The sequence below is a fragment of the Lathyrus oleraceus genome, chromosome 7 (assembly GCF_024323335.1).
Source record: "Lathyrus oleraceus cultivar Zhongwan6 chromosome 7, CAAS_Psat_ZW6_1.0, whole genome shotgun sequence".
Lineage (NCBI taxonomy): Eukaryota > Viridiplantae > Streptophyta > Magnoliopsida > Fabales > Fabaceae > Lathyrus > Lathyrus oleraceus.
The window spans coordinates 178,350,129-178,422,217 of NC_066585.1; the positions used below are offsets into that span (position 1 = coordinate 178,350,129).

At 39.4% G+C, this 72,089-nt stretch overlaps 1 protein-coding gene and 1 pseudogene across 1 annotated transcript; both read right to left on the bottom strand.

The window, feature by feature from the left end:
- Nucleotides 1-37,607: 37,607 nt before the first annotated feature.
- Nucleotides 37,608-38,611, bottom strand: LOC127102747 (DEAD-box ATP-dependent RNA helicase 57). Its single transcript, XM_051040086.1, has 3 exons — nt 38,316-38,611; nt 37,890-38,215; nt 37,608-37,804 (listed from the first exon to the last, which is right to left on the bottom strand). The coding sequence occupies exons 1-3, from the start codon at nt 38,609-38,611 to the stop codon at nt 37,608-37,610; spliced, it is 819 nt and encodes a 272-aa protein (XP_050896043.1).
- Nucleotides 38,612-38,657: 46 nt separating this feature from the next.
- On the bottom strand, nt 38,658-39,963 carry LOC127105837 (NADP-dependent malic enzyme-like; annotated as a pseudogene).
- Between the last annotated feature and the right edge of the window lie 32,126 nt (nt 39,964-72,089).

A 72,089-nucleotide genomic window follows, 5' to 3' on the forward strand; every position in this document is an offset into this window, starting at 1 on the left:
ATGATTATGAGTATGAGTTGATGTTGCCGTTACTGGATGTGTGATATGATTAGGGTGATGATATGTGTTCATTTACTTAGCATTACATGGTATTTTATAATGCTTATTATATCGATTGAGGAACTCACCCTTACAACTATTTTTCAGGTAACGAGCAGTGATTGAGTAGAAGCTAGTGCTTGGAGTCTAGTGTAGTCTCCTTAGTGGGTCATGCTCTGATAGATGTAACATCGGGACGGGATGTTTTACCTTGTTGAATAATTTTACATGTAATGTGTTACATGTTTTGCATGATTGATTTGATTTCTATCCGCTGCGTATTGTGCAAATACTTTATGTTTTGAATTAATAAAAGAGCATGACAGTTATGATGGTGAATGGTGTGAAATGATTGTGTGACACCCTTAATTGCATAATTACTCTGATTGATATATTGCTATTTTAATTAAATATTTGGGGTATTTTAGAAGGGTGTTACATATAAGGCCTACCAAACTTTGGAGTCCTCGTGGTCGCTCAACCATGATCCTACCTATCACGCACATAGAATTAGGTTGATCAAGTCCAATACTACATACAATGATATTACGAATCATCTTGGCTAAAAACGCATATGAGGCAGGAAAATATATTTAGTTATGATGTTTCAAGGCTAGGTCAAGAATCGACCTGCTCTGATACCAATTGTAACAACCCTTATAATATATATCTAGAATAATATCATACAAATGTTAATTTTTGGTATTGACATAACATAAGAGCCTAATGGAATCATTATATACACATGTCTAAACTAAATACATCTATGGTAGATGTTATACAATAATGCCTAAAAATAAAAACTAAGATCTATGTACAATTTCTTTATTATACACAATCCACAGAAGAAGATCACAAAAATAAGTATCCTTTGAAACATCAATAGACAACTTCTCTTGCATATAATCTTCAAACAACACCTGGAAATAAACGACAATATTGGGGTGAGATGATAATCCCAGTGAGTTCCCCTATCTTATGGATTCACCAGGCTCTATAAGATTTCTAATCGATTTCCTAGCTCAAGTCTTCAAAGAGGATAAAGACTTAGACAACTAGGGGATTTTCACATTGTATGGAAACATGTACACTCGAGTTCACAAACTTAAAACAATCATTTTTCGGAAACCTACCAAGTCATCTTTCCCCGACCAAGCTTACATATAGGATTATCGACACGGGTCATGGATCCTTATATCATTCTTCGACTTTCTTGCGGATTTCAGATTCTTTCATGGACTCATACCTAATCTAAGAATCTTCGCTCCTTATGGGACTCAATTGAAGGTGGAAAGAAACACAAGAAAAAGGGGTTTGAATTGAGTTTCTAAAAATGAAAGCTTTTTCAACCCAACACAATGAACGGTAAACAAAGAAAAAAAAATGAAACAATTATTTTTATCCTGGTTCGCTATTAACTAAGCTACCTCCAGTCCATCCGCCAAAGTGATTTCGCCTTATCAACAAAGACTTAATCCATTATACTCAAACTGATTATAGACACACAGAGACTACTCGTCAATGTCTTCTTGAGTAATTTTGACTATATCCTATTCATTCAAGGAATATAAACTCAATTAATGAGATCACAAGAAATGTGTTTACAAGATTGCTTCTAAGAAAGCAGATTACACAAGTTTTAGTTCAAAGTATTTATCACACAATAACGAACAAACGTTCTATGTGTGTTTTCTTTTTGCCACACAATTATATTCAGTTCAACAAAAGCGTCCTGTGTAGAACGTAGTGAGTTGCAACACTTAACTTTTTAAAAACTAACAACCTCTTCATTCTTCCAAGTCTCCTTTATATAGGCAATGAAAAGATCCGTTGTAGGATAAAATTGGAATACTAAAATGAAGTTGTAGCCTTGCATAACGACTTACATAATGGGAGGTAAAATGGTACAATAGTACAATCCTTAGCCCATAAAATCAGAGTAGTGGAAGGAATAAATGTGTACTATTTTCCTTACGTAAAACCTTTTGATCTTATCTTCTAATCTTCAGAGGCTTATAAATAAATGTTGTTGAAGAATGTTTAGAATGATCAAGAGTCTGGTTGATAGAAATTTCATAACCTTGGTCTTCAGAGTCTTGACGCAGTTCCTCAGAACCTGGTCTTCAAAGTCTTCAGGGTTTGATCTTTAGAATATCCAAAACTTGAGAACTCAAAAGCTTGAGAGCTTGACAGATATTCCAAGACTCTTTTATCAAAGTCACAGGCAGAGGATTTAACATAAATGTTCATTAGAACCATTGTCTAAGAGCGTTCCAGAACTTGACATAATCTTGTAAAGCATTTATGTATCTCTTTAGAGTCAAAGTATGTTGAGTCAAGAATCTGATGATGTCACATGCCAAATCTTCAGAATCAGAACCTACTAGCAAAAGCTACACACTATTTAAAACCATTAGGATGCAGAATTATCCTTTAAGAAACAATTTATTGTTATCATCAAAACTAAAGGCCAGGTGCATAACCAAATTTTATTCTTACATCAATACCCATTCGAGCCTTATTCCTCGTATGGGACACTAACCCACTTTGAGGTCCACGACTTCTATGGGTCTCTAACCCATTTTGTTTATGTGAAGCAATATGACATATATCCCAATTCTTACTTTTCATAAGCATCGGACTTTTGGACGAACACGACAATGGGGGTTGTTTCCGAATACATGACTAGTTCATCAATAGCAACGTGATTGTACTCGTCAATCACTATGTGATCTTACTCACCAATTCTCCTAGGATCTACTCATGTTCCATACAAAGCATATTAGTTTATAACTAAGCTACAGTCCTAGTGACTACTCATCCACGGTACACACCGAGGTACCTTCGCGTCCGAGTATCGCCATCTAAGTAATTCGTCATAACCTAAGTTATATTTCCAATTCATTCACCTTGTTATAATCCTAGGTTTCCTCACGCATCATCATAGACTTTTAATCATGTTATTACATAAACCACACAACAACAATTCACAATATAAAGCATGCATCATGATATAATTCATAACCTACATGGGGCACACATGGTAAAATATCACATTACAAAACAATCGGCAAGGTTATCACACAACCCGCCTCATTCTAACTTATTCCACCTCCAAGTCTCATAACAACACCCATCTGATCATCCTATGGTGGGGGTTCACCGAACTTAAAGGGAAATCATAGTAAAATAACTTATAGAGACCTCTCTCTATGTCATAGTTCTCTATGTTAGCTTCCTAACACATCTGTTCGTTCATTACTATGAGTTACAAACTCATTAATCGATCCTTTTAACCTAATCAAATTTCTAGGTTAAAATAAAGCATGCATCATGATATAATTCATAACCTACATGGGGCACACATGGTAAAATATCACATTACAAAACAATCGGCAAGGTTATCAGACAACCCGCCTCATTCTAACTTATTCCACCTCCAAGTCTCATAACAACACCCATCCGATCATCCTATGGTGGGGGTTCACCAAACTTAAAGGGAAATCATAGTAAAATAACTTATAGAGACCTCTCTCTATGTCATAGTTCTCTATGTTAACTTCCTAACATATTTGTTCGTTCATTACTATGAGTTACAAACTCATTAATCGATCCTTTTAACCTAATCAAATTTCTAGGTTAAAACACACCTAAACTCGTGTAATTCGTTCGGTTAATGTTAAACTAAGACATACACATCATACTACAAGTTATAGTGCATCCAAGGTGGCTTAGAAACATGAAATAAATGGTTTTAGACAAAACAAGGTTGGACCAATCGATTGCATTAGAAGTCAATCGATTGCTTGGAGGTTCTGTTAAGTATTTTTCACAAAATGAACAGGACCAATCGATTGTCCATTATGACAATCGATTATTATGAGTCAAATTTCGCTTCTTATTCACAAAAACATGAAACAATCGATTATTTGACAGTTATGTCCAGAACCAATCAATTGGTTCATCATTTTTCTTCACAAATTCATCTTCTAAACACTCCTTTTTTTCCAAGTTTAATCATATCAAACCATCCCAAATCATACACCATCATAAACCCACACAAAAACAAGGAATTGTGAGTTACCATTCAAGAACAACACACATACAATTAAAGGAGACAACAACAACTTCATAATGTTAACACCACAACATCAACACAACATAAACCCTAATCACTCACAAAACATCAAACATGACATCAAGAATAACATGTATTAACATATACAAACAAATAGAAGTATGGGCAACAATAATTTCATGATTCAATACACAAAACCCTAACCCAATATTTTCATATTTTACCCCAAAGCTAAACTATCTATGGAACTCACCTTACTTGGTGAAAATAATGAGAATTGGAGCTAATGATAATGATGAAGCTCCCTCCATGGATTTTTCTTCTTCTTCCTTTTTTCCTCTTTTTCTCTTCTCTTCTCTTCTCGTTTTCCTTTATTGGTTTTTTCTTCTTTTCCTTTTCTTCTTATCTATTTCTTTTTTCTTTCTCTACCACACAAATATATATATATATATATATATATATATATATATATATATATATATATATATATATATATATATATATATATATATATATATATATATATATATATATATATATATATATATATATATATATATAAATAAGGGTTAAATACGTTTTTGGTCCTCATAAATATTGTCATTTTCACTTTTAGTCTCTCAAAAAATTTCCTTCAAAGAATGATTCTCATGATATTTTTCATCCACACTTTTGATTCATCCTATCAACGTCCGTTAACAGAAGCTGACGTGGGATATTTTTATGATTGGGCTTGCATGTGGTAGTGACAATGTGGCAAAGATGCTGATGGGACATACGACATGACTAAGGTGAACATTATACTTGAACCTATACAAATTTATAATTAATTTATAGCTAAAGTCGTAACTAATTTGTACCAAATTCAAGAATTAGAAACTTTATCACCAGAACCAAAAATAAATTTAAAATGTAAATTATTTTAAGTTTTAACTATTGAATCAAATATATTATCGTACATAATTTGATATTAAAAATTAACTACTGAATCAGTTGAAACTCTAATTAGGAAATGAAAAGAGAAAAAAAAAGAAAAATTACATGGTTCTCCTTTCTTAGACTATCTAACAGAGGCCTAAGAATATCCAAGAAAATATATTCACTTTCATCAAGTATCCCGGCCATTATGTTCTCCATTGATTCAATTACATTACTCACATGAGAGCCAAAATATCTTGTGGTTAGGTTCAAGAAAATCATGAATTCGGTTAATAGTGCCAAAAGCCCATGACCTTATTAGAATTAGTGGATAATATCCCCATCTATTCAGAGCCTGCAAAGCAAAATCCAAACTCAAGTATTGATCAACTGCAACATAGATGCTACAGGAAAATAACACATATTGGTTCAAGCATGGATGTAAATATACTCATGAAAATCCAAATAAATAAATGTAAGAGTTGGGCATCTATAAATAGCATTAGAAACCACATAAAATTGTTAAATGTTAATTTTTCAGTGAAAAAATGTGAGGAATACATTATGATAGAAACATATGTGAAAATTTCCTTTCATTCCCAAAGTGATCAAATAAGGCATTTGAACGAAAAATACACATTACAATTGGCATGCCACAAGACAAAACGTAACAGGTGAAATATGAAAGGTATAAAAGATGACTATATTGAAAGTAGCTAGCTATAAAAAGCTTATCTAGTGATTTTCTTTTATTTTCGGTTGAACTAGACTCACCTATTAAAATGAAACCCCGAAACAAAATATGAAATATTTGGATGAAAGAATACAATCTCAAGAGATCTTCTAATATACTCTAAAAATGTTTATATGATATTTATTTCGCTGAGGTATTTTATATATTCTAACAAAAATATTAAAAAAAATAGTTTTAGGGAAATGCTATTAGTCTGCTATCTTTATATTTAGTTTTAGGGAACTGCCATGATCTCAGGCTATGCAGGTGTATGGTCAAGGTCCTGATATGGGTAACCAGTGCAGGTAGAAATTGCTATGGTTTTTGCATGATAAATTTTCTAGTTCTTATATTTGCTACAAAATTAGCTACGATTTTTGTTGCCGATTAGCTAGGAATTTTTCTGAGTTCATGAACAATATTGACTTTACCCATGTGGTATGCCACATCAACATCTTGCCACAGTGACACTACCATGTGTGTGCCCAACCACAGAAAAACTTCGACATGGCAAGTTGGCTCATGTTAACAGCCGCTAGTATGAGGGGCCAAAAATAGGAAATTTTTTTAGGGACTAAAAGTGAAATTGACCATATTTAAAGGGACCAAAAACTTATTTAACCCTATATATAATAATAAGTAGTGGGAGCAAAATATCTCAATTGACATTTTGTCTTCTAGTACCAATTGACCAATTACTAATGTTACCAAAATGTTTTTTTCTTGTACTAATTAATAATGGTCAGTCTCTTTTAATAATGATTAATCTCTTCAAAGTCCACTAATTACTATATTTATCTCAACTGACAACTTTTAAAGCACTTAAGAGTATATGTGATATTACATAACCGCATATAACTTATGAAGAAAAAGTGCTAGCATGAGAGGTATAAAGGAACACAGGATCAAGAAACTAAACGAATAGTCAGCCTGGAGAAAAAGATGTGCACCGACACCAAGATGATGAAGATCAAGATTCTCACTAAGGGCTCTGAGCCATATTTTCATCCTACACCCCACTTAATATATAGATAGAAAAGATTTTACAAGAGTTCATGAATACTGACATCAAATAAGTTGGGGTAAGATACCTGCATACCGTAAAAGAGTCTTTCATGGATGACAAGTGAAGATTTTTTCCGTTTCCACAAAAGCCTTGGGAATAACAAGGACAAGTGCGTCCATATGAAGGATTCCATTGAAGAACTCATAAAGAAAGGTATATTGAGGCGGTATGCCTTAGAGGAAGATATAAAGGACGATTGTGATAGAGGAAGGGGTTCCCTAAGAGAATCCAAGAGATAAGACGAGTCTCCAAGAAAGAAGAGGTCCCCTTGCTAGGATAAGTCATCACCAAAAAAAGACGATTGACATTGTTGTAAAGACCAAAGAAGAAAAATATAGTAGCGACAATGAGGAGGAAGATAGAAAAGGAAAAACAACAATTCATAACTTCCACCACAAGAGGATATAACTTTATTGCATCTATCACTAGATGTTTTCCCATCCCAAGACACCATCTAAAGGGACAGTTAAAAGGAAAGTTGTCAAGCTAAAGGCAATCAATAAGAGAGAGGAAACAAATGTTGAAGAGAAACTAGAAAGACTCGTCCTTAAATTCAAAGATAGAGATATGGTAGATAGGATCTCCAATGAGATCTTCCCCCTAGTTAATGCGTATCTATGTGCTTGCAGGTATAATCAAGATGATCCAAGGCGATGAAGCCAATGGATAGAAAAGATGCAAGTTAACTAAGTAGTTATTTAGTTGATTTTTATCTATATGTTTTATCTTTTACCACCTCCTTGAGAGATGCATTGTCAGCGTCAAAAAGGGGGAGAATGTGTTATCCTTCTGAATCAAGCTATATTATTGAAGATCAAGTCAATACTATGGTTAAATGACTCTCAAGTGAATACTTTTGTTTCAAGATTCATGGGTGGTTTAAACCTCTCAACTCTTAGATGATGGTAATCAACATGAAGATATCTAAAGCTTCATTAATAAGATTCAAGGTTATTGTGTGATGATAAAGTTAAAGATAATGATGCCAAGAATTGAAGCTTCGGAATTGTGAAAGAGATAAAGTGTGAAAGTTGTTTGGTCATGTTCGTTTGAGTGACCAATGTCTTGTAAAGACACAAGGGAATTTTAGGAAATACTATGACTAAGTCACACACACAAACACACACACACACACACACAAATATAGAGAAGCCTCTGAAATTTTATTTAAACTTTCTAAAACTGCTTTTGAGGCATAACCAGTTAATTAAGGGAGTGTGTGATTAACTAGAAGACTTTTTATAAATGTATAATCAATTAGATCAGTAACATAATCGATTATTTTGTCTAAGTTGATTCTAAAATAGATTGGGATAATCTATTAATGATTGGTAACAACTATATATCAAAACCTTTCATTTATGGCTTGAGCAATTGATTATTGGAGGTCAATAATCGACTAACCTAATCAACTACGACATAGATTTGACTTATGGATTGTTTCCAAATTTATACCATGCCTTGACCTATAAATAGAGAGCTTCTATATCACCTTTTCACATCCATAAAATGAGCTTTGTTATCATTTTCATTTCTCTCATCCTTTTTTATATCAAATCTCTCATTTTTCTCACATATATTTAGCCATAGTGCTTCGAGAGTTTTTTTGGATCTAAGTGAGGAACTTCATTTTGGGTGAGGAAAAAATTGTAAATGTACCAATAGTAAATTATCTCTTGAGTAATTAATTCTTCCGTAGGGAATTATTATTTTGGTTTCGATCTATACTAGTTAAAAGCTCTTGTTTTGTTTGGGAATTATCTTAGGAAGTTTACGTTTTGTTCGTGAGCTTCTCCTTGAAGAAAAGTCTCTTTTTGGGTTCGTGAGTTTCTCTTTGAAGAAAGAAAATATCTTTTGGTTCAGGAAAACCATCCATTAAAATTTCCACATTGATTCTTGATCTCAGTCCAGTTAAAATATTTTTATCGGTTAGAGATCAACCCAGTTAAAATCTCACTTTGTTCCTAAGTTCAACCTAGTAAAAGCTTAGTTGGTTCAAGATTAGCCAGTATAAAACCTCAACTTAGTTTGTGGTTAGCATGTTCAAAACCCCTATTTAGTTTCAAGGATAACTAATGAAGGAGAATTGCGATCCAAAATGCAGCGGAAATTAAAATTTCTCCTTTAGAGATCCTTACGAATGGTCATGATCAGTGATAAAATAGTTACCTCTTGTGACGATTGAAACCTTCGATGCAAATCTCTTGTGACGATTGACACCTTTGATGCAGATCTACGGAGCGATCGCGAACGTTGAACGATGACAACGTCTCTACTCAGTCTACACGAACGGATTCCTTCAATCTCAGTGCTAGCTGGTACGAATGAAGGCTTTGGTGAGAGAGAGAGAGAGAAAGAGAAAACAAAAATGCAACCGCAATGAATGCTTCTGCACAAGGGTTCTATTTATAGAACCACTTGTGTGGGCTTCAAGCTAAAAAGTCCACTTAAGTATATTTGGCCCATATCTTATAATATGCCCAAAATCACTTAAGCCCGTGGTACCTTACCATATTTCGTATTCTACTTAAGTACACCGTACCTTACAATGTTCTACAATTCACTTAAGGGCACCGCACCTTACGGTGTTCCTTAGTTACTCTATCTCTCATCAATCTGTCCTTTGTGTGTGACCCTGTAGGTTTTCGCGGCATTGACAATTATATTAAATCACGTATTTAATATAATAAATAGTGAGCGGTATCTAGCAACACATCACTGCTACCAAAGACACGAAAATGTCATGTGATCTGACAAGTCCTTCTGTGATAATACTTATGCGTATAATTACCATTTTGCCCTTATGTCTATATTGAACACAAGGCATAGACCGTGTCATCCTTGTCCAGTTCAATATTGGGCCCATAAACATTTATCCTGTTATGCAGGATGAGCAAATTCCATCTAGGTCACGCATGTCCCTCAGCATGCTTCGTGGAGTACCCATCAACTGTCTTTATGGTTATCCAATTACTGACAACGTTTGATCAGCAATAAAGCACTCGACTCTACATCTAGGATCCATAGTGGTTTCCGGTAGAAGGGTGGTATATACCATTATCACCATGAGAATAACTTATGACACTTTGCATAACATTCTATATAGTATTCTCATAGCGGGTCAATCCAGTATAAATATTACTCTTAATATTCATACCTATGTTTAAGACTTGATAACTCCTTATCCATGATCCATGAGATGTGATCATCAGTCTATATACATAATAGTCGTTATGCTTTAATGTTATTCCACTTCACAATAAAGCTCGACTACAGATACTTTAAGAATAGTGTCCTTATGTTTAATGTGATCTCATGATCAAGTCACACTTGATACATTAAACGGACTAGCTATTCTAGGGACTTTATTAAACAAACGTAATAAAGAAAAAACCTTTTATTATTAATAAATAATTCGATACAAGTACCAAAAGTATTGGCCTCTAGGGCTTACACCAACAGCTAACTCAAAACTCCATCTTGGTTTGAGATCAACCCTTAGAAAGTATCAGTTTGGTTTGGAGGATAACCATTCTAAGCTTTATTCACTGTTTGGTTGGAATTTAGCCTTGAAACTTTATTTTCTTGTATATGGAGCTTCATATATCCTTCTAAAATCTCTCAATTTTATTGGATACTCTCAAGAATAATCCTTGTATATATCTCTAATGTATCGCTATATCCCTTGTTGCTATATTTCATTATCTTTTATTTTGTTTTCCGCTACTTATTTACTCGTTTGTTTTCAAATTGTTTTAAAACTCTGATTTTACAAATGATTTTATTTTAAATTAAAATTTTTCAAATCTCTATAATTCACCCTCTCTCGTGTATAGAGGCGCATGTCGAACAATTATAATGGCGACCGTCACAAACTTTAGGGTTTTGATAATCCTTATTGATATTGGAAACTCGTGTGATATAATGTACCCTTAACTCTTCAATAATTTAGGATTAAAAAAGGAGAAGTTAATTCCTTATATGGACTCTGACCTGCAAACTTCTAATGGTACGGTGACCCTCTCTTGGGGAGTTATGGAGATGGTGGTTATTTTCGTGGAAGGAAGAGATACTAGGACAATATAACTACAGATCTTAGTAGCCCCTTGCAAAAACTTGTATAATTGCATTTTAGGAAGACCCTTTTTTGCAACTCTTAACATTGTAGCTTCTCATGTTTACCTAAATATAAAATACCATAATATTCATGATGAATAAATTATGATATATGTTGATATATCACGAGACCAACACATACATAAATCTTTTCAATAGAGTCATGAAACAACATCAGTCGAGCAAAGAAAGAAATACCTAGTAGAAGTCAATGTCATTAACCTCAACAAATGCCCCCAAAACAATCATAGTTAGTTATTATATCACATAGTTGGACTCCGAAAGCACATATAATGAGATATATACTAATTTAACCAATATATGCACCATCTATAGGAGAACAATACTAGACTGGTCCTCATAATAAGGAGTAAGAAGTGAAGTTATGAAAGAAGACTACAACCCAAACATCGGGTGTTATGAAGAGATGGAGACCTGAGGAGATGTGTAATAATATGACTATCCCACCATGATGGCTAACCAGGTTCCATGATAATTCGATGCGGATAAAGCCTTTGCCAAATGACATATTGTTGGTTTAAGCCTTAGAGGCTAATAGTTTTATTAAAACTTGATACTTGTATCAAATTACCTATTAATAATAATAAGACATTTATTTGTTATGTTTGTTTTTCCAAAATAATAAAGTTCCTGGAATAGATAATATGTTTAATAAAACATTAAGTGTGACTTAATCATGAGATTCCATTGAACATAAGACATTATTCTTAAATTATTTGTAGTCAAACCTTATTGTAAAGTGAGATAATATTAAATCATTGAGATTATTATATGGATAGGTTGATGATCACACCTCACAAATCATTGATAAATATTTATGAAGTATTCACATAGATATAAATATTAGGATTAATATTTATATTGGATTGACCCACCGTGATAATATTATATAGAATGTTATGCAAGTGTCATAAGTTATTATAAAGGTGATAGTGGTGTATACCACCCTTCAACTTGAAATTACTATGGATTCTAGATGTGGAATCAAGTAATGTATTGTCGATCAAACATTTTTCGTAACATGATAACTATAAATATGGTTGATGGATGATCCATAAATCATGCTGAAGGACATGAGTTACCTAGATGAAATTTTCCCATTCCACACAATAGAACAAATATCTAAGGGCCCAATATTGAATTGGAAAAGGGTGACATAACTTATGTCTTGTGTTCAATATATACATTAGGTCAAAAGGTTAAATATACAGATAAATGTTATCATTGAAAGTCTATTTCATATCACATGACATTTTCGTGACTTAGGTAGTAGTGATGTATTGCTAGATATTTTTGCATCTCAAAACACACGATCCTTCGTATGGCATTTGCGAGCTCACGGAAAATGATATCGAACAAAGTCTCCAATGAAATGATATCGAACAAAGTCTCCAATGAAGGAAAGGGAAAATATCGATAAAACCCTTAAAAGAAAAAAAGAAGATGGTTGTCGCAACCTTATTCGGGTTTGTGAGTCGATTATGCAAGGGGAAGGTATTAGCACCCCTCATGTCTCTTGTACTCAACGGGAACCTTTTAGTTAGATTTTTGATTGAATGTTAGCGTATGTCAATTATTTTCTTCAAGTGATAATTGAAAGTGCAAAGGGAAAAGAAAAGGGGTTGCAATTTTTTTTTATTAGGGTGTTTGACGAGATTGTCGTTTTGCTCCTATGTATCTTCGGGTACAATGAGGAACTCAAAGCTTCCTAGTTCGGCGTAGAAAACTACGTGTTGGGTTGGTTTGTTTTATTTAACAAGTGTTTAGATCGCGCTCTAGTGGTTAAATGTTGTCTTGTATGCTCGCGGGGGAGGCTTAAGCATTTGTTTGTGTTTGCGTTAGAACAGATTAAACAATGTTCTTTTTGAAAAAGTTTTTGATCGCATGGAGGTGATAAATTAGGTTTAATGTGTTTGAGTATGTTTTAGGGTTTGAAAGACGAGTATTTATGACTTACAAGCTATTACGACTTGGGTCTAATACTCGGGATTGTGACTGAACCTTTCACCAATGTAGTATTTTTCTTTCTAATTTGTTTTTGAAAAGGTTTGAATATTTACAAGTGTTTTGAATGAAAGACATGGCTTGCAAGCTATTAAGACTTGGGCTTAATGTTCGGGACTATGACTGGACATTATAGTCTTTTTATTTCAATTTATTGCGAAAAAGGAAACGCGTTGTAATTTTGGCGAAAGGCGAGTATTTATGACTTACAAGCTATTACAACTTGGACCTAACACTCGGGGTTATGACTGAACCTTTCACCCAAGTGTAATACCCCAAAATTTACCCTTCATTTTTCCCTATGAACATGGGATTGTGTCTTACATTTCAATAGCATCATACTAGGTCATACTCATTGCAAACTGCATTAGTGACTTGGAAATCAGGGTTTGATTGACCACTCCTTAACCAGAGGGAGCCCACACAAAGCAAGATTGAGATTTGGACTTCATTCTCCAAATTTACAAGTCTCAAGGGTCTCAAGGTGGTCCAGGTATCCTATTATGGTCTACAGTTCATCAGTGAAAGATCCAGAGCTACCAGAGTGTGCATCTGGATTTAATCAGAAATTAGGGTTTCATGGCTACCTGCAACAGGCAAGGTTTGGTTGGAAGTGAAGGAGCTCATTCATGTCATGATTAGAGAGACATCTTGGCCTAGGAAGATTCACAACTATCTCAGAAAGATCCATTGGAAATCAGTGCAATCAGTTCCTGATCATTTTGCCCTAAAATTAGGGTTTGGTATAAAATTGGTTTATTTCTGATTCCTTGGGTGAAACTCATGTCCATGGCCCTCCATATGTCCACAAGAGTCTACATATAAAAAGGTGATACCCAAAAAATATTTTTTACATTATTGAAGTCTTATTTAATTTATTTTAATTTTAATTTTCATATTTTTTTAATGTTAATATTTTATTTTAATTATTTATTTCAAGTGGATCTTTTTAACACAAATTTTTTCATTTATTTTATTTTCATAGCTTAAATTTATTTTTAACTTCTGATTTTTGGGATGAGAGTTGGCCAATGTCTCATGGTTAACCTGACCTTTTATTGGAATTTTATTTCCCATTTTCAATTTATTTTGGATTTATTTTTGACCTAGTTTGTTTGGTTGACTTTTCATTTGACTTCTGTTTTATTTCAATTAATTTATACACTAATTTTCATTATTTTTGAAATCTTTTTAGGGGATGATGATGTCCTGACCCCACCTTACTTAGTTTAATTTTTCATAATTTTCTTGATTAATTTACTATTTATTCCATATGTTTTAAGTTGACTTGACTTTTCAGTTGACTTTTCTATGATTGATGTTTGACTTAGGGATTGCTTAAGGCAATTGAAGAGATCTTTTGATCCTCCCTTGTTCATCTCATATGCCATGTATTAGAGGCCTTTCATATTGATTTTATTTGATCCTTGCATCATTTTCCCGATTAAATTATTCAGTGATCCTTTGTGTGCATAGTTTCACCTGTCTGATTCATCTGATATTTTTTATACTTGTTTCTTTCATCCATGATTCTATTGTTTGATTGCTTAACATGTTTATACTTCCCATACATTGTTTAATACTTCATTATTTCATTCTTTAATTCATTGATTTGATCATATACTTGATTGCTTATCTGACTGTTTGATTAACTGTTGCCTACTTGTATGATGTATGAGGCATATATTTTTATTGTTTGCTTGCCATGAACAACCCCCATACATAACAAATGTACCCCTCTCCCATGAAGTGTATAACATTTATTCTTTCATTCTTTATTCATCTGTTAATACAAGAATTAAAACGAACATCCGATAATAATTTGAAAACAAGCTCTAAACCTCGATCCAACGTCGAGTAATCATTTTCAAAACTTAACAGAACCAGCACGTATTCATCCATCCTTTTGTAAGTCGATTGCTTCATGCATCGCCATTTCTCTTGTAAGTCGATTGCTTCATGCATCGCCATCTACCTCTTGTAAGTCGATTGCTTCATGCATCGCCGTCTACCCTTATCTCTGGTTCCTCTCCTTGCTCCATTCGTCGATTCTTGTTCCGTTTAGGTAGCACCCATTAGGTAGAACCCTTTGTATGATAACATAGGTAGTATTCCCTTTATTCTTTGTATGATAACATAGGTAGTATTCCCTTATTCTTTGTATGATAACATAGGTAGTATTCCCTTATTCTTTGCATGCTAACATTAGGTAGATGTTCCCATTTGTAAATCCTAACTCATAGGTCCACATTGCATGACAAATCTAGGGCTGAGCTTCCCCATTTTTTTAGACCTTCCGTGCGTCTCCGATCCTGTGGCATGTCACTCCGTCCTATTGCAAAGAGGTAATTTCCTAAGACTCGATTCAGCGAGCTGCGACACCTATTGCTAGGACGCGAACACATTGCCCACTCTCCTTTGACACAATTGGTGTCCTCCTTTGTAAGACCATGTTCAGATGGCAATCCTTAACCCCTAGTTAGTCGAACTACGACAACTCTGATTCTCATGTTCATATGAGATATGTAGGCACGAGATACGATGTCTTGCCGAGTTTTGACTAACGACTAACAACTAATCCTTGTTTGCCTTCGCCCTTGTTGCGATTCTTTTCTCTCGCCCTCGTTGCGATCGAGACCTCCTTTTCTCTTTCCCTAGTTGCAATCGAGACCCTTGTTCCCGTAGTTAGTTGAACTACGTTTTGCTCTGATTCTCATTCTCGATGAGATACGTAGGCATAAGACGCGATGTCTTAGCGAGCACACTTCTCCTTAACCCATAGGTAGCCGAGCTACGAAGACTCTGATTCTCATACTCAGATGAGATACGTATGTAGTGGATGCGACATCCGTGCGAGTCATTTTCTTTTGACCTCTCTTTTAGTAAATAGTACATTAGATAAACACACACCCTTTAGACAAGAACAACAAGAGTGGATCCCGTAGAGTACTACGGATGCGTAGGGGTGCTAATACCTTCCCTTTGCATAATCGACTCCCGAACCCAAGATTTGGTTGCGAGACCTTGTCTTTTCCTTTCCTTTCTCCAGGTTTTCTTCGAGCGTTTCCTTTCACTCCTTTGGGATAAATAAGGCACGGTGGCGACTCTTCTGTCATTTCTTTTTTCGCTGGTTGTTTTTCGCAGGTTGCAACAGCTGGCGACTCTACTGGGGACCCGGTTTCCCTAAGCGAGTCCCTCCTAGCTTTTGTAGGTTTCTTGTTTGTTATGTGTTTATTCTTTTGCACAGTATTTATTTACCTGCTTTACCTTATTGCATTCATGTACATATGTTTGCTGTATCTGTGGGTTCTGTGGGTTGTTTGTTTGTTGGGGTGGGATGTTCTATGAGAGATAAGCCCACTACCCAGGCTTGAGCGTACACGCAGGTTTTAGAGTGGACAGTCATGAGGCTTGTGTGGCATGTTGCTACGTTAAGTCGTTCATGAGACCCACATCCAGACGAGGTTTCTTTTGGATATATTCTGTCCTATGGGTGTTCCATAACGACAGATGTTCCTTTAGAAATCGTCGACCCTGGTGACCATTTCCCGAGGACTCAGTCGAGGCCTTTCCTCCGAGACGCGTTTATGTTAGCACTGGTGGGCGCATTCTCGCTGCTCAATCTGAGGACCCCGAGGCTGGGAACTTGCTTTAGGATATCCTGTTGAGGGGAGTCAGTGGAGGTCTTTTATCCCGTAATAATGCCAAACCTTCAGTGGTAAACGTATTATTCTCGACTGAAGGGCTGAAGCTGACGAACTTCTGTTCTTAGAACCTACCAGTGAGGGGCGGGCTAAATTCAGGAAACCTTAACCTTCAACCAACCCGGTTTTCTGGAGCAGAGCTTTGATCTCATATTATTTTCCTCAGTGGGTTTCTCTTCAGACAGTGCAACTTGACAGATGTTCAAGCAGATAGAGCAATCCTGATTTCCATGTCACTGCATTGCATCACATCATTTTGCATTCACATCATTTAACACACGTTTATCTATTCCCAGGGGTTTATATCTTCTTCTTGATTCTAGTCGGGGTTTTCTTACACTATTGATTTAATGAGAGACTAGAATCAAGGGGTTAGAATACCTCTTGGAAATTGATAAACATGTCATTGCATTTGCATATCCCATAACATGTCTTGCATAACAGGTATTGTTGCAATGGTCTCAGTTGTTTGGTGTTCCACTAGCAGGATAGCTGATTCAGGCATTCACCGGTAGGGTACTAAAAGAAATCAACAGCGAGCGATGGAAGGCCTACAAGCAGAACTCGCCGAGATGAGAATTCGCATGAACCAATTCATGGATGTGGTTCAGGGAGTGGCTCAAGGACAGCAAGAGCTCATACAGATGATGCAGAGGAATCCCGCCACTACTCAACCAGAGACGGTAATTGATCCTCCAGTTGGAGAAGTTAACGGACCCAGCGGACCGGGGCCTATCTCGGTCCCACGTGCTAACCCTGATCAACAACCCATTCATGATGATCAGGAGGATCAATTCACCTTGATGCAGGAGGACTTTGGTATGGGCCATGGCATGGACCCCATGTTTAGAAGATTGGAGGAGAGATTGAAGGTGGTGGAAGGACAAAATACTCTGGGGGTAGATGTTGCTAACTTGGGGCTGGTCCCAGGTGTGAGAGTGCCACCAAAATTCAGAGTCCCAGTGTTTGACAAATACAATGACAACTCTTGCCCAAAGACTCATGTGCAAGCCTACTTCCGCAAGATGGTTGCATACTCCGATGACGAGAAGCTGCTTATGTACTTTTTCCAGGATAGTCTAGCTGGGGCATCCTTGGAATGGTACATGAGGCTGGACAGAGCCCACATCCGTTGCTGGAGAGACTTGGATGAAGCATTTGTAAAGCAGTATCAGTACAACGTGGATATGGCGCCCGACAGAACCCAACTTCAGAATCTGTCTCTCAAAAGCAATGAATGCTTCAGGGAATATGCTCAATGCTGGAGAGAGACAGCTTCCCATGTTCAGCCTCCGATGTTGGAGAAGGAGATGGCTAACATGTTCATGAACACTCTGCCCGGGTCTTACTTTGAGCGCCTGGTGGGTTGTAACGCTTCCAACTTTGCTGATGTAGTCTCTACCGGTGAGAGGGTGGAGAACTAGCTGAAGACATGCAAGATCCAGAATGGAGGTGGATCATCATCAGGGGTGAAGAAGCCGTTTATTGGAGGACAGAAGCGGAGAGAGGGGGATGCGAATTCTTTGTCTTCATATCAGAGTAGGGGTATCAGAAGGAACATTTTTCAAAACTACCATCAGCAACCGTATGTTGCAGCTATGACCATTCCATCTGCAGCACCAGTGCAACAACAACAACCACAACATCAACCAACTCAGTACCTACAACAACAACAACAAGGTAACAGACCCGCCTACCAATAGAGGCAAAAGATGATGGACCGACATTTCGACACTCTTCCAATGTCGTACGCTCAGTTGCTCCTAGTCTTCAACAACTACAACTTGTGCAATTACGCACTCTGGCTCCTCCCGTTGGCAGGCTTCCGGTGGGTTATGACGCCAACGCTAGGTGTAATTTCCACTCTGGGGCACCTGGCCACAATATTGAGAACTGCAAAGCTTTTAAGCACGTAGTTTAGGACCTCATAGATTCAAAGGCCATCAACTTTGCGCCGGCTCCTAATGTCGTAAATAATCCCATGTCGCAACATGGTGGTGCAAATGTTAATATGGTGGAAGGAGAAGCCAGGTCCGTCAAGGATGTGTTGAAGTTGAAGACTCCGCTGTTGGAGATTAAAGAATATTTGCTGAAGGCCGATGTTTTCCCCGGTTGTGGGAACGATTGTTTGGGTTGTGCTACACAGAGCAAGGGTTGTTTAAAGCTGCAACAGGGTATCCAGGTCTTGCTTGACAATGGTATCCTCCAAGTTGAAGACTTGTCTGTCCAAGAGACGGTTGAAGGGGTTATGGAAGAGGTGTTTGAAGATGCTGCTGATGAATTCACAAATGTTGATCCGGTTGATTGTGTAATTCCTAATAATGTATTTAATTTTTCCAATGTTGTTGCTGATATCCCAAATAATGTGTTTAATTCTGATGTATCTATTGAACTCGATTCCGATGTTTCAGATGTTTATGTTTCAATGAATGAGATTTCTGAGTACGACTGTGATGTTGCTACTATCACCATTTTCCACCCAACTGCTCAGATTAGTGTGCCAGAAGCACAACCGGTGCCACCATCCACTATGACCATCACGACCCCTGGTCCTTTACCTTACACCAGTGAAAGGGCCATTCCATGGCATTATGGGGGGAGTGTATACACGCATGATCATGGAGTGGAACAACCACTGAAAATAGAAGAGGTGCGTGATCAGAAGTCGGAATCTGAAGTGGAGATAAAAGATCCCGTAGTGGACAATGTCGGTGGAATCGGGCGATTCACCAGAAGTGGTAGAGTGTTCTCACCACCTGTCACCCAAACTGATAATGCTGACGCCGCGGCGAAGGCCAAAGGCAAACAAGCTGTGAATGGAGGTACCTCTGCACCCCAGACTGGCTCTGAGCCTGCTTTCACGAAGGACGTGGACGAGTGATCGGAAAAATAGCAAGTGTACTATTTTTACCGATGTAGTAATAAGGAGTTTATTTCCCAGTATCGATCTCGAGGATTGCGTAGGATTTACTTATTTTAATTCGATTCTATTAAACAAAAGATAATGGTTAGGTTGTTGTGGAATTTAGAATAGTAACACGAAAATAGTAAAAAGAATTGATTAAAATAAAAGATGCTAGGGTGAGTGGTTGAGTTAGCCGGTTATGAATTTGTCCTGATTTCCTTACTACCTATGATACATTCAATCACCTAACCTCAGAATGTTCTTGCTTAAGTCCTTAAGGAAGAAACTATTAAACTACCAATTCTTACTCAAATGTCCATTCAATTAGTCATCGGTTTTAATCATACAAAATATCAAGGTTTATGGTGATTTATGAAAGGTTCTAGTCCTAGATGATGCATTCATAAACCCAATTGTGTGAAAACCCTACCAATCACAATCCTGTTATTGGAAGTCATAGATTAATTCGTATTTGTCCGATACAAAAACATAATAACATCACACAATTAAATTGAAATATATAACATAGTAGTCAAGAAATCATTGGTTCACATTCATAACATACGATAACATCAGGACCACCCCCTTAGCATCAGGGGGTTTAGCCTCTCATAGGACTTAAAGAATTCATAAAGTAAAGATTAGACATTACAAATAATTAGGAGAGTTTGATCTTCAATGGTGGCTACCCTTGAATCTCGCCGTCTTCAAATCCGTCGTATTCGCTATCTTCTCCAATGTAAAGCTTTCGTTCGTCCGTTCAAAAGTGCCTTCTTCTTTCTCTTCCGAGCCTTCTTATAGTTTCAGATGACCCTCTTCCAAGTTAAAGGTCCAAACTACCCTTACTGAGCAGAATCAGTTCAAACAGCAAAAATTAGGTTTTCCAAGCTGCGTTCAATCAACACGGCCGTGTGGTGGAACACGGGTGGCCGTGTTGTTCCTCAGGATTAATTTATTTCAGCATTAGTTACAGTAGCATCAACACGGGCCGTGTCCCTGCACACGGGCGCCCGTGTTAATGCACTGTTTTAATCAACACGGCCGTGTGGTGGCACACGGGTGGCCGTGTTGATCTCTGTTTTCTGTTTCAGCTTTTGCCCTGCTTGCCCAATAACACGGCCGTGTGGTGGCACACGGGTGGCCGTGTTGACCTGCTGTTCTGTCATATTTTCGTCCTTCCGCGTGTCCAAAACTTCACCATTCTTGCTTTTAAACCTGGAACAATGACACTACCCAAACGAAGCATAAACGAGATCTTTTTGACATAAATTCGTAATCGAATGTAATGTAATACCAAACCAACAAAACATGATACTTGACTCAAATGCAACTAAAAACAAACATAAATCTTACCAAGGTGATGAAAATATGTCGGATTTGCGGCGGGAATTCAATGGAAATGGTGACCGATCACAACCCCAAGCTTGTCTCATTGCTTGTCCTCAAGTGATGTATTGAGTCCAAACAAAGGTCACCCCCGAATTCGCTTTCCACAACGCAACCTAGTCTTTCACCATTCGTGTTCTACCTTTCCAATCGAGTTTCAGGTCTCTCCGATTCAGGCAGTTTACCACATTTCCACATCCGAAACCTCTTCACCTGCAAGCTTTTCACACACTCACAATATCTCTCAGGGTTAGGTGTGTACACTCACAGCACAATATACAATATCAAACTCTTAACTTTGAATACATTCTAATGTCACCACCACAGCAGATTCCACACACTTTTTGAGGTCTTTTTAGGTTGTAACGGGGCTTGGGTACGGTGAGATAAACAAAAAAATGGATAACAAAGGGTTTTTGAACTCGGTGGTCATGTTGTGTATTTTTTTCTTTCTTTTCTCTTTTTCGTGCATCACGTATACTCTGGGGTAAAAACTCTTTTGACTCTTTTTCTACTCAAATTTTCCGAGCATTTTATATCTGTTAGAGTCTAAGGTCTCGGCAAGTGCATTTTTCTCTTTTGTTTTTCTTTTGTTTTTTCTTTTTTTTTCTTAAAGAAGATACATACTATTTTTCTTTTTGTATGATCTCATCTTATGCACTTGCCTTCTGTTTCAAGATTTCCACCCCAAACTTAGTTTTATTGCACATTCTGCACTTCACACAATCATACCGAGTTATGACACAAAAGGAAATGGATGATTAAAAGTTAACAGGGGGTTTATGATGAATAATGCTTAACGTTAACATGGGGTTTACAATGAACAAAATGGCTACAGCTCAACGGGGTTTTACGAAGGGAAGCATACATATAGGGATGGCTAGAAAGGCCCTGGCTAAACAAACAACTTGCCTCAGTGTGTGTTGTCATGCTGTGACATGTCAACAGAACATACGCAAAATCAGAGTGATAAAGTCATACCTGGCTGAACTCTCATGTTGATATTTCGTGTTTGGCTTTTTGTGATCTCACCATGTTGGTTAGCTTGCAAGCTCTGAAGTCTCTTCGTGTTATGTGGTTCTTTCCTGACTTGGTCTTTCCATACCGCTTTCTTGGTTCGGTGTCCCCAAAATGTGTCCGACTTCTTTTATCAAGGTTGCATCAACTTCCGGGGTGCCTTATCAGCCTTAGTTTGAGGGGTGTCATTCATCCACTACCATTGACCCCGGGCTCGTCCAACCGTTTCTCATCACCCTGTACACACAGTAGGTCCAAAAGAACAGAAAACAAACAAAACAAACAAACATACTAATATAATGATAACATAACAAAAACAAAATAAATTGAAAGAAAATAAAACATGAAAAGCGAAAAACCACCCCACACTTGAACTAAACATTGACCTCAATGTTTAAATTCAAACACGAAGGGGACTTACAGTGCTCACTGTTGAGGAGGAGGCGGAGGATCGTGTGGAAAATGCAACATCAGACGTTGCATCATGGCCTGCATATCATCCATGACTGTTCCTTGCCGGAACAGTTCCACACTCTGTCTATCAAGTTCCGCACCTTGCCTGGTCTGCTCGGTGCGGAGAGTTCCCATCTCCGTCTGGATCCAACCCCATTGATCCTGCGACATAAAGGAAGAGCCTTCACCCGGTAGGCTCGAATCATGTGGGGGCGGCATACCGTGGGTCTCATCTTCTTCCATGTTCTCACCTGAGAAATCATGGTCCAACTGTGCATCTTCCCCTCCCGCTTGGGCTGAACCTGCGTACAACCAATTAGCAGCATTGGCTATGCAAATGGATCCAGGTGCCGGAAGTGCGAGCACTTCCGCATTGTGAATCATCAGCGCGTAATGAGTTGGCCTGATGGCAATCATTTGTTGATTGACTAGCGTGTGCATGTCAATCCTAGTCTTGCCCATTACTGCAGTCTCTTCCATCAGCAGTTGATCATATCGGAAGTGTCCCGCTATCTGTGTGATCATACCACCTATAGAAATATCCCCAATAGTTGCATGGCCCACCTGTTTCAGATGATTGGCGGCGAAAGCCGCTACATTTACTCGCTCATTGTGAGCCATGCAATACAAAAAATATAATTCTCTCTTTTCCGCAACCCCAGTACTATCACCCCGTCCGAACAGGGTGTATGCCAACCCTTTTTGTGCATACCGAAAGCACGGGTTGTGAATTCCAGAAGCCTTTCCTGAGCTGGGGTTATACCCCGTTTTACCTGTAATAGCTTGCCAGAAATCAATAGCAGAAAAAGTGTCCGGAGGGGATCCGGGTCCAGATACCGGGAGTTTCAGAATACTCCCCAGTTCTGCAACCGACAGCTCATGATCTTCATCAAACATGCGGAAAGTAATTTGCCCATAAAACTCCAACTCCGACCCTGTCCACCTTCTCCGCATCTTGAACTCAACCGTACTCAAAAATTCAAGGGTTATCCGAGCGAAGGTCGGTGCCTCAAATTGCATGTATTCCAACATACCAATGGTGTGGAACATGCGGTGCACTTCCTCTTTCAAACCTAACTCATCCAGGGTGGCATCACACATATATCTAGTCGGAATAAGCTTACGTTTGGCTAGAATGGCATACCTTTCTTGATGCTCCTGTTGGTCAAACAAAATGCCATGATTGTTTGTAGAGCGTCTAACCCGTTGCTTTGGTCGAGAGGACGTGGCTACCTCCTTTTCCTTGTTTGCACGCTTTGGAGGCATAATGTACCTGACAACAATTTCTCAAAAATTCAACGAAAAGGTTAGTGAAATCTGCAACCGTCACTGTGTAGAGGACGACGAGGGGAACACTTTTTGTGAAGGTGAGTTGATGTGAAAGTGAGTGGAGCAAGGAGAAATTTGAAGCTTAGTATGATGGAACCTAGGTTAACAATGGAGGAAGAGGTAGAAAGAGGTTTCCAAAATCAGAAAAAGAAGGGATGAGTGGTGTGGAGGAGATATAAAAGCAAGTTGGGCCCACTATTGAAAATACCCAAAACCAAAAATTTTGAAATTTTTACCCGTTACCAACAACACGGCCGTGTCTATCCACACGGGCACCCGTGTGAATTTTCTGTTTTAATTCACACGGCCGTGTGTCATGTAACACCCTTCTAAAATACCCCAATAATTAATTAAAACAACAAAATATGAATCAGAGTAGATATGCAATTTCAGGGTGTCACACTTGACACTTCACACCATTCACCAAAATAACTTGTCATGCTCATTTATTAATCAAAATAAAACATTGCACAATTCGCAGCGGATAGAAATTAACAACATGCAAACCATGTAACACATTTCATGTAAAATTGTTCAACAACCAAAAATGAAAACAAAGTAAAACATCCCGTCCCGATGTTACATATACCAGAGCATGACCCACTAAGGAACTACACTAGACTCCAAGCACTAGCTTCTACTCAATCACTGCTCGTTACCTGAAACATAGTTATAAGGGTGAGTTCCTCAATCGATATAATAAGCATTATAAAATATCATGTAATGCTAAGTAAATTAACACATTCATCACCCTAATCATATCACACATTCAGCAACGGCAACATCAACTCATAATCATACTCAACACAAACACAAAACACACGTATAATATTGGAATACATCCATTCATATTATACGCCATACATACATTATGAAATGAGACTCCATGCATGCGGTACCGACTATTCGTGAACACATAGTTCAACCTCACCGATCAAACCCAGATACGGCTACCAAGCTCACTAGTCCCACTCATTTGAGACCTAGTGACTCCCTCACTAATTCCTCACCATGGGAATTAGCTACCACCATAAAGGTTATGCTATGCATGCTAAATCACCTAGCATGCAAACATCAACAACAATCCACAATGGACATATGCTCACACTCTAAGCCATAAACAGTCCATCCACAATTGCATACATAATAGATATATTCACAGCATTATGCATACCATCATACATCATCAGCATATTTATCACAGAATCATATCATGTCATGCCAAATAATAAATCACAGTATTAGCACACTCTACTAATACCTATACTGCTCAAAACAACGGGAAATGATCCCTACTATATCATACATCAGCTAAATTACATTACTCAGCTGAAACGACCAAAACTGCATAACAACAGTTCAGAAAAATCAAACTTCTGCCCATACACGTATGCCTCATGCCCATACGCGTATGGCACATTTCCTAGCCAAGCCCATACAATATGTACACATAATTCAATTCCAAAACGTACACAATATTTAAATATCAATTTTTCACTTTTTAAACAGTGTTAACCTGTTAACGCAATTGGTTAACCTGTTAACGCAAGACAGAATACAAATTTTACAGTATTTCAACAGTGTTAACCGGTTAACGCCCTGGGTTAACCTGTTAACGCAAGACAGAATGCAATTCTAACAGTATTTCAACAGTGTTAACCGGTTAACGCCCTGGGTTAACCTGTTAACGCAAGACAGAAATTATTATTTTTTAATTATCATAACAGTGTTAACCGGTTAACGCCCTGGGTTAACCGGTTAACGCAAGACAGAAAGCTGTTCCTGCGCTAACAACGAACAGAATGCAGAATTACCCGCATTTTTCGCCGTTGGAGGACTTCCGGACCTCCGATTTCGATTCCGTAAAAAGCTACACGTCTAGAAAATTACGACTCATCCAAATATAGATTCATTCACAGTTTTAACGTAATTTATTCATCACAATTCAAGGGTATTTATCAAAACCTAATAATTCCTATTCAAGCCAATTAAGGATTTCAACCTAAAATATGTTCCTACCCATTGACCCAATCATACTAACCCATAATAATAAGGATTTCCCCCCTTACCTGAGTTAATCCGGCAAATCCTTTAACTTCAGGCTTTTCCCTTCTTCAACCCTTTTTTCTCTTGCTCTTCCTTTTTGCCCTTTTTCCACTTTTTAGTCGCTTCTCTGTTTTCACGTGTAAAAACCTTTCTACTAAATGGGACTCTTTACTGATTCCAAAAATCGTTCCAATTCCAACTTTATTATTCCAATAATAATAATCCAATAATATTCCAATTATTTAATTAAATTAATAAATATACTAATAATAATATATATGAATGGTTTATCTTTTATTTTGAAAAATAATACCCTCTCATTCATATTATCATCATAATATACTATTAAACTTAAATTAAATAATTATCATATTTTATCGGGGTGTTACATGTCAACACACGGGTGTCCGTGTTAACTTACTGTTTTAAACAACACGACCGTGTTAATCCACACGGGCACCCGTGTGAATTTTCTATTTTAATTCACACGGCCGTGTGTCAGCACACGAGTGGCTGTGTTGATGCCCCTGTTTTTCACATTTTCTGAATTCGGAAATGCTTCTTTGGTCTGGCATCCTGTCACTGCGACTCGAGTATGACTCTGGTATTCTTTCTCCTTACCTGCAACACATGTCACACCCCTACAAAAAAAAAAGAAACGACAAAAAAAAAATAAGTTAGCAATCGAACACGTGGGTTGCCTCCCACGAAGCGCTTCGTTTAACGTCGCATGGCTCGACGGTTGCCCACTTCATTAGGTGAGGCGCATCTGGTCAATCAAATCCGGTTGTTGGCCTCTGTAATATGGCTTCAGCCTCTGGCCATTTACCTTGAAGATATCTCCATTGTCTTGGTTCCTAATCTCTATTGCCCCGTGTGGAAAAACCTTATGCACGACAAATGGTCCGGACCATCTGGACTTTAATTTCCCAGGAAACAACTTGAGCCACGAATTGAACAACAACACCAATTGTCCTTCCCAGAAATCTTTCCTGATGATTCTCTGATCATGCCACTTTCGATTTTGCTCCTTATACATCTTTGCATTCTCATATGCCTGATTACGAAATTCTTCTAACTCATGAAGTTGAAGAATTCGGGATTCACCAGCTTTTGCAAGATCACAATTTAAGAATTTGGATGCCCAAAAGGCTTTGTGCTCCAATTCCAAAGGAAGATGACAAGCCTTACCATAAATCAGCTGGTACGGAGACATGCCAATTGGTGTTTTGAAAGCGGTTCGGTACGCCCATAGCGCGTCATCCAGTTTGATTGCCCAATCTTTCCGTGAAGCACTAACTATTTTTTCCAAAATCTTTTTAATTTGCCGATTCGACACTTCAACTTGCCCACTCGTTTGGGGATGATACGGTGTGGCAATTTTGTGCTTCACATTATATTTCTTTAATAAGTTCTCCATGAGCTTATTTAAGAAATGTGTTCCTTCATCACTGATAAGTGCTCGAGGCACACCAAACCTGGAGAAGATATTTTGTTTAAGGAAGCTTACCACTGCTCTAGCGTCATTAGAGGGGAGAGCTACGGCTTCCACCCATTTGGAGACGTAGTCCACAGCCACCAGAATATAATTCTTCCCAAATGAGGGTGGAAATGGTCCCATAAAGTCTATTCCCCAGACATCAAATAATTCCACCTCAAGCATGCCTTTTTGAGGCATCTGATTCTTTCTAGAGATATTTCCTGTCCGTTGACATCTGTCACATTCTTTCACCACTACTTGAGCATCCTTAAACAACGTGGGCCAGTACAACCCGGATTGGAGGACTTTTGCGGCTATCCTGTCTCCACTAAAGTGTCCCCCATAATCTGAGTCATGACAAGCCTTTAAGACTTCATTTTGTTCTTCCTCAGGGACACATCGACAAATTAGTCCGTCTACCCCTTTCTTATACAAGAATGGTTCGTCCCACAAATAAAACCTGCAATCATGAAGAAACTTTTTCTTTTTGTTATAATCAAAGTCGTCAGGAATTATACCACCTACCAGGTGGTTTGCATAGTCCGCAAACCAAGGAACACCCACCACCGCGAGGATTCTTTCATCTATAAACTCATCCTTTATGGGATAGTCCTCTTCCGTCTCTTCAATCGGAGACATTCGAGACAGATGGTCAGCAACGGTGTTTTCACACCCCTTTTTATCTCGAATTTCCAGGTCAAATTCTTGCAACAGCAAGATCCATCTGAGCAGTCTTGGCTTCGAGTCCTGTTTAGAAAAGAGATATTTCAACGCAGCATGGTCAGTATAAACAATTACCTTCGTTCCCAACTGTCGCAGCCTGAAAAATACAGTGTGCGAAAAAACAACCGGCGAAGAAGAAAGTGACAGGAGAGTCGCCACCGTGCGTTATTTATCCCGAAGGAGGGAAGGGAAACGCTCGAAGTAAACCTGGAGAAAGGAAAGGAAAAGACAAGGTCTCGCAACCAAATCTTGGGTTCGGGAGTCGATTATGCGAAGGGAAGGTATTAGCACCCCTACGCATCTGTAGTACTCTACGGGATCCACTCTTGTTGTTTCTTGTCTACAAGGTGTGTGTTTATCTAATGTACTATTTACTAAAAGGGTCAAGAGAAAAATGACTCGCACGGATATCGCATCCCTTGCATACGTATCTCATCTGGAATGAGAATCAGAGTCTTCGTAGCTCGGCTACCTATGGGTGAAGGATAAGTGTGCTCGCTAAGACATCGCGTCTTATGCCTACGTATCTCATCGGGAATGAGAATCAGAGCAAAACGTAGTTCGGCTAACTACGGGAATAAGGGTCTCGATTGCAACTAGGGCAAGAGAAAGGGAAAGTCTCGATCGCAACGAGGGCGAGAGAAAGGATCGCAACGAGGGCGAAAGCAAACAAGGATTAGTTGTTAGTCGTTAGTCAAACTCGGCAAGACATCGCGTCTTGTGCCTACGTATCTCATCTGAACATGAGAATCAGAGTTGCCGTAGTTCGGCTACATAGGGCTTGCCATCTGAACATGGACTTACAAAAGGAGGACACCAGTTGTGTCAAAGGAGAGTGGGCAATGTGTTCACGTCCTAGCAGTAGGTGTCGCAGCTCGCTGAATCGAGTCTTAGGCAGTTACCTCTTTGCAATAGGACGGATTGACATGCCACAGGATCGGAGACGCACGGAAGGTCTAAAAGAAATGGGGAAGTTCTGCCCTAGAGTTGTCATGCAATATGTACTTAGGTGTTAGGATTTACAAATCTACACTCGGAAAAGCGTCATCTATCTCTACTCAACAAACGTATCTGAAACATTGTTTTGTATCTCTTATGACAATACATCTTTCATTTTAAAAGGTTTTTGATTGGTCGCACGGCGGCGAGAAAAAAAGTTTGATTGGTTGGATGTGCTTTGAGTGATGGCGAGAACCAGGATTGGCGAGATATACATCTCGAATCCTAGCCTCAGGAGTGCATGGTATACACCATGTTCCATTTCCATCTTTATTTGCAAAAGTGTTTAATAGAGAATTAAGTGTTTTGAATTTGATTGAGAAAGGGTTTGGAGAAACCGCATTGACAATTTTAGGCGATGGCGAGAGTTAAGATTGGCGAGGCATACGTCTCGAATCTTAACCTCAGGAGTGCATGGTATACACCATGTTCCATTTCCACCTTTATTGAAAAAGTGTTAAATAAGAATTAGGTATTTTGAGTTTTTGTTGTGAAAATGACTTGACCTAGATCAAGTATTGATGGGCGTTTGAGAAAGATTTGAATGAGTGTTTGAGAAAACAAAGTGGGTAAATTGGATGATGGCGAAAGCTAGGATTGGCGAGATATACATCTCGAATCCTAGTCTCAGGAGTGCGTGGTATACACCACGTTCCACTTCCATCTTTATTGAAAAAGTCTTGACTATGAATTAATATTTTTTGAGTTTTTATTAGAGAAAACGGCTTGACGTTGAATCAAACATTTGATGAAAGTTTGAAAGAAAAGGAATAGAATAGGAATGAATTGATTTGTTTATTTGAGAAAACACTCGACGTTGGATCGAGTCTTATTATTTTTATCTTGCGGAAATGGTTGATTTTATTCTTGTGTTAGTAGCTAACTAAACAGTCAAGCAAATAAAGAAATGAAAAGCAGTAAAATTATTACACATCGGGGGAGTGGGGTACATTTTGTCAAATGGGGATTTGAAATACTGAAATAATTAAATCGGGCCCAAACAACAAATAATGCAATGTATGAGTGTAAGTGCAAGAGAACTGTCTCATTGTAAGAAGGCCCAAGAGTAAGCCATGTGAAGAAAATAACACAACAAGTTATATTTACAACACACTTAAAAATTAAATCGAAAAAAAAGAAGATAAAATCGGGATTTGCACGGATGGAAATTGAGGGACATACAAAACCTAAATAATGTGCTCAAAGCCGGTTTGTGCATGTTGACAATAATCGAAATATCATATGCGATTAATCGAAACGCGGCGAAATACTATCACTATATCAATAAAAAATAATCATGGATAAATAACAAGAAAGATGTCAAATCCATAAATTAAAAAAAATCGATGTTTAACATTAAAATCAACAAGTGTTTAAAAAGAGGAGAAAAAATAAAAAAATAAAAAAATAAAAGGTTTAAAATAATAAAAAAAATGGTAATAATAATAAAAACTAGTAAAAAATAGAAAGTATGTTAAAAATGAGAAATACTGAAAACCAGGGATTGAACCCAGAACCTAAAGTTTACCAAAGCACCTCCTTACCAACTCAGCCATACAAGCATCCTTGTTATATGAACTCAAGCACTAATACATAGCATGAAAATGAACCAAACTCTTAAATAAAGCACAGTTGAAAAACAGTAGCAGAGCTCAAACAAGTTCATCTTAACGCACAGAAATACTGCTTCTTTCCATTTTCAATGTCAAAGATTTAACAACAAGATATTATCACAAACAAATAGGCGGCGGTATTACTCAATGAAATCGAATCGTAACAACAACCACGGTTACTTCAGAAGAATGCAAAGCAGAATCGAAGCATAGAAATAAAGCTCGGAAAGGAAGATAACCGGTTGCGGCGAGCTCGACCGATGAATGCAGACAAGCGTTGCCTTCAATTCTCTCCTTCTCTTTTTTGAATGGTAGCCGCCAATCCTCTCCAAAAACTAGGGTTTTTCAGCTCTCTCTTTTATGAACAGTGGCCTCTCTTTTATAGTCACACTGCTAGGGTCTTTTGAATTGGCCGTTAAGATCAAAGGGGTGTTGGACTTGGAAGTGCTTTCCTGTGCTCCTCTGTTGTCTATCCCATTTTGGTGCTTGCTCTGAAAAAGGTAACTTGTACCTTGTACCTTCTCCTGGAAATATTTTGATTCCCTTTTGTTGCTTGTTAATTTTTACCGCCGGTAAAAAGATATTCACGGCTGCGAATTTACTTGAATATGATACGTATTGTTTGATGCTTGGAGGATCAATTCAACTTCTTTGCTGCAGAAGATTGTTGGTGCAATTTGTCTTCTAAGTTTAGAGGTTCTGGATCCACATCTATATCACTTCTTAGAGGTTTAATTTCGTCATTTGAATGGCTTGAACCTTCCTCACGCCTTGCTATATCTGAATCGAGTGGTGCATCTTGCCGCATAAACAGCAGAAGCAGCAATCATCGAAGGATTATACGATGATACAGTAACATAATGCATCATAGAAAGTTCAGCTAGGAAATTCACCATGTTTTCCATCTGTTCATCAGAGGGAGTGGAGGCTTTGATTTACTTAGCATTTATATCCGGCTGTGAAACCATGTAATCATGTACAGGACAGTCATCTTCACTGAGTTTGTAAAACTTGCAAATATCATCAATATACTTAGCTGCAGCCAATTCATTATCTTTGTGAGTTGCATCCATATTCATTCTTCCTTCCATAGTTAAACTTTCGACGGTTGCCAACAAACTCCATAGATTTGTAAGTTGCACCGGCCACCAATATTTCACCAATAATTTGCAGAATTAAATCCTTTTCAAGCGAATAACTTGGCATTCCTCCATCCAATACAAATCTCAGAGTTGGAGGCATTTTGAGCAAAAGCTTCCCTGCTTCCAAAACGAAACCGGCATCAGTATTACCAATCCCTGTTGCAAATTGACCAAATGCTCCAACGGTACAAGAGCAGAAGTTTGACATGGACCGGCCTTCATTTGAGTTTCCATATTGGTCTTCTACTAAATATTTCCATTCACAGGTTATCCCTTCAGAAGCTTCCTTAGCTGATTTTCGAAGTGAAGACTACTAATTATTGGTTCTCCTGGACCACATCATCTGCTGTCGGCCAGTCTCCGCCGTCTTTTTGCGCCCCAACATGGATGGACCAAATACTAATCCTTCAAGAATCTGAGATACAAGGGTGTCGCATTACGCGAAAAACCGGCGGGAAAACAAGAACAACAGAGCCGCCACCGTGCGTTATTTATCCCAAAAGAGGGAAAGGAAACGCTCAGAGTAAACCTAGGAAAGAACATGGTCTCGCGACCAAAGAGGATGGGTTCGGGAGTCGGTTATGCGAAGGGAAGGTATTAGCACCCCTACGCATCCGTAGTACTCTACGGGATCCACGTACAAAAGGAAAGAATATTGGTTGCTAAACACTGCTCAAACACACACACACTGGCTGAAAGAGACACAAGAAACTGACTGAAACTGACTCGGCAGGACATCGTATCCTGGGCCTACTTAGTCTATCAGGCATAGACATCAGAGTCGAAGTAGTTCGGGCTGGGGAAACGACACATGCTCGCTAGGATATCGCATCCTATGCATACGTATCTTCTCGGACGAGAGAAGAATCAGAGCATTCGTAGCTCGGCTGACACGCACACAAACAAACACAGGCAAAGGCAAACGTGGAGCCTGAATGCCAATCACTGGACTTACATCAGCATCTGAACCAAAACACACACACTGGAACCCAAATGCCACTCGATGGACTTACATCGGCTTCCAAGCACACAACAACATAACAAGTTAATAGGGAGTCGGGGACTCGAGCCTATAACTGTCAAGCACACACTCAAACAAACAGACAACAAATTGCTAAGGAGTCAAGCACTCGAGCCTAGCAACTGTCAAACAACACACACAAAAAGAAAAAAAGGCGCCCGGAGAGATCAACTCAATCTCCTGCCTACATACTTCATCTGGTGTGAAGATCAGGGCGATGTAGTTCCCCTACGCAAGGAAAAAGGACTAGCCTAACCAGATAACAGAGGGAGACACAACACTAGGCAGACTACGACTCGAGCCTAGATGTTGTCATGCAAAGTCGTCCCTAAGTTAAGGTTTCTAGCTAACTTGCACAGGAAGCAAGCCTACCCTAAACATGACTTGCACAGGAAGCAAGCCACACCTAACCTAACTTGCACAGGAAGCAAGGGTCTCGATTGCAACTAGGGCAAGAGAAAGGGGAGGTCTCAATCGCAACGAGGGCGAGAGAAAAGAATTAGTGTTAGTTGTTAGTCAAACTCGACAAGACATCGCATCTCGTGCCTACGTATCTCATCTGAATATGAGAATCAGAGTTGCCGTAGTTCGGCTACGGAGGGACAAAGGTCTCGATTGCAACTAGGGCAAGAGAAAGGGAAAGTCTCAATCGCAACGAGGGCGAGAGAAAGGAAAAGGCTCGATCGCAACGAGGGCGAGAGAAAGGAAAAGGCTCGATCGCAACGAGGGCGAGAGAAAGGATCGCAACGAGGGCGAAAGCAAACAAGGATTAGTCTAAACTAAACCTAACTTGCACAGGAAGCAAGTCAAACAAACATACAAGCACAAGTAGCACACACTATATACACACAAGGGGCTCACACAAGGGTTAGGTTTTAGTCGAGGGGTCATATCAACCTCAACAAGCAAACCTCTGGAAATGGGTGATGGTGCTCTTAACCTTGACATTGAGAGCCAAGGTGAAGCAGATGAAAGGAGATGAGGGGTGTGCCTCATTGCTCTTATCCCTGGCCAGGGAGAGCTCAAGACAAGAATGTGTGGGTTCAGAAAGTGGGAGCCCTTCTACACATTTGATACTGACTCAACTGTACAATTGTACAAGATCTTGGGTTTGTATCTGCAATGCATCAACACAGTGGTGTGAGCAAAGCAGAAGACACACAGAATAGCAGGGGATAGGTTGCTTATCCCTTGATTCTGCCAATTGCCTCTTCACTTAGGAGGTCTTTGACTCTGTACAAGGACAAATTAAACATACACAAACATTGCCTCTTAAGGAGGACTTCAGACAGTTGCCTGGCCAAGTAACAGGCCAGGTCTTCCAGACTACATGAAGAAAAAGGAATTATACCTCAAGCAAGTTGCTAAATAGCAAAGCAAAGCAAGTTCAAAGAACTTAAGCAACTAATGGTACCTGAAATGGTCAAACAGATCAGTACACAGTTCAACAGTCAAAGCAAAAGGAAAAGAATCAACAGTCAACACAGAGGGACCAATGTGCAAAGCACAAGACTCAAATCATATGAGTCAAGCCACCTACAAAACCAAGAGGTTATACAATGATATTCAAGCAAGCTCAATCAAAAGAAATTGATCTCATTGGTCATTTGGTGTTCAACCTGAAAACATAAACTAAAAAGTGAGTACCAGGACCACTAGGGCAAGCCTAGGGTCAAAAGAGAATGAAAAAACCAAAACAGCAAGCAATGCCCAATCAAAACCAAGTTCAAACATATAAGGAGCAATCCCAATTGGTTTCATGTTCATATCATGCATCATCATCAATTCACAAGCAAAGGAAGTCAAAGCGTGGCAAGGGATAGCTCAAAGAAGTCAACAGAATGACTTGCATCAAAAGTCAACTCAAACATTTTCAAAAATCACCAAATAAATCATGATCAATCCTAACACCTAGCATGGTAAGAATGTAAAATTTCATCACATTTGGACAAGTGTAAGGCAGTCAATGAAAATCATAAAGTCAAAGCAAATTTGAACATGCTCAATGAAGTCAACAGCAAGACTTAGCTCAAAACCAAACATAATCAATTCCAAAAATCACCAAATAATTCATGCTCAATCAAAATCCATAACATGACATGCATATAAAATTTCAGCTCAATTGGATCATGGGAAGGTGGTCAATTAAAATCAGAAAGTCAAAACAATTTCAATCATGCTCAAAGAAGTCAAACAAACATGTATCAACTTCAAAAAATCATAACTCAATGACAACATATAAGAAATGAATGGGATCAACACCATGGAAAAGCTTAAGATGTCTAGTATGCACATGTAAAAATTCATGATCATCCAATAAAGTATGAGAATTTCCCAAATGGAATGGCAACATGTATCACACAAAGTCAACATTTGACTAGACAGGGGAGAAAAATCTCAAACAAATAGGAAATGGCACAATTAATTCTAAGAAAATTCACATGTGAACTAGACATATAAGAGAAGGTTCATGCAAAAATTGAGGTCAATTGGAAGTCAGGAAGCATGTCATCAAAATTCATGAAATTGCACAACCATGGTGTGACACAAGTTGTCACACCCTACTTCAAAAAATCACAACTCTCAAAACACATAGGATAAAATCATGATCTTTACACCAAAATAAACATGAATGAGTGTAGATTGAGCACAAAAAAATTCAGGGTCATTGGATATATCCTCATCATTTCACAATGGTTTTGGCAAGATGTACAATATTTGGTCACATTCTACAAACCCTGATGCCATTTAAAATTCACTGATCAAAAAAATCTGGAAAAATAATGACAAAAAACTAGACAATCATATGAACATGATGCAAAAATTCCCACTGGATTTGGATTTGAAATGAATACAATATGAATTTTGCAAGATTGATGATCAAATGAAATGAAAATAAGAAAAATAAATGAATTAATTTGAATTATTAATGAACCGGATGGCATTTCAGTAATATTGAAACTCACTTATCAAAACGGCGCCGTTTAGGCGCGGCCAGGGAAATGTTTTGATTGGCTCATGGGCCAACAGTAACCATACAACGTGAAACAAACAAGAATCTGGGCAAGGCTTATGCAATTAGGGTTTTTCTGGGTACAGCAACAATATTCATCACCTTCAAATCGAGCTTGGTTCAAAATTTTCCAGAAACTAAAATTGAATACACACAAATGTTCATCTAAGCATGGCAAGCACGAATCCAGCAATGATTTTCATTAAAACACAGCATACATCATGAATCGAGCAAGAATACGAATCAACATCAAACTTCATTTCAGTGTAACTTCATGAATATCCAACCATTTTCGAAAATAAAAGCATCATGAAACTCAGCATGGAGAGATCTACACTAAGCATGGCATGGATTTGAGAAATAGATAGATCGATCTCTTACTTGTTTTTGAAGAAAATTGGAATTCAGTTGTTGTTTTGATGTTTGCTGGTGAAACAGATGAACCAAAGTCCTCCAAATGATGATTGGTGAAGATAGTTTAGCTCAAAGAAGCTTGACAATACCTCAATCCAGATCTGCCATGGAAGTTGCTTTGAAATACCAGTTGAATCAGGGCTGCTTACAGATGTGGAAATGTGGTGAAAACAAGCTCACAAGGTTGCTTGGGTGATGAAACAACAATGTCCAGATCGTGGCCTTTGGAGTATTTTGCAGTTTTTGGAAAATGGCAAGGAAATCAAATTTTAGAGAATGAATGAATTCTGTGTTTTTAGGCAGCTGCTAGGGTTCACAAATGACAGAAAATATGTTATATATGGTCTGTTTAACATCTCTTAATGCAATGCTAATCAAGTTTTGCTCAATTGACACCATTTGCTAATTTGCCAAGTTTGGTCCAAATGGAGGTATGATGGTAGTATGAGCTCGAAATGGGCCTTGCACAAGTCAGAAATGATGTTCTGAACTAATTCCAATTGGTCATTTGGATGGAAAATGTTTAAATCAAAACTTCAATTTTGCACCTCACTTGAAATTAAACATGATAGTTCAAAAAGGGCCATTTTGATTGGCAATGTTTTGGTACATGAAATTTACATTTTTGGAAAGAGGAGGTTAAATGTGGTTTGTTGGAAAAAACCTCACCAATTTTGGCCAAATGGTTTGAGAGATATGGCCTTTTGAAGTTCAAGATTTTGTGAAAATGAATTGATCATATCTTGACAACCATACATGGGAATTGAGAGTTCTTGGACTTTTTGGAAATGGGAGAACAAGATCTTCAACTTTCATGTTGGGCAAAAATTCATTTGAAGCTTTTATCATGATGTACGTTTGGGATCAAGAAGTTTCCATTTTTGGCAGTTAAAATTACAGGTCCAGTTTCTATTTTTGGAAATTTTCTGTTTGGCTTCAAATTCTTCAATGATGTTGTTTGCCATGATATATGAGGCCTATTGGGACATGAATAAGCTCTCTCAAACCAAATCCATCCATCAAAACCATAAAATCAACCATAGTTGACCAAGTTTGACTTTTCTAGGGTTTCTGACTGATTGTGCATGGACTGATGACCTCTGAGCCTTCAGTCTTCGACCTGAACACTTCAAATGGATCTCCAAGTCATGTGAACATGTTGGACCAACCCTAGGGCCTTGTCTCAATGAAAAACACACTTGCTTGCTTGGTTGACTGATCTCCTGATCAGTTTGACCTAATTCTCTTGATTGGCTTGCACTTGAGGCAAAAGGGACAATGCAATGCTATGCAGTGGATCATGTTATGCTATGACTTAATATGAAAATGTATGTACAATGACAGGTGCAAATTTGAGGTGCTACAAAGGGAAGTTTGTCCCTGTGGTCTAAGACAAGCATCCATGAGTTGTGTAACTACAATAATAAGTGAAACCTGCAGAAAGAGAAGATGATGGTTCCTCGCAATCCAGTTCATCAGCTTGAATAGAATTGCTTGGATGGAAAACACATTCAATGTAGCCAACACCAGAATTTGAATCAAAAGAATTTGAACGATCTTCCAAATCCGATTTCATTGTCATGTCTATTATAGAGGCAGTTTGTGATGAACTTCAGTCATTAATTGAGGGAGAAATAAATTGCATTCTGCCACTATTTCCATGCATTACCAGATCGACCAATTCCGTGGATATATGCCGATGCAGAATCTGGGAAATCATAATTGATCATGCAGTTAATGCCTTTGAAATCCATTCCTCGAGCAACCACATCAGTGGCAATCAAAACCCATGTTTTACAAGCTCTGAAGTTGTCAACTGCGTTTTCTCGCTCTTCTTGAGACAAATCAGAATGGATGACATCAACTCTAATATTGTCGAATGCAAGTTCACCATACAGCTCCTTGACTCGCTCCTTGCTTTGGACAAAAACCCATACTGGAGGATTTAGACTCTCTGCAAAACTCTGCCGAATTGCTATAAGTTTTCCTTCTTCACTTCCAATAAAAACCAACTTCTGCTTAATTGTTTCAGAAGCCACATTCTTCTATTGAGGGATTTGTGCATGCTTTGATAACAACATCAATCTGCTTGAACATTCCAGACTCAAATAGCTTATCAGACTCATCAAGGGCAAGATACTCAACTCTGCTGAGATCAAGCTTTTTCCTCTGGGTAGCCAAGCGTAACCGAAAGGGCGTGGATATAAGTATGTCATAAGGAAATTTTGAAAAATCAGAACCTTCTAAAAGATGTTTTGTCATTAACTTGATACGAAACTTTTCCTCTTTGGCCAACTTTTTGCATTCTCGGTATGTTTGACCAGATAATTCATGGCTATGACAGATGATAACAGCTCGAACGCCACCTTTTGAATGAGCCTTGAGCTTCATGAGCATGGGACACACAAATGCAAGGGTTTTTCCAGAGCCGGTTGGGGCACAGGAAAAACATTCACGATCCTGTAAGAGTACTGGAATAGCCTGCTGTTGGGTTGGAGAGTGCAAGAATGAGAGGTTTCTTATTCAAGGATGCCATGGTTTCAACAACCTCCTTGGTAAATGTCTTTCCTACTCCAGATGATCCAATCAATACGGTTGGCTTGATTGCCTTGACAGCGTCTAGAAGCTCCTTCACGGGTTCATGCTCATGCGCCCAAGGCTTTTTGAAGTGCTGAAGAGATTGCAGACGAGAGCTAACAATAAGACCCTTAGAGTCCACAAACCAGATCTTCTTGCGAGTCTCTTCAACCGGGGCTTTTGTCTGCTTTGAAATCTCAAGAGCTATCAACTCTGCTATACCAGTTCCAGCCTCTCCAGCTCCCAAGAATAAAAATGTGTTGTCAGCTAAGGTTCCTCCGATCAACTTAAGGGAAGCAAGCAATCCTGCTAATACCACAGAAGATGTGCCCTGTATATCATCATTAAAAACAAGATGCGACGAGCTGTATTTATCCAGAAGATCGAACGCGTTATGATTGGCGAAATCTTCGAACTGTACGAGAATTTTCTCGCCGTAGTTCTGCTTAACTGCATGCATAAACTCGTCTAGAAGCTCCGCATATTCCTTCCCGGTTGCTCGCTTCTGTCTCCTAATGCAGTATATAGAGAAAGCTTCCCAACAGGAATTCCCATTCCCTGGGCACCGAGATCTCCTAGTCCTAATATACGTTCACCATCTGTCACAACAATAACTTGAATAGTTTTCTCCGGCCAGTTCTTAAGAACTTCAAGGATCTTGCCTTTCTCCTTCAAACTGATATATAAACCCTGAGGACGCCTATAAATGCTTCCATATTTCTGACATGCTTCTCCAACAGTTGGAGTGTAAACAAACGGTAACAATTCCTCGACATTGTCGATGAGAAGCTTGTAAAACAGCCTCTCATTCCTCTCCTGAAGATCCATCAAGGCTATATACCTATGAAGAGGAACATCATATTGGCGAAGATTATGCATTAATCTCTTTTCCTGAAGATCTTGAGTGTAAACAGCGGGAGGCAAAAGGCCACGAACGTAATGAGCATCTCTTTCTTTCTCAGTGAAAGCAAGACCTTTGTTGTAACATGGATCTCTGAGCAAAGTGCATCCACTAGCCACAGAGAAACTCCATGGTGTGATGAGTTGATCTTCTGTAGCACTATCTTCACCATAGAGATCCTTAACACCACCACCGACAGAACCGTTCACGTAAGCCATATTGTCTCAGATTAATCTTTTTAATTGTTTGTGTGGTGTGTAATGAATGTTATTTTTCCATTGTGTTGCTCACGATTTGTGCGCTTGGCTTATGCTTGCAGGTTGACAAAACATACCGGTTTGAGGTCTGCTGCGAATTCTGTTGTGGTTGAGTGGTGATGGAGAGATTCTGGATGGGACTATCACAAGTAGCCGCGGAGAGGTTGAACGAATTTGCAGTCCAAATGTGACGAGCTCCATTGTAACACCGTCCAACGAGTTTGCAAGTATCTCAAAGTCCATAGTTCCCGGATGAAGTATACAGCCCTCAACCTTCTGAGCTACTAATTGCCATGGAACAATTGCACTGTAACGTTCAACAACGGTAAGCAAACGATGGCTATAGTGTATACTGCGGTTTTATTTTTATGAGGTCTTTTGAATTTTTAGTTTAAGCTTTTTATTGGCTTCAGGTGGGATCAATGCTGAAATCAATTTATCAATTATCTCAATCTCAATGTCATCAAAAGCCAACGGTGCTCAACTATTCGGTAACATCTGAACAGGTTTTGGAGCTAAGTGTACAACCTCCGGCATTATGCACTCTATCACGAAGCAATTGTTGTACTCATTGTGGATGATGTTGCAGGTTTATGAGAATGGATTTGTATCTTTTTTGTTTAGAGTATTTCAAATAGGTCATATCGTAGTGACGTATGTAATGTGACATTGGTATTGTAACTTGGTTGAACATGAAGTGTGATTGAAATTTGAATGTATGGTTTGAATCTGTAACAGAAAAATATACATTGAAACAGCAAGCATTTGATGTTCCACCAAATTTCCACACATCATTAGCCCCAGTTTGTTTCCATTCACTATAGGATTTAAGGACCAATACGCCATTCCCAATCCTCAATGATTTTTCCCCTTGTTCTAGATCAGAAGCTTCAAAGATAGGAATTCCAATTTCCTGAACAGCCACTAGAAAGTTCCTAACATTTTCAAAAATACTGGAATGCCGATGACGGTGCTCCATCAAGGATTAACCCAGAATCAACCGGACTCTCCACAACCTTACATACAACACCAGGTTGAACCTTGTTAATAACATTACAAAGAATGATTTCACTCCTCAAACCAAGCCTAAACTCTTCCTCAGAAGGCTCCGCCGGTAAATCCTTAGCTGCAACAATTCCAACCATTTTCCTCAACCACCCCGCGGCTTCATATCTTCTCAATGCAGCTTCTTCTGATTTTCTAGATTCCAAATCAAGATCTTTGAGACGAGTGCCATGTTGTTGAAGAACATCCTTAATAATAGACGCAACTTTATGAATGAATTTTCAAACATAGAGAGATACAGATTCTATTCTTCTTCATTGTAACCTTTTCCTTAAATCGATCATTTTTCCTTTTACACCTCCTTTTACACAATTTGATCAAACACATGTTTATGGGTGTAAGTTCTTTAACGCAGCCTGACCAGTTATTACACCAAAGTAATAACTGATTTTATCACATGATAAAGGATTCCATGTCTTGCTTGACCAAGGGAGAATAATCACTCTATCTCAAGACAATACGACGAGGCCCAAAGGTTTATGGAATAGCAGGTGATAACAAGTCTCAGCGAAACAAGTCGGTGGATGGATTCATGACCAGATGAAATGATCATGAAAAAAAAAGAATGCAAACGAATGGTTGATGAAAAAATTCAGGGCCAAAATCGGGGTATGACACCAACAAGTATTGTCGAAATTTGTCAAAGGCATAAACCACCTCCAGTAACTCCTTCTCTGTGGTTGCATAATTCATCTGGGCTGTATTCAACACATGGCTAGCATAGTAGATGACGTGGAGGCGTTTGTCTTTTCTTTGCCCCAAGACTGCCCCTACTGCTATATCGCTCGCATCGCACATTATCTCAAAGGGTAGAGACCAATCAGGCGAGATCACTATAGGAGCAGACACCAATTTATTTTTCAGAGTCTCGAAGGCTTCGTTACACTTCTTGTCAAACAGAAACGGAGTATCCTTCACAAGCAAGCTAGTCAAAGGTTTTGCGATCTTGGAGAAATCTTTGATGAACCGCCGATAGAATCCTGCATGCCCCAAGAAACTCCGTATACCTTTCTCGTTCATAGGATGAGGGAGATTAGCGATCACTTCAACTTTTGCCTTGTCAACTTCTATCCCTTGATGGGAAATTTTATGACCTAGTACGATCCCTTCTCTCACCATGAAGTGACACTTTTCCCAATTCAGGATTAGATTGGTTTGTTGACACCTTTCCAGCACAAGTGACAGATTATACAAACAATTTTCGAAGGAAGATCCAAAAACCGAAAAATCATCCATAAACACTTCCATGTGCTTTTCAAGCATATCGGAAAATATGGATGTCATGCACCTCTGAAATGTTGCAGGTGCGTTGCATAACCCAAAGGGCATTCTTCTATACGCAAAGATTCCGTATGGGCATGTGAATGCTGATTTTTCTTGATCCTCCGGTGCCACCGCAATTTGGTTGTACCCTGAGTAACCATCCAGAAAACAGTAGAAATCGTGACCTGCCAATCGTTCTAACATCTGATCGATAAAAGGTAAAGGAAAGTGGTCCTTCCTTGTAGCAGTGTTCAGTCTTCTATAGTCTATGCAAACTCTCCATCCTGTAACAGTACGGGTGGGGATCAACTCATTTTTTTCATTTTTGATCACAGTTGTCCCTCCCTTATTTGGTACCACATGAACTGGGCTCACCCATGAACTGTCAGATATTGGGTAAATTAACCCCGCATCTAAAAGTTTCACGACCTCTTTGCGAACAACTTCTTTCATAGCTGGATTCAGTCTTCTTTGAGGTTGGACGACCGGTTTCTGATCATCCTCCATTAAAATCTTGTGCATACACATTGTCGGGCTGATTCCTTTCAAATCGTCCATCGCCCACCCAATAACACCTTTGTATTTTTTTAAGACTTTGATTAGCTCTCCTTCTGGTGTTTCTCTCAAACCTGAATTAATGATTGCTGGACATTTCTCCTCATTGTCAAGAAAAACATATTTGAGATGTTCCGGTAATTGTTTCAACTCTATCCCCTTTTTTATATCCTGTTTTGATTCTGAAGATGTTTTAGGTCGAAGCTCCTCCCAACGTTGCGGTCGGGAACGAGCCCAAGGCGGTTGTTCCTTTAACATTACTACCACTTCGGCTTCTTCCTCCTCAATTCCTTCAGTATCCTCCACAATAGATAGACTCAAAACTCTCTCCAAGGGTAGCCTGGGTGTCGTAATCTGCATAGATTGAGCAAAAACTATATCTAACACTTCAATACTTTTACTCGCCCCTTCGTCCTCTTTGAATTTCATAGTATCCCTCACATCAATTTTGAGCTTTTCATCGTAAACTTTGAGGGTCATGGTACCTTCTTCAATGTCTATCATGCATCTTCCAGTTTCTAGGAAAGGTCTTCCCAGTATGAGAGGAATCTCCTCATCTTCCGGCATCTCAAGTATCACAAAATCAACCGGAAATACAAATTTATCAATCTTCACCAGGACATCTGTTGCTATACCATATGGTCTCTTCATAGAATAATCCGCAAACTGCAATGTCATGCGAGTATCCTGCACCTCCCCTAACCCAAGTTTTTTGTAAATTGAGAGGGGCATTAGACTCACACTTGCTCCCAAATCTATCAGTGCTTTCTTGAAGGATCTATCTCCAATGCTACAAGGAATAGTGACTACACCTCTATCTTTTTTCTTCATCGGAATTTTTAGGCCCTGCAAAATAGCACTACAAGTTTCAGTTAGCATGACTGGTTCGCTGTTGATCGATCTTTTCTTTGATATGATGTCTTTCATGAATTTGGCGTAGATCGGCATCTGTTCCAGAGCTTCGGCAAAAGGTATGTTGATCTCGAGCTTCTTGAATAATTCTAAGAATTTCTCAAAAAAAAATTCATGGAGATCTTTCTTCTTTGTTCTTGTCGGAAAAGGGAGAATGATCTTTGGTTTTTGTTTCTCTTGCTGGCTTGTCGGCTCGAATAACACTTCTTCAGTCTGTTTTGGCTCTTCTCTAATCTCCAAGTCAACTTCCAACAATCCCTCTTCTTCAACCTGTTCGTCAACTTGTGGTTCCTTAGCCCTTCCTTTTCTGGTGACCATAGCTTTAATGTGACTTTGATCACGGGGATTAACGATTGTCCCACTAGGAAGCGTGCCAGGTGCATGGGAATTTGACGCTAACTGTTGGGCAATTTGACCCATCTGAATTTCAAGATTTTTTATTGATGTTGTGGTGTTCTTCTGATTATTTCGAGTTTCTTCTTGGAATTGGATGTTGTGAGCTGCCATTTTTTCAATTGCGATCTCCCAATCTGCTTTCTTAGGTACCTGTTGTTGCGGCTGCTGATATTGATTTTGATATTGACCCTGTGCCGGTTGTTGCACGTTCCCTCTTTGATCTTTCCATGCAAAGTTGGGATGATTTTTCCACCCCGGGTTGTACGTGTTGAAGTAGGGATTGTTCTGCTTTAAAAATTTTATATCTTCGATTTGTTGCGGTGTTGTAAAACAATGAACAGTATTGTGTGGTCCATTGCAAATGTCACACACTTCACTCAGTGCCTGTTGCACTTGAGCAACTTTCTGAGCACCTATGTTTAATGCTCTCAGTCTTTTCTCTACCTCTGCAGCAACAACTTCTTCAATTTTTACCTGTTTATTTGTTTCAAGCTTCAAGTCAATAACCTCAGATTTGCTTGACACCCTGTCATATAACTCTAAATGCTCGTTCGAAGCAATATCTTCAATTATCTTCTTCATACCGGTGGCTGTTGCAAAGTTAGCTGAACCACCAGCTGCTGAATAAAGGATTTGTCTTGTTTGAATTCGAAGACCATTGACGAACATTTGCATTTGTTCAGTTTCATCCATGTTGTGAGTAGGACAAGCCACCAGGATTCTCTTGAATCGTTTGTAGGCATCTCCTAGTGACTCACCCTCCTTCTGTTTGAAGTTTAGGATCTCATATCTTTTCCGCAATGACACAGATGCGGGAAAATACTCTTGCAAGAATGTTGTTTCCATGTGCTCCCATATAGTGATACTACCAGCAGGTAAGGAATAAAACCACTCTTCAGCCTCATCTGCTAAAGTGAAAGGGAATATACGAAGTCGGACTGCTTCTTCACTATGTCCCGGCATTTTCAGTGTTGTGCTCATGGTTAGAAATCTTTGCAGATGCTTGTTGGCATCTTCATTCACTCTTCCAGAGAAGGACCTTCTTTCGAGTTGGTTAATAGTGCTGGGATGCAGCTGTAATTGTTCCACAGTAACTGGTTGGTTGACAATTGTCATACGACCACCCGGGGTGTTGGTTCCCCCATAGTCACTGAGGAGTCTCTCTGGTGGTGGTGGATTAGCAGCCATGATTTCAGGAACTGTTTCCGTATCTGAATCCGAATTCTCTGAGTGCACTGAAACAACTTCTTCCTCCGTTTTCTCTTCTAATTCCAGTTTCTTTCTCTTAGCTTGTCGGAGTCGGGCGCGAAGGGTTCTTTCTGGATCTGCGTCCAAAGGAAAATCCGCTGAGGCCTTACCTCGCATAAACAAGTTAGACAAAAATTAGAATTGAATAACAAAATTGTCACAAATACTATTTTGGGTGGCAAGCAACAAAAAATTTCAATAGAATAGAACTTAAAATATGTAGTTTGGCAATCCCCGGCAACAGCGCCAAAAACTTGATCGGAAAAATAGCAAGTGTACTATTTTTACCGATGTAGTAATAAGGAGTTTATTTCCAAGTATCGATCTCGAGGATTGCGTAGGAATTACTTATTTTAATTCGATTCTATTAAACAAAAGATAATGGTTAGGTTGTTGTGGAATTTAGAATAGTAACACGAAAATAGTAAAAAGAATTGATTAAGATAAAAGATGCTAGGGTGAGTGGTTGAGTTAGCCGGTTATGAATTTGTCCCGATTTCCTTACTACCTATGATACATTCAATCACCTAACCTCAGAATGTTCTTGCTTAAGTCCTTAAGGAAGAAACTATTAAACTACCAATTCTTACTCAAATGTCCATTCAATTAGTCATCGGTTTTAATCATACAAAATATCAAGGTTTACGGTGATTTATGAAAGGTTCTAGTCCTAGATGATGCATTCATAAACCCAATTGTGTGAAAACCCTACCAATCACAATCCTGTTATTGGAAGTCATAGATTAATTCGTATTTGTCCGATACAAAAACATAATAACATCACACAATTAAATTGAAATATATAACATAGTAGTCAAGAAATCATTGGTTCACATTCATAACATACGATAACATCAGGACCACCCCCTTAGCATCAGGGGGTTTAGCCTCTCATAGGACTTAAAGAATTCATAAAGTAAAGATTAGACATTACAAAGAATTAGGAGAGTTTGATCTTCAATGGTGGCTACCCTTGAATCTCGCCGTCTTCAAATCCGTCGTATTCGCTATCTTCTCCAATGTAAAGCTTTCGTTCGTCCGTTCAAAAGTGCCTTCTTCTTTCTCTTCCGAGCCTTCTTATAGTTTCAGATGACCCTCTTCCAAGTTAAAGGTCCAAACTACCCTTACTGAGCAGAATCGGTTCAAACAGCAAAAATTAGGTTTTCCAAGCTGCGTTCAATCAACACGGCCGTGTGGTGGAACACGGGTGGCCGTGTTGTTCCTCAAGATTAATTTATTTCAGCATTAGTTACAGTAGCATCAACACGGGCCGTGTCCCTGCACACGGGCGCCCGTGTTAATGCACTGTTTTAATCAACACGGCCGTGTGGTGGAACACGGGTGGCCGTGTTGATCTCTGTTTTCTGTTTCAGCTTTTGCCCTGCTTGCCCAATAACACGGCCGTGTGGTGGCACACGGGTGGCCGTGTTGACCTGCTGTTCTGTCATATTTTCGTCCTTCCGCGTGTCCAGAACTTCACCATTCTTGCTTTTAAACCTGGAACAATGACACTACCCAAACGAAGCATAAACGAGATCTTTTTGACATAAATTCGTAATCGAATGTAATGTAATACCAAACCAACAAAACATGATACTTGACTCAAATGCAACTAAAAACAAACATAAATCTTACCAAGGTGATGAAAATATGTCGGATTTGCGGAGGGAATTCAATGGAAATGGTGACCGATCAACGAGCTTCTGAGAATCATAAAGAAAAGCGACTACAAGGTAGTCGATCAGTTGATTCAGATGCCGTCTAAGATATCTATTCTCTCACTCCTGTTGTGCTCAGAGGCACACAGAGAGGCACTTCTGAAAGTCCTAAATGCTGCATATGTGCCTCAGGAGATCTCGGTAAACCAACTGGAAGGGATCGTTGCCAATGTTCATGCAAGCAACGGGTTGGGTTTTACTGATTCTGACTTAACACCAGCTGGACGCAATCATAACAAGGCTTTGCACATCTCGATGGAATGCAAAGACACTGTGCTATCACATGTTCTGGTGGATACAGGTTCCTCTCTCAACGTGCTACCCAAGAGAGCCCTGTCAAGGTTAGAAGTAGAAGGTTTGGTCTTGAGGTCTTCTGATCTCATGGTGAGAGCCTTCGATGGCTCTAAGAGGTCGGTGTTCGGAGAGGTAGAATTGCCAATTCAGATTGGATCACAAACCTTCAACACCGTCTTCTATGTGATGGATATAAGTCCTTCCTATAGTTTCCTGCTGGGTCGTCCTTGGATCCACAATGCTGGGGCAGTCTCCTCAACTCTGCATCAGAAGATCAAATTCCCGGTCAACGGACGAATTATCACCGTCTGTGGTGAGGAGGACATTCTGGTCAGTAACCTGTCTACATTCAAGTATGTAGAGGTAGAAGGTGAAATTCATGAGACCCTGTGTCAGGCCCTTGAGGCAGTTTAAATCAAAGATGCAGCTCCGGTAGAAGAGGTTAAAGCAGATGCCTCTATTTCGTCCTTCAAGCAGGCACAAGCCTTGGTAGATTCAGGTGTTGCTCCCAGTTGGGGACGTCTGTTGGAGTTACCGATGAAGGAAGACAAGTTCGGGATTGGGTATCAGCCAACTCTGACTTCTACAACTTCAACACTTTAGACTCGTCAGGGGCTGATTACTTTCTCCAGTGCTGGCATCATTCAGTATGGTCAGATCTCTGCAATCAACGAAGAAGACGGAGATAGTGATTGCGACATCGACAACTGGGTGCGTCCGAGGGTCCCGGGTGAAGTCATCAACAATTGGTCTTCTGAGGAGATTATCCAAATCACTCTTCTTGAAGAGTAATTTTTCTTGTTTGTTCATGCATGTCCAAGTCTTACGTTCCGCCCAGGGCGTAATGACTCATTATAGGGCTCATCTATGTGAATACCTGCATTTTTTATCATAAATAAAGGACGTCTTTTTGCATTTAAATGTTTTGTTCACTGTCTTTCTATTTTTGCAGTTTTCAAAAAAAAATCAAAAAAATATTTGGCAATGTTTTGTTTAGTTTTCACTCACTATTTACACTCATAAGCACATACCATCACTCATGCAGATGCACATCACCGGATTCTATTGATAACAGTTCTGCTATGGCTCACTTCGACTTTGAAAATCCGATTTTTCAAGCTGAAGAAGAAGGGGATGAAGACTGTGAACTCCCTGAAGAACTTGCCAGACTGTTAAAACAGGAGGAAAGGGTCATTCAACCACATCAAGAGTCTACTGAAGTGATTAATGTCGGCACCGAGGACGCCAAGAGAGAAATCAAGATAGGGGCTGCTTTGGAAGATGATGTGAAGAAGGGGTTGATTGAATTGCTGAAAGAGTATGTTGATATCTTCGCTTGGTCGTGTCAGGACATGCCAGGGCTTGACACAGACATTGTGGTACACCATTTACCTCTCAAAGAGGATTGTCCTCCGGTCAAGCAGAAGCTCAGAAGAACGAGACCAGAGATGGCTGTCAAGATAAAGGAAGAGGTGCAAAAATAGTTGGATGCAGGGTTTCTAGCGATCACCAATTATCCGCCATGGGTTGCAAATATCGTTCCCGTACCTAAGAAGGATGGAAAGGTACGGATGTGTGTTGACTACCGGGATCTGAACAGAGCTAGCCCTAAAGATGATTTCCCATTACCTCACATCGATGTTTTGGTGGATAACACGACTCAGTTCTCGGTATTCTCCTTCATGGATGGCTTTTCTGGCTATAATCAGATTAAGATGGCACCAGAAGACATGGAGAAGACGACTTTCATAACCCCATGGAGCACCTTCTACTACAAGGTGATGCCGTTTGGTCTGAAAAACGTTGGGGCAACATATCAACGAGCTATGGTAACTCTTTTCCATGATATGATTCATCATGAAATCGAGGTTTATGTTGATGATATGATTGCAAATCTCAGACAGAAGAAGAACATTTGGTGAATCTGCGGAAACTGTTTGAGCGTTTGAGGAAATTCAAGCTGAGGCTTAATCCGAACAAGTGTACTTTCAGGGTGAGATCTGGAAAACTGTTGGGTTTTATTGTTAGCGAAAAATGGATTGAGGTGGATCCTGATAAAGTGAAAGCGATACAAGAAATGCCTGAGCCAAGAACAGAAAAACAAGTCCGTGGTTTCTTAGGAAGGTTGAATTACATTGCAAGGTTCATCTCTCACCTAACAGCCACGTGTGAGCCAATTTTCAAGTTGTTGAGAAAAGATCAGGCTATCAGGTGAAAAGATCAGCCTATCCTTATGCCTCCAGTCCCAGGGAGACCCCTGATTATGTACTTGACAGTACTCGATAATTCCATGGGTTGTGTTCTCGGCCAATATGACGAGACAGGTAGGAAAGAGCATGCCATCTACTACCTGAGTAAGAAATTCACAGATTGCGAGTCGAGATACTCAATGCTTGAGAAGACATGTTGTGCACTTGCATGGGCTGCTAAGCGATTGAGACAATACATGCTGACTCACACAACCTTACTGATCTCCAAGATGGATCCAGTCAAATACATATTTGAGAAGCCAACTCTCACCGGAAGGGTTGCTCGTTGGAAAATGGTACGGACAGAGTACGACATCTAGTATACATCCCAGAAAGCCATCAAGGGGAGTATTCTGTCAGACTATCTTGCTCAACAGCCGATTGAAGACTATGAGCCGATGAAGTTTGATTTTCCAGATGAAGACATCTGTTCCTCAAGATGAAAGACTATGAAGAGCCAGTTGTTGAAGAGGGACCTGGTCCAGATGAAAAGTGGACTTTGATGTTTGATGGGGCCGTCAATGCCAAAGGAAGTGGAATTGGTGTTGTCATTACCACTCCAAAAGGTGCCCACATGCCTTTCACCGCTCGTTTGACTTTCGAGTGCACCAATAATGAAGCTGAGTATGAAGCCTGTATCTTGGGTATCGAGCAAGCCATTGATTTGAGAATCAAGACTCTGGGCATCTACGGAGATTCAACTCTAGTGATCAATCAAGTAAATGGTGATTGGAATACTCTCCAGCCTAATCTAGTCCCCTACAGAGATTACACGAGAAGACTGTTGACTTTCTTCACAACAGTAAAGCTGTATCATATACCTCGTGATGAGAACCAGATGGAAGACGCTCTTGCCGCTCTATCTTTCATGATCAAGGTGATTCGGTGGAACCATGCTCCCAGGATCGATGTTATGCGCCTTGATAGGGACGCGTATGTGTTTGCTGCTGAACTGGTAATCGATGATAAGCCCTGGTATCATGACATCAAGTGCTTTCTGAAGAATCAAGAGTACCCTGCAGGGGCATCCAACAATGACAGAAAGACTTTGAGAAGATTGGCAGGCAGTTTCTTCTTGAACAAAGACGGTGTGCTGTATAAGAGGAACTTCGACATGGTTTTGCTCAGATGCGTGGATAGACACGAAGCAGACATGTTAATGCAGGAAGTTCATGAAGGCTCCTTCGGTACTCATGCCGGCGGACATGCAATGGCTAAGAAATTGTTGAGAGCAGGTTATTACTGGATGACCATGGAATCTGATTGTTTCAAATATGCTCGGAAGTGCCATAAATGCCAGATTTATGCTGATAAGGTGCATGTGCCGCCAAATCCTCTGAATGTGATGTCTTCGCCGTGGCCGTTTGCTATGTGGGGCATTGATATGATTGGAAAGATTGAGCCGACTGCTTCCAATGGGCATCACTTCATCCTTGTTGCCATCGACTATTTCACCAAGTGGGTCGAAGCCGCGTCATTTGCGAAGGTCACCCGACATGTGGTTTCTCGGTTCATCAAGAAAGAAATCATTTGTCGTTATGGGGTTACCGAAAGAATGATTACTAATAATGATTCTAATCTCAATAACAAAATGATGAAGGAGTTGTGTGAGAACTTCAACATTCAGCATCACAATTCTTCCCCTTATCGTCCTAAGATGAATGGTGTTGTTGAGGCAGTAAATAAGAACATAAAGAAGATTATGCAGAAGATGGTCGTTACGTACAGAGATTGGCATGAGATGCTACCCTTCGCCTTGCATGGGTACCGTACTTCAGTATTTACATCGACCGGGGCAACCCCTTACTCCCTTGTGTATGGTATGGAAGCAATTCTACCTGTTGAAGTGGAGATTCCTTCTCTAAGAGTCCTGTTGGATGTCAAGTTAGACAAAACTGAATGGATTCGAACAAGGTTCAACGAGTTGAGTCTTATCAAAGAGAAGCGAATGGCAGCCATTTGTCATGGGCAGTTGTATCAGAGTCGGATGAAGAGAGCCTTTGATCAGAAAGTGCGTCCTCGGTGCTTCCAAGTTGGAGATTTGGTGTTGAAAAGGATCCTTCCTCCTAAGACAGATCACAGGGGCAAGTGGACTCCTAACTATGATGGACCATATATTGTCACCAAGATTTTTGATGGTGGGGCCTTAATGCTTGCAACTATGGATGGTGAGGACTTGACTTTCCCTATGAACTCAGATGCAGTTAAAAAATACTTCGCATAAAATAGACCCTCTGGACGATAAAAAAGAATAGTCCAGGCAAAAATGGGCATCCCGGCGAACCAAGAAAATGAAAAAAGCTTCAGGCAAAAGTTAGGGATTAAAAAATGAAAAGATAGTACACCCGGTAAGTTGAAAACCTGAAAAAGGGTAACTTAGGCAAAAAAATGGGTATCCCGGTGGATTGAAAACCCGAAAGGGAGATCCAGGAAAAAGTTAGGGATTAAGCGAATGACTGCGTTCTGAGTAGTTCTGAATCTCATCTCATGTTGATAACTGGAAACTTTCGAAGGATAGGAAATGGTCCAATCACCTTTTTCAGAAAGCTGGTCACCTGGAGGATCTTGAAGACGAGCGAGTCATAGCAGAATTGGAACCCGATAGAAATCCATTTCACATTGCCATTAGATTAATTTCTGTCTTTTATCTTTTGTGCAATTGCCTCTTTCCAGGGATTGCTTCCTGATGTAAATGCCTATTCAGAGGCCATTCAATCAATAAAATCATGTTATTCAGCACATCTCTTAGTTTATTTTCATTTTACTGTTTTGTTTGCAAAAATGACGTCCGATTTTTTTTGGTAAACATTGCATCATGAAACATAAGAGCTTTACAGGTACACGCTCAATAAACATTTAAAATTGCTGTAAATTTTAAGTGCTTTGGATCGTCTATTCAGAACAGGTACACTCGGGGCATTTCCTTAAGGTACCCGGCAGATGATCGCGGATGTTTCTCTTCAACAGTTGGTATCTGGTATCTTACCCCTGCAGAGCTGATCCGAGCATTGGATTCTTCAATCCCCAACAGTTTCTCACTACTTTGCTTCCCCAAGCATGTGTTTCAGACTATACACTCCCCAGTAGAGTTGACAATGCCAGATTGCATATCCCCAGCGGAGTTGACAGTGCCAGACTGTATCTTCCCAGCAGAAGTAGCTGCTCCTCAGAGTTCGATGCCAGATCGATGATCTCAACGCCAGACCCACGGTCTCTTTCCTTGAAGCAGAATCTCGGTACCGTATCGGAGTTTGCTTCCCCGGTTGAGGCGTCTCTCTTGCAGATTATGGTTGCCAGAACCACCGTCGCTTCCCTCAGCAGCAAGCTTCCAGTGCCATTCTTTTCCCAGTCAGAGTCTCGGTATTTTGTTATTGCCAGAACACCGCGTGGACGGTAATCTCCCCACAGAGTTCAGAGCTGTGCATCTCCAACAGTAGTTCTAGGGTCCAGAAGATTGTAATCATTTTCCCGGCAGGACTCCTTGCCTCGGCTTGGAATTCTCCCCAGCATTTCGCATCCCTACATGTAGAATCATATTGCATTGCATCCTCCCAAATCGCGTAGCATTTCCATTTTCATGAAGCATTACGCCATTGAAAAATTCAAACATACGCATGTGAAGCATAAAACATTCTCGGTATCCCAAGTGATAAACCAGAAGCTTATTTCCAGTACTCAAACTGAAGGTTGTTCATGATTTATTATCCCCAGCATAGGTCGTTGGCCCACGTGCCGCCTCAATTATCATTTTCCCTATTTCTGCCGATGCTGGCAGGCATGAAAGGTTTTCCAGTATTCAGACCGAAGTGACATTCAGGCCAATTTTTCCGGTATTCAGACTGAAGTGGCATTCAGGCCAGTTTCCGGTATTCAGACCGAAGTGGCATTCATGCCAGTTTCCGGTATTCAGACCGAAGTGGCATCCAGGCCAATTTTCCGATATTCAGATCGAAGAAGTTTCCGACGTTCAAGTCGATGCAACTTGCGGCATTCAGGCCAATTTTTCGGTATTCAAACCGAAGTGGCATTCAGGCCAGTTTTCCGATGTTCAGATCGAAGAAGTTTCCAACATTCAGGTCGATGCAACTTGTGACGTTCAGGCCAAGTTTTTGGTATTCAGACCGAAGTGGCATTTAGGCCAGTTTTCCGATGTTCAGATCGAAGAAGTTTCCGACATTCAGATCGATGCAACTTGTGGCATTCAGGCCAGTTTTCCGGTATTCAGACCGAAGTGGAATTCAGGCCAGTTTCCCGGTGTTCAGACCGATGTTTGATAATCTAGTACCTTTCGATGTTCAGATCAAAGTCATTTCCAGTATTCAGACTGATGAGTGGCGTTCAGGCCATGGTTATTTCTGTGTTACCATTTATTTTGGTATTTAGGCTAACATTCTTTTTTGGTGTTCAGACCGACTCTCACCGTACCAGACGGATTCTTTTTCAAGACCACCTCTTTGCCGATTCTGACAGGCATTGTTACTTCGTTTTTTACTTCAGTGTAAATTTTCAGGTTTTTATTGTATTCAATCACTTGATACTTTGAAAGTGCGAAAGCCGTTGCTATCTCCCTTTCGGGTCTCAAGTTGATTGAATAGGGGAAGTTGTAATACCCCAAAATTTACCCTTCATTTTTCCCTAGGAACATGGGATTGTGTCTTACATTTCAATAGCATCATACTAGGTCATACTCATTGCAAACTGCATTAGTGACTTGGAAATCAGGGTTTGATTGACCACTCCTTAACCAGAGGGAGCCCACACAAAGCAAGATTGAGATTTGGACTTCATTCTCCAAATGTACAAGTCTCAAGGGTCTTAAGGTGGTCCAGGTATCCTATTGTGGTCTATAGTTCATCAGTGAAAGATCCAGAGCTACCAGAGTGTGCATCTGGATTTAATCAGAAATTAGGGTTTCATGGCTACTTGCAACAGGAAAGGTTTGGTTGGAAGTGAAGGAGCTCATTCATGTCATGATTAAATAGGCATCTTGGCCTAGGAAGATTCACAACTATCTCAGAAAGATCCATTGGCAATCAGTGCAATCAGTTCCTGATCATTTTGCCCTAAAATTAGGGTTTGGTATAAAATTGGTTTATTTCTGATTCCTTGGGTTAAACTCATGTCCATGGCCCTCCATATGTCCACAAGAGTCTACATATAAAAAATCAGCTCTTTATTTGAGCCAGAGGTGCTTCAATTGATCAATGGAATTAGGAATCAGACAGTTTGGGAAAAGTCAACTGTGGGGCCAGAAAAGTCAACTCCTGACATTTTGAAAGTGGAATCTCAAAATTCATGCCTAAGGGAGCCTACATGTGAAATTTTATCAAGGTTGGATCATGGATTCATCATTTAATCAGGAGTTGAAAAAGTTACTAAATTTGGAAATAGTTGACTTTCCATTTAAGGCAAGTTTTCATGATTGTTGCACCCACTTTAAGCCCATTTTCCATCAAGATTCAAGCTCTATTTGAAAATATCTCCAACATGAAAGTTGTTCCTCTTGTTCCAAGATTTCTAGAGATATAAAGTTTGTTTCATTTGGATTAAAATTTTTGAGAAAGTTATGCTTGGTCAAAGTGAGACATTATTTTAGAACACTTAGAAAATTTTCTAAGCCCAAAATCTTCAAGATTTGTCAAGACTTATGGGCCAGTTTTCTTGCACTTCAAGGCATATTTTGAAAATACTTTCTTCATGACAATTGTACCTTGCCATGTCCTCTTTCACACCCTTTTGGAATCATCCCATTTGGATCATTGGTTTGAGAGATGCACTCATCTAAAATTGGCATCATGAGCTGAATTTTTAGGCAGCATTTAGGCCAAACTGGCCCAGCCATTTTGCAGATGTTGAGACACAATTTTATGGCCATTTTTCACCTCTTTCCACTCATCATTTCAACTTGTGTTCAACATGAAAGATGTTAAGCTCCATGCACTCTTCCTACTGTTTGCATTGCCTTGCCATTTGGTTATGTATTCATCAAGATACAAGGTCTCAAAGTCACCCGGTTGGATTGTTTTCTTGCCAGACCAAGACAACCAATAAAGCTGCAAAATCGACCAACCCTCTTTCGTTACCTCGTTTGGTCATTTTCTTTTGTTTCACTCACTTAAGTTTTGCCACAATTAGAGCTTGCTTTCACCACCTCACTTTTGGCACATGTTGCACATAATCAAACAAATCACTTTTGCAAGCCCATTAAGAATGTTGGATCCATCATATTTAAAGCTTCAAAACCCTAATCTGAAGTAGTGGAGGCTGGTATTTTCGAGCAAAGTAGGCAAGGCAAGCAAAAGATCCACTTCATTCCCTTTCCATTTTCACAAGTTCTTGAAGTTTCAAAGCACCAAGAGCATCTTCCTTCTCTTTCCATTCCTCCAATACCAAGAGGTAGTGGACCTTGCATCCACTAGGTAAACATTTTACTCACTCTCTTCCATGGCCTTGCTCATTTCATGCTCATCCATACTTGTTCATTACTCTTTTTTCATGTTCCCCATGCTTAGTTCATGATTATTTTTCCATTATGCCATGCTTGTTTCATGCTTATTTTCCATGTTAGTACCATGCCATGATTGTTAGTAAAGCCCTCAACATGAGGCATGTTCATTAAGCTTGAGTTTGTGTTGTGGAATTTTTGTTGTATCCGAGTTCATGAGGGTGCCTTGCTGTTCACTTTTCTTCATGTTCAAGTCACTACTCCGAAGTGGCTACCTCAACAGTGCCTGCTGCCACCGCCCACTTCGCTCCTAGTATGCCAGCTGGATTCCCTTGGGGAATGCCATCTAACTTCGTGCCAGAGGGTTTCGCCTCCACTCTTGCTTCTATGCCGGCATCTAGCCCGGTCCTATCTGTGCCACCTCCCGTTGTGCACACTCTTCTGCGTGTAGAAGACACCATTTATCATTCGGAGCCATCTGAGGGCCCGGACGTATATGAGAAAATGGATGAGATGAAAGATCAATTTCTTGAGCTGCGCAAGGAGTTGAAAACTTTGAGAGGTAAAGACCTTTTTGGGAAGAGTGTTGTTGAACCGTGCTTGGTGCCCAACGTAAAAATCCCGGTTAAATTCAAAGTGCCTGACTTTGAGAAATACAAGGGAAATACATGTCCACTCAGCCATCTTGTGATGTATGCTCGTAAGATGTCAACCAAAACAGATAATGATCAACTTCTTATTCACTACTTTCAGGATAGCCTGATAGGTGCTGCGCTCCGGTGGTATATGGGGCTGGAGAGTGCAAACATCTGCATTTTCAATGATCTAGGAGAGGCCTTTGTGAAACAATATAAATATAATGTGGACATGGATCCAGACAGAGATCAGCTGAGGGCAATGTCCCAGAAAGACAAGGAGACCTTCAAGGAATATGCCCAGAGGTGGTGAGAATTGGCAACTCAGATAGTGCCACCCTTGGAGGAGAAGGAGATGACAAAGATCTTCTTGAAGACTTTGAGCTCTTTCTACTACTAGCGCATGATTGCTAGTTCTCCCTAGGACTTCACCGAAATGGTGAATACGGGGATGAGGCTAGAAGAGGGGGTCCGTGAAGGACGCTTGTCTCGTGATGATGGTTCCTCGGCAAAGAAGTATGGAGGATTTTCCAGAAAGAAAGAAGGGGAGACTCATGTTGTTTCTTCCCATGTTAAGAGAAGACCCTCTGTGAGGAGGAAAGAAGTCCGACCGACTATCAACCAACACCAGGTGGCTCATATAGCACCTGCTTTCAGAGAAGTTCAACAACAACCACAACAACATCGTCAACAACAATAGGCTTACCAGCCCCGCAACAATAACAACACCAGGACCAACAACTATGAGAGGAAGAGGGTGACTTTTGACCCGATTCCTATGACGTATGCTGAACTTTATCCTTCCTTAATCGATAGGAAGCTGATAACTCCTCGTGATCCTCCTTTTGTGCCAGCTAATCCCCAATGGTGGTACGCGCCTGAACTTCACTGTGTGTATCATTCCGCTGCGCCCAGACATGTTGTGGAGAATTGTTTTCCTTTGAAGACCAAGGTGCAAGACCTTGTGAGGAGTGGGATACTGTTCTTTGAGGACGTAGGCCCTAATGTGAAGAAGAACCCATTGCCCGAGCATGGGAAGGCAACTGTTAATATGGTTCAGGGGTGCCTTGGTAAATACAAAGTCCTTTATGTAAATGACATAAGGCAATCCTTGGTAGAGATGCATAAGCTATTGTGTGAACACAGTCATTATGAGCATGATCATGATAGGTGCCAGGTGTGCACTATCAATGAAAGAGGATGCCGCAAGGTGAGGAAGGACATCCAAGAGATGCTAGATCAAGGGATGATTGAGATACTTCAGAATCGTAATGAGGATGAAGTCGATTTTATTACTCCCGTATTCAAAATTCCTGATCCTGTTGTTATCAAGTATGATGGCAACAAGAAGAAAGTGTCGCCAACTTTTGTGATCAAGCCAGCGGGTCCTGTCTCGTATGTATCAGACAAAGCGGTTCCCTACCGTTATAACGCTGTTATGCTAGAAAATGGGACAGAGGTGCCATTTCCCTCAACCTCTGTTATGAGTATTTCTGACGTTAGTGGAGTGACCCGTAGTGGTCGTGTTTTCTCGGCTCAGCCGAAATCCCACGAAGACGTTGTGAAGAAAGATGTTGTCAATCCTGCCGGTCCCGTGGGGACTTCTTCTTCGAATCAGTCTGTTCCTGTTGTGAAGGGTGTTGACCCTGTTGTTAATAAATCTGTTAAAGCTCCTATCCTGGTTGGCCAGTATGGCATGTTAAGAGAGGATGGTGATGAGATGCTGAGGCTCATCAAAAGGAGTGAGTACAACATTAGGGATCAATTGCTTCAAACTCCATCAAAGATATCTGTCCTATTTTTGTTGATGAATTTAGAGCCACACCGTGAAGCATTGCAAAGGGTGTTGTACGTGGCATACGTGGATCACGATGTCACGATTGAGCAGTTTGATAGCATTGTTGCAAATATAACTGCCTGCAACAATTTGAGCTTCTGTGATGACGATCTTCCCGAGGAAGGAAAATACCATAATTTGGCTTTACATATCTCCATGAACTGTAAAGACGATGCCCTGTCCAATGTGTTGGTGGATACAGGGTCATCACTTAATGTATTGCCAAAATCCACTCTCGCCAAACTTTCATATCAGGGGCCTCCCATGAGGCAGAGTGGAGTGGTAGTGAAAGCTTTTGATGGATCGCGTAAAAGTGTGATCGGTGAATTAGAACTCCCAATCAAGATTGGACCTAGTGATTTCCAGATCACTTTCCAGGTCATGGACATACATCCGTCATACAACTGTTTGCTTGGTAGACCATGGATTCACGAGGTAGGCGCCGTGACATCCACCCTACACAAAAGTTGAAGTTCGTCAAGAACAAAAAGTTGGTGGTGATAGGGGGAGAGAAGGCTCTCTTGGTCAGCCATTTATCTTCCTTTTCCTACATTGATGCTGAGGATGAGGTTGGAACTCCGTTTCAAGCCTTATCTATTGTTGAGCGTTATAGAAAAGGACTTTCTTCATTTGTCTCCTATAATGACACGAAGTTGGCCATTGTGCGTGGTGCAACTACTGGTTTGGGGAAAATGATCAAGTTGGAAGATAATAAGTCCCGGGCTGGTATAGGGTACTCTTCTGGTGTTTCCAATGATCTTGGGTTGTTCCAGAGTGGAGGTTTCATCCACACCGTTGAAGATCAGAAAGCTGCTGCCATCTTTGAAGAAGATGAAGAGGAAGACCTTGGCAACTTTGTCATACCTGGAGGGATCTGCAATAATTGGGTCGCTGTTGATGTTCCAACACTTATCCATAAGTCAACGTAATATGTTCATTTTGTTTAAAAACCCTTCTCCCATGCCAAAAGGAGAAGTGAAGACATTGTTGGCATACTTGATTAATACAATGATATTCATTCAATAAGTGCATGTTAAATGTTTGTTTTCTCAAATTATTTTTCCTTTTTGCTTTTCGCATGAAATTGGTGATCACCATAAAACCTTAAAAAGAGAATAAAATCAATTTTCCATCTGCATAATGATTTGCCTTATTTGAATTCTGAAATTTCTTTATACTCAAAATCATTATGCAGGTTAATCAAACCCATTGAACATAATGATCCAACACCATCTCCCAATTTTGAGTTCCCTGTATTCGAAGTAGAAGAAGATGATGTTGAAGAGATTCCTGATGATATTACCCGTCTTCTTGAGCACGAGGAGAAGACCATTCAGCCACATCTTGAGAATCTGGAAACAGTCAACTTGGGGTCTGAAGACTGCATTCATGAAGTGAAGATTGGGGCACTCCTTGAAGAGTCTGTTAAGAAGGGGTTGATTGAGTTGCTACGAGAATATGTCGACGTCTTTGCCTGGTCGTATGAAGACATGCCTGGTCTAGATACTGATATCGTGCAACATTTCTTGCCGTTGAAGCCTGAGTGTGTGCCTATGAAGCAAAAGCTCAGAAGAACTCATCCTGATATGGCAGTGAAGATTAAAGAAGAAGTTCAGAAGCAAATTGATGCGGGGTTTCTGGTGACTTCTACATATCCTCAATGGGTGGACAATATTGTGCCTCTGCCTAAGAAAGATGGAAAAGTCTGAATGTGTGTGGATTACCGTGACTTGAATAAAGCTAGCCCAAAAGATGATTTTCCTCTACCACACATTGATATCTTGGTAGACAATACAGCTAAATTCAATGTCTTTTCATTTATGGACGAATTTTCCGGTTATAATCAAATCAAAATGGAACCTGAGGATATGGAGAAGACAACATTCATCACACCTTGGGGAACATTCTGTTATCAAGTGATGCCCTTTGGTTTGAAGAACGACGGAGCCACGTATCAACGTGCTATGACCACCTTGTTTTATGACATGATGCACAAGGAGATCGAGGTGTATGTTGATGATATGATTGCGAAGTCAAAAACGGAAGTTGAACATATAGAACACTTGTTGAAGCTTTTCCAACGGTTGAGGAAGTACAAACTCCGTTTGAATCCGAACAAGTGTACATTTGGAGTCCGTTCCGGCAAGTTATTGGGCTTTATTGTCAACGAGAGAGGTATTGAGGTTGGTCCTGCCAAGGTCAAAGCGATACAAGAGATGCCCGCGCCCAAAACTGAGAAGCAATTCCGAGGTTTTCTTGGCCGCTTGAATTATATTTCGAGATTTATATCCTACATGACTGCCACATGTGCGCCTATATTCAAGCTCCTCCGGAAAGATCAGCGTCATGATTGGACCGAGGATTGCCAAAAGGCCTTCGACAGTATCAAAGAGTATTTGTCCGAGCCTCCGATTCTGTCTCCGCCTGTTGAAGGGAGACCTTTGATTATGTACTTGATCGTGCTTGATGATTCCATGGATTGTGTCTTGGGTCAGCAAGATGAATCAGGAAAGAAAGAATATGCAATATACTACTTGAGTAAAAAGTTTACTGACTGTGAGTCTCGGTACTCAATGCTTGAGAAGACATGTTATGCTTTGGCTTGGGCTGCTAAGCGCTTACGCCAGTATATGTTGAATCATACGACTTGGTTGATATCCAAAATGGATCCAATCGAGTATATCTTTGAGAAGCCTGCTTTAACTGGGAGAAATTGCCCGTTGGTAGATGTTGTTGTCTGAGTATGATATTGAGTATCGAGCTTAAAAAGCTATTAAAGGTAGTATCTTGGTTGACCATTTGGCGCATCAACCAATTAAAGATTATCAGTCTGTGCAATACGACTTCCCTGATGAAGAGATTATGTATTTGAAGATGAAAGATTGTAATGAACCTACGCTCGATGAAGGTCCAGAGCCTGGTTCCCGTTGGGGTATGGTGTTCGATGGTGCTGCCAATCAGTATGGAAGTGGTATTGAGGCAATGATTATTACTCCTCAAGGCACATATTTTCCTTTTACAGCAAGGCTAACTTTCAAATGCACGAATAATATGGCGGAGTATGAGGCTTGTATTATGGGTTTGGAATAGTGTATTGATCTTATAATCAAACACCTTGATGTTTATGGCGATTCGGCCCTGGTTGTTAATCAGATTAAGGGTGAATGGGAGACGAATCAGCCTGGCCTCATCCCATATAGAGATTATGCGAGGAGGATTTCAACTTTCTTTACTAAAGTTTACTTTCATCATATTCCTCGAGATGAGAATCAGATGGCGGATGCTCTCACTACGCTTGCTTTAATGATTGCTGTCAACTATTGGAATGAAGTTCCAAATATAATTGTGATGCGCTTGGATAGACCAGCTCATCTGTTTGCCGTTGAGGAGGTAAAAGATGATAAGCCGTGGTACTATGATATCAAGTGTTTTCTTCAAAGTCAGACTTACCCGCCTGGGGCATCTGTTAAAGATAAGAAGACTTTAAGGAGATTATCTGGCAGTTTCTACCTTAATAGTGATGTGTTTTACAAGAGGAATTTTGACATGGTTCTGCTCAGATGCATGGATAGACACGAAGCAGACTTGTTGATGACTGAAGTCCATGAGGGTTCATTTGGTACTCATTCCAATGGACATGCTATGGCAAAGAAGATGTTGAGAGCAGACTACTATTGGCTGACAATGGAGTCTGACTGCTGCAAGTTTGTGAAGAAATGCCACAAGTGTCAGATTTATGCGAATAAGATTCATATACCCCCGACACTTCTGAATATTATTTCCTCACCATGGCCTTTCTCCATGTGGGGAATTGACATGATTGGCATGATTGAACCCAAGGCGTCGAACAGTCACCGTTTTATTCTTGTAGCCATTGATTACTTCACCAAGTGGGTTGAAGCGGCATCGTATGCAAATGTGACAAGACAGGTGGTTGTGAGGTTTATCAAGAATCAACTCATATGCCGATATGGTATTGCCAGACAAGATCATTACTGATAATGGATTAAGATGATGAAAGAGCTGTGTAACAAGTTCAAGATTTTACATCATAATTCTTCTCCCTATAGACCCAAGATGAATGGGGTTGTTGAAGCTGCTAACAACATCAAGAAGATTATTCAGAAGATGGTTGATACGTACAAGGATTGGCAAGAAATGCTGCCATTTGCTTTGCATGGCTATCGTACATCCGTCCGCACTTCAACAGGGGCAACCCCTTTCTCCCTTGTATATGGCATGGAGGCTGTACTCCCCGTAGAGGTCGAGATTCCATCAATGAGAGTCTTGATGGAAGCCAAGTTGACTGAGGCTGAATGGGTTCATAGTCGTTATGACCAGCTGAATTTGATTGAAGAAAAGAGATTAACTGACATGTGCCATGGTCAGTTGTATCAACAGAGGATGAAGAAAGCCTTTGATAAGAAGGTCAAGCCTCGTGTGTTCCGAGAAGGTGACCTCATGCTCAAGAAAGTCTTGTCTTTCGCGCCCGATTCTAGGGGCAAGTGGACTCCAAACTATGAAGGTCCATACGTTGTTAAGAGAGCCTTTTCAGGCGGTGCTCTGTTGCTCACAACTATGGACGGGGAGGATTTCAATCGTCCTGTGAATTTAGATGCTGTCAAGAAATACTTTGCCTAAAAATAAAAACAGAATAGCTCGCTAAGTTGAAAACCCGAAAGGGCGGCTTAGGCAAAAATGAGCGTCTCGGTGGATTCAAAACCCGAAAGGGCGGTCCAGGCAAAAGTTAGAGACATAAGAAAAAAATAAACATATCCCGCTAGATTGAGTACCTCACCTTGGGGCAATCTAGGCAAAAATTAGGGATTTGGCAAGTAACTGCATCCTGACAAGACTTTGTTTTACAGCTGTCATCTATCAAAGATTCTCGCTCAGTCATCATCAACTGAAGTTTCGAATACAGTGGAATCAGAGTTGGTGGAGAAATGGTCATTATGTTCAATGTAGCCCTTTTTCGATGTATATCACCAATTTCAAATTTGTAAAGATCCATGGAGTCTCGCCATTTGTAGACTACCATTCTATTAAATAAATTTGAGCCTTTATCCAATTCTTTGCACTCTTATTTGTTTCTGTTTAACAAATGTTTGCATGTTTTTTAATTGATGAATATCATTGTTTTAAACAAATAAAGTTTTTATAAACTGTTTTAAACAAAATGAACATTCACAACGACTGAAAGGACAAGTGGAATGTCCTCAGTGCTTTCCCAAGGATAGTATGATTACCAAAAGGTAAGTCATTTGTTCATATTCTGGCATGTTTATATCCTCTTCATCAGTTTTCAGTTGTCTCCTCATTGAGCGCAGAAAGAATAGTACATCATCAACTTCCTAGAGGGTTTGGTATGAGAAGTTCTCTTTGATGGTAGTAGATTAACCGGTCTTGTGGATTGTTTTCCCCTAGCAGGATTTGTGGATGTTCTTCCAATGCATTCCCGGATGGTTTGTTTATGCATACATGCTTGTTTCCCCCGCGGAATCTTAGCAATCCATGATTGGTTGTATGGTTGATCCGTGGATGATCCCTTCTGTTCCAGTTCTTGCCTTGATCTTTTGGAGACGTGTATCCCTCTATATCAGGCACTAGCATTTGTGATTTATCAATTATACGGTTGTCATCCCTTATGTGGACTGACCTAAAATCCCTTATAGATTGATAAAAGTTGATATGCTATTCTACTCGCGAGGAGGTTTGTCTTTCCCCAGCATGAGTAGAAGTCCCCAGCGGAGTAAGCATGTGTTCCCTACAGAGCTATCTTTCCAGATAATTGTCTCCTCAACAGGAAGTTGCCTAGAGCAATTGGTGAAGGGCTTGTCTCCCTTTTCATCCTCAGTATGTCGTTTGTCGACGAAGGATTCATTTCTAATTTCCTCCGCCAGGGTAGTTCCTTTGAGAACATTTGCAGCCTGTCCCCAGTAGGGTTGCCTGATCCGTGTTTGATGATGGTATCTTCTCCGGGTCTGAAGATTTCTTCTAGCATTGAGAGCTGGTATTGAAGATGTTTATTTCCTTTCCCAGTAGAGCAAAATGCTATTTCTCCCCTTACCAGAGTTTCCTCTCTAGTAGATAGAAGGGAGTGTTTTGATTGATGTGCATCTGGTTGGTGGTTGTTCCCCACGGAGTTTCATATTGTTGCTTGATAAGCTTCCCCAGTAGAGTTTCTTCTCCGGCGGATCTTACTGTTATTCAACCACCTATCCCCATCAGAGTTGAGTTATCTATTTGATCATCTTCTTTCGCTACTCCTGAATACATCTTCTTTGTATCCTCAGCGAGTGTAGCTTCGGGATAAGATTTGAGATCCCCGATGATTTATTTTCATCCTTCTCGGGTTGTTCCCCAAGCTGAGTTCTCCAGTAGGCTTTGCCCTTCTGGTCAAGACATTGTGTCGGGTGTCTGTTCGTGATTCTTGGACTTGTTTGTGTTAGATATGTCTGTTTGTCAGCACTAATCATACACAAATCATGCATATACATACATAATCATAGCATTCAGAGATTCATGTTGCATTCTTTGCCATATATCCTTGCTTGTTATCTCCTGCTATTGGTGAAATATTCTTCCTCAAGCAGATGTTTATGTCTGATCTCTCCATATAGAGTTAGCCTCATAGGCAGAAAGTGTCTATCTTTCCTTCTTTATTCCCCACCGAGTTATGTCCTCGTGGATGGTTATTGTTTCAGTTTCCTCCCCAAGTATGTATTGGGATGGGAATTACTCCCCTGAGTTATATCCTCATCGGGTCGAGTCTTGTTTGATTGTGTCTTTCTAGTTTGTTCCTAGACTGACTCCCTCTCTTGTTATCCCCTGCAATTCCTTGTGGTTTAGTTGTTCAATTGCTCAGTAACCAGTAATTGTCCATCTTTTCCCCCAGCGAATCTTGTGGCCTTCTACCCAATAACCGGTAGTTGTAAGTCCTGTTTCCGTGGTTTTCTACCCAGTAACCGGTAGATGTAATCCCCTCTTTGTTGATTATCTTTACCCAGTGATCGGTATTGATATTCCATCGTTTTTTAGTATACCACCCAGTAACCGGTGATATATCTCTTGGATAATTGCTTTTATTAGGCAATTTATCCCTTGCGAGTCATCTTTCATTTACCCTTGTTTGATAATGATTGCTCCTCCTTCTGATTGGTCATCATTTTTGTACCCAGTAACCGGTATCCCGATGTCCTTTCTTTTCGGTCGATTTATCCTTCATTAACCCAGTAACCGGTTGTGGATAATCTTCCATGCGAGTATGTTATCTAAGTTATGACGGTAATAGATAATATATCTCATGCGCTCTTCAGTCGAAGTCTTTTTTCTTCCCCAGTTGAGTAAGATTCGTATTTCCTTGTGGAGTCGAATATCTAACCTGTAAGTCAAGTTTGCTTTTTCGGTCCTCCTTTCGGATGATGAGTGTCTTGGATTTATTCCCAATTCATGCCTGGTTGGTCACCTATTATATGCCCAGTAACCGGTATCCCTGGTGTTCCTTCCTTCTGCTCCCTATTATGACTTTTCGTCTCCCGTGGAGTCAAATTTTCTTGAGTTGAGATGTGCCTTTAGGGTCCTCCTCAGATGTTTCGGATGATTGATATCTCTCACCCTTATACCGGTCTTAGATATTTTTTCTCCCTGAGCGTGTTGTTCTCTCACCCAGTAACCGGTGTTTTGATAACATGTCCCTCTTTGAGTTTATTACCCAGTAACCGGTAATATCTCATTGTTTCTCCCTCGTCTGAGTCCGGATTTTTATTCGACGTATCCTTTGTGGATAGTTTTGCTGTACTGGCGTATTTCCCAATACATGCACCTTTGCGTCAGTGAGTCTTTCCATCGATTTATTTTCATGGAATCCCTTAGTGTCTCCCAGCAAGTTTTTAAGTCGTGACCTGCTCACGCATTTTTACCTTATTTCCCCCCAAGTCTCTGTCTCCTTAGTGAGTGTGTTACTCCTATGGATTTTTCAGTTTCTCCCGATTTCTTTTCCTTTATGGAAATTATTCACAATGAAAATTTTATTTTGCATGCATACATTTGCATCATGAGGTCTCTTAGGGACCAAAATTCGTCTCTTTGTTATTATTTAAGCTCATTATATCTCGTCGAGACGAAGATTTTAACCTTCATATCTCTGGCTAGAACGACCTTAAATAGGGGCATCTGTAAGACCCTAATTTTGACCCTAAGATCCCTCATGGCATCATGTTATTGCACAAGTGCCTTGCCTCAAGGATCATAGCATGTTTAGCTCCTTAGCCTTAGGGTTGGGACTTGTTTGAGTGTTTTGAGACCACCAAGCATGCTTGTATTGTATATTATTGCTTTTCTTACTTGACTACTAACCGAAAGCACAAAAATATGTCACTAACTTTTTTTTTAAGCTCAAGTGATCATGTGCTCCACAATGCTCCTAGGAGGCTCCTAAGCCCAATGCAATGGCTAGATGAAGATGAGAAAAAGCATGACAATGGTCCATAAAGCTCCTAATCATCATATATGTCTCCCAAGTATCTCAATTTTCCAATTTGATCAAGATAACCCAAAGGGCTTGAAGATTGTTTCCCAAGGAAACCCTAATTTCACTATGCTTTGACTATGCCTTGCCCATGAAGCAATCTCAACCTATGATCAAATTTAATCAAGGGAAGTTCTTTCATTCATAATTTTATGCATATATGAGCCTATTTTAGAATCCTCAATCATTTATTCACCAAGATTGGAAGTTTGGCCTTGAAAAGTTGACCAGTCAAGTCATCTGACTAAACTGAGGATCACTGAGATATAACTTTTGATGTGTTTGTAAAATGAAGATGACCCCAAGAGAAAAACTGTTCCTAAGAACCATATTAACAACTTTAATGTTCATGAAAAATCCATTTGAAACTTTTAAGGTCATCATTAATTTCAAAACATTATAGGTCATTTTGACTGAAACCCTAATTTTGGGTCAACTTACCAAGGGCATAACCTCCTTAATTTTTATGATTTTGAGGTGAGAACAAATGTATTGTAAATCTTAGGATGTCTAATTCAAATGTTATGTTGGACAAAATTTCATAATCATAAAAGAAACACATGTGATAATACAAAACATTATAGGTCATCTTGGACCTAATTCATTGAATTTGAAAAAGTACCCAACTTCAAATGCCCATAACTTTACCATAGAAAATTAAAATGATGAAAACTTTGAGTCTAAATTTATCACCTTGAAAATATCTACAACTTTTTTATTGGATGGTTTTTCATTTGAAGATTTCATCATGAAAACAGAGGGGTTTGATTAAGCTTGCTTTTGGTGAAATTTTTCAAAGTGTTTTGAATATGTTTTGTTCTTGGATTTTCATAGCCAGCTTTCATCAATTTCCAAATGCCAAATGAATCTTTTCCGAACATGACTTTTGTCCTTTGTTTCAAGGGCTTTCCAACCATTACTCACATTACTCTTTTGGATCTATCATTTGTGAGTTTCGAAATTCTTTTCATTTAGGTGCATTTTAATGTTTTATGATGAAACTTAATGTGCAAGCTTTCTCCATTCAAAGTGCACGTCCAAATGATCTTCAGGTGGTATCAGCAAGATGTTTCATTCATCATTGGGCCTGCTACACGCTTGCACAGGCCCATACAAGAAAAATTCAAATTTCCATGCACATGAGGGAAATGTGATGCACAACCACCTTCATCTATAAATAACCACTCCCTCTCATTCATTTGACAACCTTTTCGGAGATCTGAATTGCTGCAGCATTGAAACCATAGCCATACCAAAGGAATTGTTCAAATTTTTTTCTCACTTTCGAGCTTGAAATTCAGCATCATTAGCTGATCTTCAAAGCCTAATTCCTTAGCCTTTCACTTCTCCTACATCCATAGATCAAAGAGGAGTAAGAAACTTGAAGGATTCATGGCCTGAAGTGCTTCAATTCAGAGGTATACATTCAAACTTTTTGGATCTAGAACTCTCAATTCAATGTAGCATTCTTGTGTTTGTGTGATTTTCTGAAGTCCTCACACTTGAGGCAAGCCATTGGTGCTTTCAATTAATCATTTCATGAGCTTACAGTTGGAACACCATGATCTTCTTCTTCACGTTTCTCTCAATATAGGAAGAGTGGGGAAGATCCAATGGTACAGTGATGATCTCCATCACACAAGCTTCATTTCCATGTCCTTGTTTTCCATTTTCATTAAAACTTTTTTCTCTACAACTGGTGGCCGGAAGTGGTTGTCTCACCAGAGAAGATGGTTTCCACCACCATCACCACGTGTGTTATTCTTGGCCTTTGGATCATGTGTTCAGGATCTAATCGTGTGCATCCATTGTGATTACTTATTTTAATTCATGTTGTGGCGCGCTTGACTAGTGTACACCATGCGCCATCAGATTTGGACCAGTCATTGATGCCATGTCATTTAATGAAGTCCATCGCGCGACTGTGGTGCTTTCCATTTATTCTATTTTCTTTTATTTTCAGTTAATTCATTTGATTTTCAAAAATTCATAAAAAATTCATTTGAAGTCATAAAAATATGAGACCAACTCCAAAAAAATTCTTGAAAAATCTAGTTTCATATTTTGATTTTTTTTTTATTTTTGTGACTTCATTTGATATTTTTCATGGATTATTTGATTTTTAATAGTTTTAATTCATTTTAAAATACTTTCTGACTTTTGAAAAATCCAAAAATATTTTCCTAGCATCTATGGATCACGATAAATCAATAAAAAATAGTCTCATCAATTTCTTATTTGATTTGAGATTATTTGAGATTTTAATTCATATTATGCTATTTTTTAATTGTTTTTAATTGTTTTTAAATACTTTCTGGTTTCAAAATTTTGTGAGAAAATTAGTCAAAGCTTGTTTGACTATGTTGAACCTATGAGAATTTAATTGGACTCTTTGAAGTTGTTTTGAATTGAGTTTGAGGTTTGACCTTATTTGTTTATTTTTCATTTGCATTTTATTTTAATTCAAAAATACCAAAAAAAATAACATTGACTCTTTGACTTGTTATCTTCATTTCTCTTCTGTTTGGTGTTGGTTAATGTTGATTTGATTTACATCTGATCAATTGGATTTGATTATGGTCTTCATTTTCCCTCCCTTTCATCTTCATCCCTTTCTTTCCATCAATGGTCAATGAGTTAAAGTCTTATGGTTGATCTTGACAAATGAGAAGTTTAACCTTCTTTGATCCAAACCAAACTCAACTTGATCTATGATCAAGTGAGTTGTTTTGTGTCAAAGATAGGTTGCTTCTTGGTCAAGCAAATAACCTAAAGTCAATACAAGGCCCTTCCCCTTTTGTTTTGGCATGGCAAGTTTATGGAGCTTGGCTTATTAGTCATGATCTCTAACTTGTGTTCTTTGCCTATATTTTTATTGACCGACCTCAGATAGGTGTGACTACTATATTAGTCCACTTACGATTGCTTAACATAGCGCTACATTGTCTTATGACAAGCTAACATAACCTCACTAATTACTAACTTTAATTTGAGCATTTAATTTCTTGTCATTTACTTTTAATGTCATTTATTTATTGCTTATTATTCATATTGATTTTCACTTTGCTCACTTAAGCACATATTTTATGTTTATGTCATTTTTCTTTTGCTCATTTGAGCCCATTATTGTATATAAATATATTGTTATCTTGTGTTTGCTTTGTGTTTGATTTGTGTGAACCAAATGCAAAAAGGAGAAAGGACTTAGAATTATGACTTACCTATGCTTAAAGGAGTTCAAGAGCAACTAGGCCTCATGCCTTTAGAATGCTAAATTTGTTGAAGAGCAACTAGGCCTCATGCCTTTAGAATGTTAAAATTCAAAGTTGACCTCAAAGGACTTCTCCTTCAAACTTATTCTTTGTCCATTCCCCTTATTGTGTTGTGAACTTTTTGATGTTTGCTTTTGTGTGATAGGGATCCCATCTTGAGATTGTGAAAAGAGGATCATTGTCATGAGTAGCCAAGTTAAGAGACAAGCCAAATGGAGATCCTAGGAGCTTGAATTCAAATTATTTGATTACTTGTTTGTATGCTAAGTCCAAAGGAAAAGAGCATCTTGAATCATCTCTATGATTCCAAGAAAAGGAACTCCAAGGGTTTATCTTTCCCCTCTTATCTTTGTATGCCTTAGGACTAGCCCTTCTCTTCTTCTCCCCACTCTAACCAAGCCAAAAATCATTTTCAAAACTTTGACTTTGTTTCAAATTAGAAACCTAGGCCTTAAGCCTTTGACTTTTCAAAACCATTTTCATCAATACTCATTGTGAATAAATCTTAATCCAACTTTGACTTCATTTTGTAAATAAATCTAACTTGTAAATATAACTCACTTCAAGTTTTTTTTGTGGTTCCAATGGCCACCTTATTAAAAACTTTTCAGAAACATTAGTCATAGGTTTGAGTTATCATAGTGGTTGACGTAAATCTCACCTCATCCTTAGTGTTGGATTATAAGCCTTCCATGCTTATTCTAGGGTTAACCCCTCACTAGTATGTTGAAGCCTTCCTCACATGGTGGATTGTTGGTTTAGGTTGAGTTTTCTCCCTTTGATAACAAAAGACCTTAAGGCTTTTGATTAAAATCAATTCACCAATCTTCGAGATTTTTACCCCGAACTACGAGGTTTTGATTCTACCTTTGTGATGGTACGTAGGCAATGGATTCATCCATTCAAACAACAAAATTTGTAAATATAATCTATTCTCTTCTCACCCCCCTCAATCTTTTGTACAAATATTTTCACAAATACCAACCTACAACACACGTTTGCAAAAAGAGTTCCCTTAGAGTACTAAGGATGTTTGGGGTGCGTAAAACCTTCCCATTTCATAACCAACCCCCTTACCTAGATCTCTGACATTTTTATTAGTTTTTGATTTGAAAAAACTTCTTACCTTGGCTTTTGTTCGCTTTTTAGCCTTTCCTTTGGATAAATAAAAGTGTGGTGGCAACTCGAATTGTATGTTGACTTTTGGTTTAGTCAATAAACCTAAAGGTAACGAAAACCCCGCTACAGGACCAAGCAAACACATCTGAATACTCTCGAAGAAGATCAATCAACCCCTTCTTAATATCTGAACACAGGCGAGACCCAATCTTAACTTCCTTCACATCATCCTCAGAACCCAGGTTGACAAGCTCAATCTGCTCTTCGAATGGCTGAATGGTCTTTTCATCTTGCTCAAGAAGACGAGACAATTCATCACTTACTTCTACATCACTTTCCTCCTCGGCCTCAAACACAGGGAATTCAAAATTTGGATAAGGAGAAGGATCTTGTATTCAATGGGGTTAGGAACCAACCTGCATAATAATTTGATATTTTGATTTTAGAGAAGTGAATTTGTGACCAAATATTGTGCAGATGGACAATTATATTATTTATTTATGTTTTTTGTGATTACCATTTCAGAATAAAGCAAAAAGTAAAAACAAGACATCATAGATGTGGATGAATAGAATAAATTTTATTAATGATCAATT

Coding starts and splice junctions, on each gene's coding strand:
- LOC127102747 (XM_051040086.1), bottom strand. CDS start 38,611: ATGAAGCTCAAGGCTCATTCAAAAGGTGGCGTTCGAGCTGTTATCATC. Junction 38,216..38,315: donor AAGCTATTTGAGTCTGGAAT/GTTCAAGCAGAT, acceptor TTTTATTGGAAG/TGAAGAAGGAAAACTTATAG. Junction 37,805..37,889: donor CCACGGAATTGGTCGATCTG/GTAATGCATGGA, acceptor CCTCTATAATAG/ACATGACAATGAAATCGGAT.